General features: G+C 31.8%; 1 protein-coding gene and 6 non-coding genes across 7 annotated transcripts; 4 read left to right on the top strand and 3 right to left on the bottom strand.

Moving 5' to 3' along the window:
• Positions 1 to 15,055: 15,055 nt before the first annotated feature.
• On the bottom strand, positions 15,056 to 15,253 carry LOC119606712. Its single transcript, XR_005231682.1, has one exon. It is a non-coding gene; the product is annotated as a U2 spliceosomal RNA (small nuclear RNA).
• Positions 15,254 to 15,607: 354 nt separating this feature from the next.
• Positions 15,608 to 15,797, top strand: LOC119606711. The gene has a single exon (XR_005231681.1). It is a non-coding gene; the product is annotated as a U2 spliceosomal RNA (small nuclear RNA).
• Positions 15,798 to 17,403: 1,606 nt separating this feature from the next.
• On the top strand, positions 17,404 to 17,600 carry LOC119606714. The gene has a single exon (XR_005231684.1). It is a non-coding gene; the product is annotated as a U2 spliceosomal RNA (small nuclear RNA).
• A 2,129-nt stretch (positions 17,601 to 19,729) lies between these two features.
• On the bottom strand, positions 19,730 to 19,926 carry LOC119606713. The gene has a single exon (XR_005231683.1). It is a non-coding gene; the product is annotated as a U2 spliceosomal RNA (small nuclear RNA).
• A 1,599-nt stretch (positions 19,927 to 21,525) lies between these two features.
• Positions 21,526 to 21,715, bottom strand: LOC119606715. Its single transcript, XR_005231685.1, has one exon. It is a non-coding gene; the product is annotated as a U2 spliceosomal RNA (small nuclear RNA).
• A 353-nt stretch (positions 21,716 to 22,068) lies between these two features.
• LOC119606710 lies at positions 22,069 to 22,266 on the top strand. Its single transcript, XR_005231680.1, has one exon. It is a non-coding gene; the product is annotated as a U2 spliceosomal RNA (small nuclear RNA).
• Positions 22,267 to 23,412: 1,146 nt separating this feature from the next.
• Positions 23,413 to 41,111, top strand: LOC119606707 (glucose-6-phosphate 1-epimerase). The gene is made up of 6 exons (XM_037960275.1): positions 23,413 to 23,521; positions 38,205 to 38,263; positions 38,342 to 38,498; positions 38,566 to 38,746; positions 38,803 to 39,111; positions 40,926 to 41,111. The coding sequence occupies exons 1-6, from the start codon at positions 23,460 to 23,462 to the stop codon at positions 40,971 to 40,973; spliced, it is 816 nt and encodes a 271-aa protein (XP_037816203.1). The 5' UTR covers positions 23,413 to 23,459; the 3' UTR covers positions 40,974 to 41,111.
• The last annotated feature ends 20,276 nt before the right edge of the window (positions 41,112 to 61,387 follow it).

Raw genomic sequence — 61,387 nt, 5'->3', positions numbered from 1 at the left:
CCTTTGAGTTTCCTATGATATTGAAATAGAAACATGAAATTAATAATAAAGGGACTTTTCGCTACTTTTTCGTTCTACACAGGTACTTTTTTGAGTTTTCTTTAAATTAACCCTAGAAACTTAAATTAAGCATTAGAGCCCGGAGTAAATGAATCTATAAAGGGACTTTTCGCTACTTTTTCGTTCTCTTCGGGTACTTTTTGAGTTTTCTTAAAATTAACTAGAAACATGAAATTAATCATGTAGAGCCTGGAGTAAATTAGAATCTATAAAAGGGGACTTTTGTACTTTTCGTATTTGACTGGTACCTTTTTAGTTTTCTATTAAATTGAACCAGAAGTAAATGATAACTATAAAAGGGAACTTTTGGCACCTTTTCGTTCTTCAAAAGGTACTTTAATTTTCTATAATGTTGAACCTAGAAACATTAAATGAATGTAGAGCCCGGATTGAGAACCTATAAAAGGGACTTTTTGGTACTTTTTCGTTCTTCAAAAGGTACTTTTTGAATTTTCTATAATATTGAACCTAGAAACATGAACTTAAACATGTAGAGCCTGGAGTAAATGAGAATATAAAGGGGACTTTTTGGTACTTTTTCGTTCTTCAAAAGGTACTTTTTGAATTTTCTATAATATTGAACCTAGAAACATGAAAATAAGCATGTTGAAAATAAGCATGTTTTTGGTACTTTTTCGTTCTTCAAAAGGTACTTTTTGTGTTTTTTATAACATGAAATTAACCATGTGGAGCCCGGAGTTAATGAGAATCTATAAAAGGGGACCCTTTGATAATTTTTCGTTCTTCAATTGGTACTTTTTGAATTTTCTATAATATTGAACTTAGGAACATGAAATTAAATAAAAGAGGTCTTTTGGTACTTTTTCGTACTTCATTGGTACTTTTTGATTTTTCTAAAATATTGAATATATAAACATAAATTTAAAAAGGGGACTTTTTGATATTGCAGATATATACATTTACAATAATATTTATTTTATTCCATTACGATGAGGGTAGCGAAGCACAGTATAACAATCAATATTTGAAAAATCTTTCTATACTACTATTTTCATATTAGCTATAAATATAATTTCCTGACAAAATGTTATTTTCTATTCCATTCACAGTACCTAAGTATCTATGGCGTGTTCAAAGTAAAAGAACCATTTCAAATGAATATGTTTTGTTCAAAAAATTCTAGTAACAAACAAAAATCATAGCCACTTTAACAACAAAAACAACATATTTATTTTTATGGTTTAAAATCTCTAGTTAAAAAACAACTTAAGAATCTTGTATATATCTATATAAATATGATTCTTCAATAGGAATAACATAACAAACATTTAAACATTCACAAATCCAATGCATTCACACATAACGTGTTGTGAAAAACTATTCCAGACATTAAGAAATTTCGTATATTTTTTAACAAAAAAATTAAATACTCTCGTTTGAATGTAGTACGTACGTACAAGTAATATTAACTTCAAAAAAATTGTCTGGGTTTTTTGTCTTGATGCTCGTGTTTTTTTTTTTGTGTTCTTTTCTTTACGTAATTCGCTTTTGAAGTTTAAATGAAGTAAAACTTTTTATTTTCTTTCATCAAAATCATCATCATCTACTACAAAGAGACGACTAAACACATACGGAACACGTTGCAGGAATACACAGTCGAATGGAGGAGAGACCCTCAAAGAAAATGATCAGTTAAGGAAGTTGAATTGGAACTATGTATATGCAAGCGAATGATGGCTGAAGAACTGAATCTAGTAGTTAGTTAGTTTGAAAGAATGATATACATATGTAAAATCAGGGCCTGCTCTGAGTTCCTTTACCAGATTATCTGGTGGGAATCGAATCCATGACCTCCAGTCCAACAACAGACTAGACCCACTAATGTATCGTTGACACCCAAGAACTGAATCTAACTATAAAGTAGCAAGTATCCTTCGAATAAGTTCCTTCAACGAATTAGCAAGTATCAAAAGTTTGTAGTATTTCGAGAGAGTGAGGTTCAGGTACCGGAAATAATAATGAGACCCAAGTATAACCTGAATTTTAAAAGTGCGAAAACGGTGTCAAAAGTCTATTTTACTCTCAGTACATCAACGACTTATCAAGACCTTATATATTTTTAAAAATACCAGTTTATATTTTTTAAAAATATCTACCAGGGGTTTCCATAGTATTTTGCTTCAAGAATCCAGAAGATTTTATACAATATCATTGACCCCAAAACATTATCGGTTGGTGTCTATTCTGTTTTTAACACTGTAGAGCGTCAAGACAAGTATCACTGCCCTGTCATTCTATATAAATTTTCTGAAAGTTTTTCAAAGATCATAATTCAGTTAGATCCTTCTCTAATCTATAGTCTAGTCTATAGTCTAGTCTATAGTCTAGTCTATAGTCTAGTCTATAGTCTAGTCTATAGTCTAGTCTATAGTCTAGTCTATAGTCTAGTCTATAGTCTAGTCTATAGTCTAGTATATAGTCTAGTCTATAGTCTAGTCTATAGTCTAGTCTATAGTCTAGTCTATAGTCTAGTCTATAGTCTAGTCTATAGTCTAGTCTATAGTCTAGTCTATAGTCTAGTCTATAGTCTAGTCTATAGTCTAGTCTATAGTCTAGTCTATAGTCTAGTCTATATCTAGTCTATAGTCTAGTCTATAGTCTAGTCTATAGTCTAGTCTAGTCTATAGTCTAGTCTATAGTCTAGTCTAGTCTATAGTCTAGTCTATAGTCTAGTCTATAGTCTAGTCTATAGTCTAGTCTATAGTCTAGTCTATAGTCTAGTCTATAGTCTAGTCTATAGTCTAGTCTATAGTCTAGTCTATAGTCTAGTCTATAGTCTAGTCTATAGTCTAATCTATAGTCTAATCTATAGTCTAGTCTATAGTCTAGTCTATAGTCTAGTCTAGTCTACAGTCTAGTCTATAGTCTAGTCTATAGTCTAGTCTATAGTCTAGTCTATAGTCTAGTCTATAGTCTACTCTATAGTCTAGTCTACAGTCTAGTCTATAGTCTAGTCTATAGTCTAGTCTATAGTCTAGTCTATAGTCTAGTCTAGTCTATAGTCTAGTCTAGTCTATAGTCTAGTCTATAGTCTAGTCTATAGTCTAGTCTATAGTCTAGTCTATAGTCTAGTCTAGTCTATAGTCTAGTCTATAGTCTAGTCTAGTCTATAGTCTAGTCTATAGTCTAGTCTATAGTCTAGTCTATAGTCTAGTCTATAGTCTAGTCTATAGTCTAGTCTATAGTCTAGTCTTAGTCTAGTCTATAGTCTAGTCTATAGTCTAGTCTATAGTCTAGTCTATAGTCTAGTCTATAGTCTAGTCTATAGTCTAGTCTATAGTCTAGTCTATAGTCTAGTCTATAGTCTAGTCTATAGTCTAGTCTATAGTCTAGTCTATAGTCTAGTCTATAGTCTAGTCTATAGTCTAGTCTATAGTCTAGTCTATAGTCTAGTCTATAGTCTAGTATATAGTCTAGTCTATAGTCTAGTCTATAGTCTAGTCTATAGTCTAGTCTATAGTCTAGTCTATAGTCTAGTCTATAGTCTAGTCTATAGTCTAGTCTATAGTCTAGTCTATAGTCTAGTCTATAGTCTAGTCTAGTCTATAGTCTAGTCTATAGTCTAGTCTAGTCTATAGTCTAGTCTATAGTCTAGTCTATAGTCTAGTCTATAGTCTAGTCTAGTCTATAGTCTAGTCTATAGTCTAGTCTATAGTCTAGTCTATAGTCTAGTCTATAGTCTAGTCTATAGTCTAGTCTATAGTCTAGTCTATAGTCTAGTCTATAGTCTAGTCTATAGTCTAGTCTATAGTCTAGTCTATAGTCTAATCTATAGTCTAATCTATAGTCTAGTCTATAGTCTAGTCTATAGTCTAGTCTAGTCTACAGTCTAGTCTATAGTCTAGTCTATAGTCTAGTCTATAGTCTACTCTATAGTCTAGTCTACAGTCTAGTCTATAGTCTAGTCTATAGTCTAGTCTATAGTCTAGTCTATAGTCTAGTCTATAGTCTAGTCTAGTCTATAGTCTAGTCTATAGTCTAGTCTATAGTCTAGTCTATAGTCTAGTCTATAGTCTAGTCTATAGTCTAGTCTATAGTCTAGTCTAGTCTATAGTCTAGTCTATAGTCTAGTCTAGTCTATAGTCTAGTCTATAGTCTAGTCTATAGTCTAGTCTATAGTCTAGTCTATAGTCTAGTCTATAGTCTAGTCTATAGTCTAGTCTATAGTCTAGTCTATAGTCTAGTCTATAGTCTAGTCTATAGTCTAGTCTATAGTCTAGTCTATAGTCTAGTCTATAGTCTAGTCTATAGTCTAGTCTATAGTCTAGTCTATAGTCTAGTCTATAGTCTAGTCTATAGTCTAGTCTATAGTCTAGTCTATAGTCTAGTCTATAGTCTAGTCTATAGTCTAGTCTATAGTCTAGTCTATAGTCTAGTCTATAGTCTAGTCTATAGTCTAGTCTATACTCTAGTCTATAGTCTAGTCTATAGTCTAGTCTATAGTCTAGTCTATAGTCTAGTCTATAGTCTAGTCTATAGTCTAGTCTATAGTCTAGTCCATAGTCTAGTCTATAGTCTAGTCTATAGTCAAGTCTATAGTCTAGTCTAGTCTAGTCTATAGTCTAGTCTATAGTCTAGTCTATAGTCTAGTCTATAGTCTAGTCTATAGTCTAGTCTATAGTCTAGTCTATAGTCTAGTCTAGTCTAGTCTATAGTCTAGTCTATAGTCTAGTCTATAGTCTAGTCTATAGTCTAGTCTATAGTCTAGTCTAGTCTATAGTCTAGTCTATAGTCTAGTCTATAGTCTAGTCTATAGTCTAGTCTATAGTCTAGTCTATAGTCTAGTCTATAGTCTAGTCTATAGTCTAGTCTATAGTCTAGTCTATAGTCTAGTCTATAGTCTAGTCTATAGTCTAGTCTATAGTCTAGTCTATAGCCTAGTCTATAGTCTAGTCTATAGTCTAGTCTATAGTCTAGTCTATAGTCTAGTCTATAGTCTAGTCTATAGTCTAGTCTATAGTCTAGTCTATAGTCTAGTCTATAGTCTAGTCTATAGTCTAGTCTATAGTCTAGTCTATAGTCTAGTCTATAGTCTATAGTTTAGTCTATAGTCTAGTCTATAGTCTAGTCTATAGTTTAGTCTATAGTCTAGTCTATAGTCTAGTCTATAGTCTAGTCTATAGGCTAGTCTATAGTCTAGTCTAGTCTATAGTCTAGTCTATAGTCTAGTCTATAGTCTAGTTTAGTCTATAGTCTAGCCCATAGTCTGGTCTATAGTCTAGTCTATAGTCAGCCTTTCATTTTAAGTTGTCATAAGTGCAACTTATTTTTCTACTAACATTACATTTTCGAGTGTACAAATCATGCATAGATAGTATGTAGATGGATGGATGGTTGATTTTTGGGTCCGAAGTATGCATGTTTAGCAACATTGTTGTTGTTTGTTATTCTGCAACAACAAATACAACAAAACTAACGAAATCTCAAAGAATGAAGCACGACAAAAACAAGAACAATAACAACAAAAAATAATATAAAAAACGACGAAAACTGCGCCAATAATTGAAGGGAATTCATCCGCATATGTTGGAGATTCTCACAGAAATATGGAAGAGCAAAAAAAAAGCAACTGCAACAAGCTGAGAATTCCAAATGACAAATATGCGAAAAAGTATTTATTTTGAAAGAAAAATAAGTTTTTTTTTCTTTAATAAATGGTAAATGTGTCGTATGATCTTAAATAGTGGGATGTGATTGCTTGTTTTTGGAATATTTACTTAAAAAGCTGGTAGCAATATTGATTAGACGATGCACAAGTTGGCGGCGGTACAGTTAATGCAGGAAATTTTGCCAGATCAAAGGGAATATTTCGGCGAACAAAAATGAAAAATGAACAAATGATTTTACTCAAAAGTATTCAAATGAAATATGTAATGGCTTTAGAGCATAAAAACTCTTAACATTCGGATCAAAGGGATCAAAGAATATAACGTTAACCCGTGTATATTCAGCTCTAAAGTTTACATTAAATCTGAAGCCAACGGGTCGTTGTCACATCTTTTCATGCAAATCCTTATAGAGATCTATGAACGGAATTATCGTCTAATGTTCAGAAACTTCGTTTTCTGGACTTAATTCCTTAGACTTCTCTAAACAGTGCTCATGAGGGATGTAATTTGTGGAATAAAAAACCCAAAATATATTTGAATCAAATTTCGTCCGAATATCTGGTAATGATGAGAGAGTATTTCACTATCCGCTCCAAATGCTCTATACATTTGACTGAATCCAAAGGTCCAGTTTTGTATAGTTCTCATGACGTTTGGGAAACTCATGCAAACCTTTGTATAGAGACCTATGACGGAATTATCGTCTAATGTTCAGAAACTTCGTTTTCTGGACTTAATTCCTTAGCCTTCTGTAAACAGTGTTCCTGAGGGATGTAAAATCTGGAATAATAACCCAAAATATTTAAATCTAATTTCGTCGAATATCTGGTAATGATAAAGAAGTATTTCACTATACTCTACAAATACTTTACATACGACTAAACCAAAGGTCCAGTTTTGTATAGTTCTCAATCTCGTTTGGGAAACTCATAGGATGTTAAGTGATCCTAACTATCCAGTATTTTCAACTTTTTAAGGTAAACTTTCGCCGATATTATATATATAATTTAAAGTTCCATTTTAAAACTCTTCTTATTTAAAAATTCAAAGAAATTTCTTTATCTTTAAGGATATTTCTTTATCTTTAAGGATATTTTCTTTAACACAAGAATATCAAATGGAAAAACCATCTTCTCTTAACGAATGCAAAACTTACTTTTTCTAACCCTAATAACGTGGATGGATATATAAAAAAAGTTTTGAAATACATATCATTAAATCCAACAAAAACTGAATGATTATAAAAGAACAAACTAAGTACGAAGTCGTATTCATAACTCATACCTCGTATATACATATGTACATATATTTAAACAAAGTACGAACAAGTATACGTTTCTTTTTATCGGTATATGTAGAGAGTTTTTTACCCTAACTGTTTTTCATCTGATTCGGTTAAATATTAGTAGGAAGTGAAGGAATGAATTCGTAAATGATAATTCCAATAGATGTTGTCAGTCGATGGTAATAACGTTATTTTGTTATCATCAGTCACTGACGACGATAAAGGTACTATTCCACAGTCAACCTTTCATGAACGATAAGTGACCAAATTCACAATTGTTCGAGTAATATATCAGCCGAAACCCTCGCCAATAAGATGGAAGAGATCCCGCCACTTTTGTTCAGGTACTAGAGCTATCTAATCACTTACCACCGCAGTAGGGATGCTTAATGCCCGACAATCTTCAGACGTATGGGTCTGGTATTAACAGAATTAACCCTGAACATGCCCTGACAAAGAAGGGAATTTTATCGATAGCACATGAATAGGATAATTTACATTCGATACATTCGGCACACAACTTCGATAGTATGGCGGGTTTGCGGTTGGGTGATCTCAGGACTGGTATTCTTTTGATATCAACAAATTCTCTCCAACAGTCCACCTCACAGTATCCCGAAATATTACTTTCAGCAAATATCAATCTTTAAACTAATATTCTATTCCCGCGATGAATGTGGTTGAAGCCTAACCACAATCACCACGTTCCAGAAGGGACCTCTCCTATAAGCGGCACAAGACAACGTTCGAAACTATACTTGCGCACCAGCTGGTCGCAAGTCAAATAGCTTCACCCATCTATTGTACCATCAGACAAAAGTTACTGGTAGTCCCGAAATATTACTTTCAGCAAATATCAATCTTTAAAACCAATATTCTATTTCCGCGATTTAGGCTTCACCCACAATCACCACGTTGCAGAAGGGACCTCTCCTATAAGCGGCACAAGACGACGTTCGAAACTATACTTGCGCATCAGCTGGTCGCAAGTCAAATAACTTCACCCATTTATTGTAGCATCGGACAAAAGTTACTGGTAGCACCTTTATAGCACCGGAATACAATAACACCAAGGTGATGGCGGTACACCCCCGGTAGGAACACATACAGGACAGCACAACTCACCAAGTTAGACGACCGGAATGTGACTAATGCCGAGAGTGAAAAACAAGAACACATAATCTTCCAATGCAAGCCTTTAACTAGATCTAAATACTTTGGTGGCGATTTTATACCGGATATTCAATTCTGGAGGAACATTGATTAGAACATTTTAAAAAAATTGCTTCTAGGAGACTGAGTTTCAGGACATTGGATGAAAATTTCTTTTAACATTTTTCTATAAAAAGGAGCACACAATAGGATGGCTAATATCCAAGGTGTATTTTTTGTGGATCAGATGTAATATATCTCCTCCTTTAGATCTAAGCTAGTTGTACCATGATTACTCATGTTTTCCATGCTACATTAACAGTACCACACCTCCGATTTAACAGAATCATACCCATTGTATGATAGATCTTACTTTTAGCCATGAGATATCTCCGTAGGTCATTAAGTTTAGACCCACATAACTCACCAAGATTTCTATTGGCGTCTGTAGTAGGACATTCGCATGACATCGCGACCGTCTTCCAATATTTCCGCGGTTATTGAGGTCATACATAGTAAGTAAGAGGCTGTTGTTATTGCAACATCACAGTTCATTTCTAACTCTTGCATCGTTCACTTTTAGCAGGAATTCCGACTCGGAACATTCTATTAAAGTCCGTGTGTATGGTATAATATAGTCAAAAGGTTGATTCAAAGACTGAAAGTTCATTTTTAAAACTCTTGCATCGTTCCCTTTTGGAAGGAATTCCGACTCGGAACATTCAATTAAAGTCCGTGTGTATGGTATAATATAGTCAAAAGATTGATTCAAGACTGAGAGTCTTGATATACTGGAGCGGTAATCGACGGATCTTTTTAGCAATTCAATGATTAAAACCATTTAAAACTCTGCTCTAAAGAACACACAAACACAAAATAACAAGTAAAGTTTTTTGTTGTGATGACCAGTTTTTATGATCCTAGATTTGATAGTTCAAAAAAACAACAAACAGAATACACACAAATAAATATTTATACACACACACACGCATAATAAACAGAAAACAAGTAAAAACCATACATATTTACCTCAACATAAAAGGCGGGCAGACAATTGCCGTTAGTAACTAAAGGAAACTAAGCGAAAAAAAAACTCTGAAATGGCGAAAAAGTTATAAAAAAAAAAAACAGAAATTCGAAATGAAAATGCAACAGCTAAAAAAAGTTCTACCATGTGGAGCCATACCAACTGCCAACAACATAAAAGAGAAAGAAAGAAAACCAAAAAAAAAAGCGACAACCAACTAACTAAAGTTCAAAAAAAGCTTGCAAACGTGAAATACGAAAAGTTATGAGAAAAAAGCGCCAGAAAGGCAGCAGAAACACACCAATACAACAGGAACAATAATAACAGCAGCAGCAACAATCCACCACCGACTACAAAAAAACAAAACGGAATAAACAAAAAACAAAACGACAATAACAGCAACAAAGAAAAAAATCCCCCAAACGACCAACATCAGCAGCAACAGAACCCAACAACATTGCCGCATTCTACTCATCATCATCATCAGCAACTCAATTGTAATACAAACGAAAAAAAAAAATGGGACAAAAAAACAAATAACAAATAGAAGAAGAGAATAAAAACAGAGGATTGCACGAGTCCGTATATAGTAAATGTAGGGCCAACAACTAAAACGAAAGCTAACTAACCATACAACCAACCAACGAACCACCGAGCCAAATCGTCAGTCAGTTTGTCAGCCATACGAAAAAAAAAAAACTTACAACAACAACAATGCACAACACTCGTAGTATGGTCAACAACAAAAATTTATCGATTTATGTAGAAAAGCAATATAAATGCGCGCAAATCCATTCATAAAAACTACTGAACCACCGATTATAAAGTCTCATCAAATAGTCAACCGTATTCGGTTTACAATAATCTAAAATCGGTTTGATTTTGAACGATCCACCAAATATTCAGAATCCAACTGATCAACATTGTATGTTGCACAAATCGCTGTCTGTTTCTCAGGTATAATTCGAGGACTAAAGTCATTTTATCTTCAGCAAGCTCTTAGTTTGGGTCGAATTATAGGTCCCATTGTGATATCGTTTTGGGATCTCACCAATTATTTCTAATCCAAATGGTCAACGTTGCCTCGAAGACAATTCGTTGCCCTAATTAATGCGTGGATGTTGCTCAAAACGCTTTCTGGACATTGATCAATGATCGGTTATATAGAACCTTTTAATGGAACCTTTCCGCTACTATTGATTCCTCCTTGTAATGTTTACCCAATGTCATAGCGGGCTTCACTTATACACATTTAAATTCCCTCTTATACACATTTACATTCCCTCTTTCGTAGAAAAGCTCAATAGGGTTAAAACGGAAAGAACTAAGGGACTGAAAATGTCCATTGAGAACAATATCAATATATGCCCCGACAAGGAGGGGTACCTAATGCACCTGATACGCCACTATACCGTGTATAGCCATAACATCCGAGCCATATCAACAAGGTCAACGTTGACATGAGCGATACGTATCATCCGCATTCTTCAATGATCCACTCAAACACATTTCTAAACCTCAAGCCACACCCCCAAGTCTCTGATAATTCGGCAACAGCACCTAGAGACATATTTGACCAAAATACACCAACAATAATCAGGATACCTCTTTTTGCCAAAGTGGTGTGGATGTGGATCCAACTGAGCTCCAAAATTTCGCCAACAGGGGGAGCTGAGACGTATAATATATTAGCTATATGATTTCTGTTGAGATGGTAACATCACCGAGAAGAAGGGCCTACTAAATCAATACTAATCTCCTGAGGAGCAAGAGATTTCTATTCTCTATATAAAGATCAATCGAGTGAATCTGTTGAACCGGTAACAGCAACAAGAGACATTCAAATATACTATATCAGTTCTTTAATTCTCGTGATTTTGGGTTCAAACCACTGATACTATAAGTACCCCAAGTCGAAGTCGACTATTTTGTTCCAAAAAAGTCGATAACTCGACTATCGTCTATGAAAAAAGTCGAAAAGTCGACTTTGTAAATAAAAGTCGAAAAGTCAAAAAATCGGAAAGTCGAAAAAAGTCGAAAAGTCGAAAAAAAGTTGAAAAGTCGAAAAAAGTCGGATAAGTCGAAAAAAGTCGAAGAAAGTCGAAAAAAGTCAAAAAGTCGGAAAAAGTCGAAAATCGAAAAAAGTCGAAAAGAGTCGAAATTTTAAAAAAGTGGAAAAGAGGTCAAAAACTCTAAAATAGTCGGAAAAAAAACTCGAAAAAAGTAAAAAAATTGTCGAAAATAGTCGAAAAAAAAGTCGAAATAAATCGAAAATAGTCAAAAAAGTCGTAAAAAAATCAAAAAGTCGAAAAGTCGGGAAAAAGTCGATAAAGTCGGAAAAAGTCGAAAAGTCGACCATTTATAAAATACTAAAAATCGAAAAGTCTAAAAGTCGACTTTTAAATAAATGAAAAAGGTCGAAAAGTCGAAAAATCTACTTTTCATAAAATGGAAAAAGTCGAAAGGTCGAAAAGTCGACTTTTAACTAAATGCAAAAAGTCGAAAAGTCGACTTTTAACTAAATGCAAAAAGTCGAAAAGTCGACTTTTCGTTTCAACTATAGAACCCTAGTTGCAGCCCGTTTTGAAAAGCTTTTTGTGGCGAGTAACTTCAGGGTTGCCAGATTAGGCTGGTGGTGGTACAATCCCATTACAGTAGACATATGGGAACCTGTAGTAAGAGACGAGTTATCCGAAATGAAAATTGCAAAAAATATACATATTTAATGCTACTGAATTTATTGCATAAAACCAGACTGCGTGGACCAAACTGACTTCCACCTACATTGGGTTGCTTACAAACTATACAGATCTGGTGCTGGCTAAATTGAGTTGCCATAGAATTCGACTTATCAACGCTTTGTACGAGAAAAATACTTCCTTTCTGTTCCAATTTGTATTCAGTAGGACATCATTAATATCCCAAGTAATGCAGGGATCGGAAACGAGTTATTATTGTAAAAAGCTTATCTGTGAATCGCATCAATATTTTGAAGATACTTCCATATATATTTACATTAAAAATCATCGGTTAAGTTAATTTCCAAAAAAAAACTTAATTCGGTTGGACTCTTATACAAACGAATAGTACCATCGTGTTTTGATGTTGGCGACAATGAGGATGAAATTGAGCAAAAACTAAAGAATAACACCAACAACATTGCTAAACATAAAAACTATATTACATATACACAAAAACCATATATTTATTGTACTACATCAGGGATGGAAATTCGTCATTTTGAAAAGATATATTGTTTATAGTTCCAACTTGGCTCAGTTCATTAATGGCTTTTTGGGAATAAGAAGTACTCAGTTGTAGCGGTTATTGTTGAAACCGAAAGTCAGTTTATTGCTATTAATAGAAAGTTGACTTTTAGCAAGTTATGAAAAGTCGATTATTCGACTTTTTAGGAATTTTTAAATTGTCATCTTTTTCAAACTTTTTTTAATATCGGCTATATTAGACTTTATTTCTTGTTGATTTTAAGTTAAAAATAAATAGAAATAACTTAACTAGGAAATATCGTTACTACAACATTTTCCATCCTGCATATACATATAAATGCAATTCTCACATGACACGCTGAGTAAAAGTAGGAATCGGGAGAAAACATTCAACCAATATATATATTTTTTTTATTTATTTATATTTTGTTGATTCACCACAGGACAACCAATGTTGTTGTTTTTTGTTGTTGCTGCATTGACTTCTACTAAAGAAAATGTAATGCTACTGATTTGTGTGCATTTAACCAGGTTTAAAGATAAATGTCATCATCATCATCGTCGTCATTCCTACTGTAACACACATTGGGTACATTGAGGTACTCGTAAAGTTGTAACGATTTAACCGCTTGTTGGTTGTTTCTTGGTTTGTCCATTTTATGGATAGTTTTTAATTTTATTTGAATTTTGGCCAATTGTTTGAGTTTTTAACCTTTATTAAAAGGTTCTAATTTTATCCAAATAACAAATTTAACAAGAAGTGTTCAAAGGACATTCCAAACTAAAAAAACTCATGTAAGAAAAAAAATTCGGACATTTCTTTCTTTCAATATTTTGTATTGACTTATAAAACCCACCTCGCATATGTTTAATACATACATACATATGTATATGTATAAATGTTTATACTGCAGCTTCATTAGTTTTCTGCTTGGACTTGAGGAATCCCGTATATAATTTAAATCGAATGCGGTACCTAAGCTAACGTAGACTGTGTTGATATACTAGTTGGAGTTTTAGTTGATTTTTTTTGAAATTTTACTAAAACTAAAACTTTTTCAAATCACTTTTTAGGTTGCTAGCATACATACTACTGCTACTCTGCTGGCTCTATTTCTCGCTGATTAAAGTTACTCCATGAACTTTGAACTATCCGTTAAACAGTTTGCATTGTTTTTGTTGTTAATAGCAAAGTTTCAGTTAAAGGTCGTAAGCAAATGAATAGTTTGCTTTAAAATTTAATGATTTGAATTTCTAAAAGCAGTATAAACAATTGCGAAAATATTTGTAACATTAAATTGGAATAAACAATTCTAAATTGATAAAGAGAAATATCATTCGAGATCAGAAAATTTTTCTACTTTTAATTTTAAAAAATCTCTTATAATATTAACCACAATTCCCAACCGATTTATATTTGACTTACCTGACAAATAACTGCTCTTGATTGTTGACCCGCCAAGATACTACAGTTGCACCTAAAATCATAAAATTTTTTTACATTAATTTTACAGTGAATAAAATTAATTAAAAACTTTAAGTTTTATTGAGATCATAACATAACTATTCTATAGTCCAGTTTACAGACATTACTATAGTCCAGACTATAGACTTTAATATAGTCCAGACTATAGACTTTACTAAAGTCCAGACTACAGACTTTTCAGTAGTCCGGACTAAAGACCATTCTATAGTCCAGACTAAAGACTTTTCTATAGTCCAGACTAGAGACTATTCTATAGTCCAGACTATTCTATAGTCCAGACTAAAGACTATTCTATAGTCCAGACTATAGACTATTCTATAGTCCAGACTATAGACTATTCTATAGCCCAGACTATAGACTATTCTATAGCCCAGACTATAGACTATTCTATAGCCCAGACTATAGACTATTCTATAGTCCAGACTATAACTATTCTATAGTCCAGACTATTCTATAATCCAGACTATAGATTATTCTATAATCCAGACTATAGATTATTCTATAGTCCAGACTATAGATTATTCTATAGTCCAGACTATAGATTATTCTATAGTCCAGACAATAGACTATTCTATAGTCCAGACTATAGACTATTCTATAGTCCATGCTATAGACTATTTTATAGTCCAGACTATAGACTATTCTATAGTCCAGACTATAGACTATTCTATAGTCCAGACTATAGACTATTCTATAGTCCAGACTATAGACTATTCTATTATCCAGACTATAGACTACTCTATAGTAGAGACTATAAACTAACCTATAGTCCAGACTATTCTATAATCCAGACTATAACTATTCTATAGTCCAGACTGTAGACTATTCTATAGCCCAGACTATAGACTATTCTATAGTCCAGACTATTGACTATTCTATAGTCCAGACTGTAGACTATTCTATAGCCCAGACTATAGACTATTCTATAGTCCAGACTATTGACTATTCTATAGTTCAGACTTTAGACTATTCTATAGTCCAGACTGTCGACTATACTATAGTCCAGACTATAGGCTATTCTATAGTCCAGACTATTCTAGAATCCGGATTATTCAGTAATCCAAATCAAACAAAGACTAATTTTGCTAGTCCCAGTGCAAAAACAAATCATATTCTTCGACTAGTTTCTTTTTTAGTACAATTTCTCCTGGCTTTGAGTATAATTTGAATATATGTGAAATCGATTTTAAAATTTGGGCCTAAATCCCGGCAGTACTGCAATACCAGGCCAACCCGTGACAGAAGTGGAGCAAGCTCCTAAAACATTCCGTCTAATTACAAAAATCAGTTTAACATTTGTTGTCCTCCGATGGAGGATCTATCAGATGTTAAGCTGATAAGAACAGATACTACACTTTGATCTTAGCCATAAGGCCGAGAAGCGATAACTAAAGATATAAAAAACAAACTAGTTATTTGAAATATTTATGAACTAAATTTCTGTGGAAGACACTAAACTTTTAGGGGTAGTTTTGAAATGTTCTTGCTACCTGAAAGAATGCGAAAAATATTTACGTTTATGAAAAGATATTTTGACTTTTAGCAGACCTTTCTAATGATAATAATAATATGGGATCTACCTGTGTACTCTTAAATATAAGTAACAAGAACCCTAAATTACTAAATTACCCTTAAAGTATCAATAACTTTGTCTAAATAATGTATGCTTTTTTGATTAATAATTCCCATTCAGTTTATATATTTTACAACAGAAGTTATGAGTTTTTTATATGACCAGTTATCGCTTCTCGGCCTTATGGCTAAGATCAAAGTGTAGTATCTGTTCTTATCAGCTTAACATCTGATAGATCCTCCATCGGAGGACAACAAATGTTAAACTGATTTTTGTAACTGGACGGAATGTTTTAGGAGCTTGCTCCACTTCTGTCACGGGTTGGCCTGGTATTGCCGGGATTTAGGCCCAAATTTTAAAATCGATTTCACGTATAATTCAAATTATATCCAAACCCAGGAGAAATCGTACTAAAAAAGAAACTAGTCGAAGAAATATGATTTCTTTTTGCACTGGGACTAGCAAAAATTTGTCTTTGTTTGCTTGCTTCACTTCTGTCAAGGATTAGCCCGGTATTGCAGTATCGCTGGGATTTAGGCCCATTTAGAAAATACATTTCAAAAGTACATAGTTTTAGGAAATAATGAGGGCAAAATTATATGTTCTTATATCGTCCTAATAACTGATTTTTGTGATCGGACGGAATTTTTTAAGGAGCCACTTCTGTTAAGAGGTATTACAGTATCTCTGGATTTCGGGAATAAATTTATATATCTGCTCTTAACAGTCCTACTTCTGATAAACCCTCAATCGATGGACAACAAATGTTAAACAGATTTCCATAATCAAACGAAATGATTTAAATTTCTGTTAAGGTTTGTACCAGTACTGGAGTATCGCTGGGATTTGGTTCCATATTAAGAATAAATTTCAAATGGTGTGAAAGGGAAAGGAAGGGTGCTATGATGTTTAAAGTAAAATATCAGAATCCCAAAAAAATATTTCAATATTAAACTGATTTTAAATGTTCCACAATCCGACATTATTAAACCGTTTACTGATCAATAATTACAAATTTTCAAACGAAAATGATCTCACACTTAAAATCAGGCTGCAAATAACGTGGATGCTAGTTACAAGCCATGATAAGCATCGACACTATTAAAAATCAAACAAAAATTAGTTCATTGATTCCAAATCTTTAACAAATGACAAGAAACACACATGAATTGAAGTGAATGAATGCGCGTTTAAAATGTTGAATTGAATGAATAATAAAAAAACCTATTCACTCACTCTTCCAACAAAAATACTGAAGGGTTTGACACAACTATTCAGCACAGATCTAGTGTGTGAGTGTACTGATCTATGTACCGGTAGATAGATAGACATACACTGTACTTACTTTTTTATTTTTTTTTAAACAATTACGCTCTAAGATACCGACCCACGTAAATAAAAAAATACACAACAAAACAAGTACAAGTAATTCGTACACATGTATTGAACAAAATATAAATTTTTAAGTAATAAAAAAACCAAAAAAAAAACAAACTTTAACTACTACAACGGCGGACAAGTTTTTTTTTCTTTAAAATTATTTCTAAAGTCGTTTCTAACAATATACAAAATAGTAAAAGCTGAAAAAGATAAAATAATGACACACAACTTCGAAAAAAAGAACATTTTTTATGTACGAAATTTAAAAATATCAACAAAAAAAGTTTTCAAAATTTACGCATACACAAACAATGTGGAGCAAAAGTTGACAGAAGTGATCAGTAAAAACCTAACAATTCCACCTTTACATCTACATATGATGAAAGATTAAAGACCAGTCTTAACTAGCCAAATTAATTATCTTACTTACGCCTGCAATTTCTCTGACAAATAACTAAACAACCCCTAAACTATAAACAACATCTTTAAGTGGCATTCTAAATATTCGTATACGTTTCCTTATAATTCCCATTTAGTTTATAAAATTTTTGCCATAACTAGTTTGTTTTTTTATGTGTTAGTTATCGCTTCTCGGCCTTATGGCTAAGATCAAAGTGTAGTATCTGTTCTTATCAGCTTAACATCTGATAGATCCTCCATCGGAGGACAACAAATGTTAAACTGATTTTGTAATTAGACGGAATGCTTTAGGAGCTTGCTTCACTTCTGTCACGGGTTGGCCTGGTATTGCAGTATCGCCGGGATTAAGGCCCAAATTTTAAAATCAATTTCACACAATTAAAATTATACTCTTATCCAGAAAACATTGAATAGTCTGTAGTATGGATTATATAATAGTGTATAGTTTGGACAACAGAATAGTCTATAGTATAGGCTAGAGTCAGTCTATAGTCTGGACTATAGAATAGTCTACAGTCTGGATTAGAGAACAGTCTATAGTCAATAATATAAAACAATCTATAGTAAGAATATAAACTGTCTATAGTCTGGACTATAGAAAGTCTGTAGTCTGGACTACAGAACAATCTATAGTCTGGACTGTAGAACAGTCTATAGTCTTTACTATAGAACAGTCTATAGTCTACTATAGAACAGTCTATAGTCTACTATAGAACAGTCTATAGTCTGGACTGCAGAACAGTCTATAGTCTGGACTATAGAACAGTCTATAGTCTGGACTATAGAACAGTCTATAGTCTGGACTATAGAACAGTCTATAGTCTGGACTATAGAACAGTCTATAGTCTGGACTATAGAACAGTCTATAGTCTGGACTATAGAACAGTCTATAGTCTGGACTATAGAACAGTCTATAGTCTGGACTATAGAACAGTCTATAGTCTGGACTATAGAACAGTCTATAGTCTGGACTATAGAACAGTCTATAGTCTGGACTATGAACAGTCTATAGTCGGGATAGAACAGTCTATAGTCGGACTAGAACAGTCTATAGTCTGGACTATAGAACAGTCTATAGTCTGGACTATAGAACAGTCTATAGTCTGGACTATAGAACAGTCTATAGTCTGGACTATAGAACAGTCTATAGTCTGACTATAGAACAGTCTATAGTCTGGACTATAGAACAGTCTATAGTCTGGACTATAGAACAGTCTATAGTCTGGACTATAGAACAGTCTATAGTCGACTATAGAACAGTCTATAGTCTGGACTATAGAACAGTCTATAGTCTGGACTATAGAACAGTCTATAGTCTGGACTATAGAACAGTCTATAGTCTGACTATAGAACAGTCTATAGTCTGGACTATAGAACAGTCTATAGTCTGGACTATAAACAGTCTATAGTCTGGACTATAGAACAGTCTATAGTCTGGACTATAGAACAGTCTATAGTCTGGACTATAGAACAGTCTATAGTCTGGACTATAGAACAGTCTATAGTCTGGACTATAGAACAGTCTATAGTCTGGACTATAGAGTCTATAGTCAGACTATAGACAGTCTATAGTCTGGACTATAGAACGTCTATAGTCAGACTATAGAACAGTCTATAGTCAGACTATAGAACAGTCTATAGTCTGGACTATAGAACAGTCTATAGTCTGGACTATAGAACAGTCTATAGTCAGACTATAGAACAGTCTATAGTGCGACTATAGACAGTCTATAGTCAGACTATAGACGTCTATAGTCAGACTATAGAACAGTCTATAGTCAGACTATAGACAGTCTATAGTCTGGACTATAGAACAGTCTATAGTCGACTATAGACGTTCTACAGTCGACTATAGACTATTCAATAGTCAGACTATAGTGTCTATAGTCAGACTATAGACAGTCTATAGTCTGGACTATAGACAGTCTATAGTCGGACTATAGACTGTCTATAGTCCAGACTATAGACGTCTATAGTCTGGACTATAGAACAGTCTATAGTCCAGACTATAGAGTTCTATAGTCAGACTATAGACTGTTCTATAGTCCAGACTATAGACTGTCTATAGTCAGACTATAGACTGTTCTATAGTCAGACTATAGACTGTTCTGCAGTCCAGACTATAGACTGTTCTATAGAAAGACTATAGACTGTTCTATAGTAAAGACTATAGACTGTCTATAGTAAAGACTATAGACTGTTCTACAGTCCAGGCTATAGATTGTTCTGTAGTCCAGACTACAGACTTTCTATAGTCCAGACTATAGACAGTTTTATATTCTTTACTATAGATTGTTTTATATTATTGACTATAGACTGTTCTCTAATCCAGACTGTAGACTATTCTATAGTCCAGACTATAGACTGACTCTAGCCTATACTATAGACTATTCTGTTGTCAAACTATACACTATTATATAATCCATACTACAGACTATTCAATGTTTTCTGGATAAGAGTATAATTTAATTGTGTGTGAAATTGATTTTAAAATTTGGGCCTTAATCCCGGCGATACTGCAATACCAGGCCAACCCGTGACAGAAGTGAAGCAAGCTCCTAAAGCATTCCGTCTAATACAAAAATCAGTTTAACATTTGTTGTCCTCCGATGGAGGATCTATCAGATGTTAAGCTGATAAGAACAGATACTACACTTTGATCTTAGCCATAAGGCCGAGAAGCGATAACTAAACACATAAAAAAACAAACTAGTTATGGCAAAAATTTTATAAACTAAATGGGAATTATAAAGGAAAACGTATACGAATATTTAGAATGCCACTTAAAGATGTTGTTTATAGTTTAGGGGTTGTTTAGTTATTTGTCAGAGAAATTGCAGGCGTAAGTAAGATAATTAATTTGGCTAGTTAAGACTGGTCTTTAATCTTTCATCATATGTAGATGTAAAGGTGGAATTGTTAGGTTTTTACTGATCACTTCTGTCAACTTTTGCTCCACTTGTTTGTGTATGCGTAAATTTTGAAAACTTTTTTGTTGATATTTTTAAATTTCGTACATAAAATATGTTCTTTTTTTCGAAGTGTGTGTCATTATTTTATCTTTTCAGCTTTTACTATTTTGTATATTGTTAGAAACGACTTTAGAAATATTTAAAGAAAAAAAAAACTTGTCCGCCGTTGTAGTAGTTAAAGTTTGTTTTTTTTTTGGTTTTTTTATTACTTAAAAATTTATATTTTGTTCAATACATGTGTACGAATTACTTGTACTTGTTTTGTTGTGTATTTTTTTATTTACGTGGGTCGGTATCTTAGAGCGTAATTGTTTAAAAAAAAAGTAAAAAAGTAAGTACAGTGTATGTCTATCTATCTACCGGTACATAGATCAGTACACTCACACACTAGATCTGTGCTGAATAGTTGTGTCAAACCCTTCAGTATTTTGTTGGAAGAGTGAGTGAATAGGTTTTTTTATTATTCATTCAATTCACTTTTAAACGCGCATTCATTCACTTCAATTCATGTGTGTTTCTTGTCATTTGTTAAAGATTTGGAATCAATGAACTAATTTTTGTTTGATTTTTAATAGTGTCGATGCTTATCATGGCTTGTAACTAGCATCCACGTTATTTGCAGCCTGATTTTAAGTGTGAGATCATTTTCGTTTGAAAATTTGTAATTATTGATCAGTAAACGGTTTAATAATGTCGGATGTGGAACATTTAAAATCAGTTTAATATTGAAATATTTTTTTGGGATTCTGATATGTTTACTTTAAACATCATAGCACCCTTCCTTTCCCTTTCACACCATTTGAAATTTATTCTTAAATATGGAACCAAATCCCAGCGATACTCCAGTACTGGTACAAACCTTAACAGAAATTTAAATCATTTCGTTTGATTATGGAAATCTGTTTAACATTGTTGTCCATCGATTGAGGGTTTATCAGAAGTAGGACTGTTAAGAGCAGATATATAAATTTATTCCCGAAATCCAGAGATACTGTAATACCTCTTAACAGAAGTGGCTCCTTAAAAATTCCGTCCGATCACAAAAATCAGTTATTAGGACGATATAAGAACATATAATTTTGCCCTCATTATTTCCTAAAACTATGTACTTTTGAAATGTATTTTCTAAATGGGCCTAAATCCCAGCGATACTGCAATACCGGGCTAATCCTTGACAGAAGTGAAGCAAGCAAACAAAGACAAATTTTTGCTAGTCCCAGTGCAAAAAGAAATCATATTTCTTCGACGTTTCTTTTTTAGTACGATTTCTCCTGGGTTTGGATATAATTTGAATTATACGTGAAATCGATTTTAAAATTTGGGCCTAAATCCCGGCAATACCAGGCCAACCCGTGACAGAAGTGGAGCAAGCTCCTAAAACATTCCGTCCAGTTACAAAAATCAGTTTAACATTTGTTGTCCTCCGATGGAGGATCTATCAGATGTTAAGCTGATAAGAACAGATACTACACTTTGATCTTAGCCATAAGGCCGAGAAGCGATAACTGGTCATATAAAAAACTCATAACTTCTGTTGTAAAATATAAACTGAATGGGAATTATTAATCAAAAAAGCATACATTATTTAGACAAAGTTATTGATACTTTAAGGGTAATTTAGTAATTTAGGGTTCTTGTTACTTATATTTAAGAGTACACAGGTAGATCCCATATTATATTATACATTAGAAAGGTCTGCTAAAAGTCAAAATATCTTTTCATAAACGTAAATATTTTTCGCATTCTTTCAGGTAGCAAGAACATTTCAAAACTACCCCTAAAAGTTTAGTGTCTTCCACAGAAATTTAGTTCATAAAATATTTCAAATAACTAGTTTGTTTTTTATATCTTTAGTTATCGCTTCTCGGCCTTATGGCTAAGATCAAAGTGTAGTATCTGTTCTTATCAGCTTAACATCTGATAGATCCTCCATCGGAGGACAACAAATGTTAAACTGATTTTTGTAATTAGACGGAATGTTTTAGGAGCTTGCTCCACTTCTGTCACGGGTTGGCCTGGTATTGCAGTACTGCCGGGATTTAGGCCCAAATTTTAAAATCGATTTCACATATAATTCAAATTATACTCAAAGCCAGGAGAAATTGTACTAAAAAAGAAACTAGTCGAAGAAATATGATTTGTTTTTGCACTGGGACTAGCAAAAATTAGTCTTTGTTTGATTTGGATTACTGAATAATCCGGATTCTAGAATAGTCTGGACTATAGAATAGCCTATAGTCTGGACTATAGTATAGTCGACAGTCTGGACTATAGAATAGTCTAAAGTCTGAACTATAGAATAGTCAATAGTCTGGACTATAGAATAGTCTATAGTCTGGGCTATAGAATAGTCTACAGTCTGGACTATAGAATAGTCAATAGTCTGGACTATAGAATAGTCTATAGTCTGGGCTATAGAATAGTCTACAGTCTGGACTATAGAATAGTTATAGTCTGGATTATAGAATAGTCTGGACTATAGGTTAGTTTATAGTCTCTACTATAGAGTAGTCTATAGTCTGGATAATAGAATAGTCTATAGTCTGGACTATAGAATAGTCTATAGTCTGGACTATAGAATAGTCTATAGTCTGGACTATAGAATAGTCTATAGTCTGGACTATAAAATAGTCTATAGCATGGACTATAGAATAGTCTATAGTCTGGACTATAGAATAGTCTATTGTCTGGACTATAGAATAATCTATAGTCTGGACTATAGAATAATCTATAGTCTGGACTATAGAATAATCTATAGTCTGGATTATAGAATAATCTATAGTCTGGATTATAGAATAGTCTGGACTATAGAATAGTTATAGTCTGGACTATAGAATAGTCTATAGTCTGGGCTATAGAATAGTCTATAGTCTGGGCTATAGAATAGTCTATAGTCTGGGCTATAGAATAGTCTATAGTCTGGACTATAGAATAGTCTATAGTCTGGACTATAGAATAGTCTTTAGTCTGGACTATAGAATAGTCTGGACTATAGAATAGTCTCTAGTCTGGACTATAGAAAAGTCTTTAGTCTGGACTATAGAATGGTCTTTAGTCCGGACTACTGAAAAGTCTGTAGTCTGGACTTTAGTAAAGTCTATAGTCTGGACTATATTAAAGTCTATAGTCTGGACTATAGTAATGTCTGTAAACTGGACTATAGAATAGTTATGTTATGATCTCATATAAAAACTTAAAGTTTTTAATTAATTTTATTTCACTGTAAAATTAATGTAAAAAAAATTTTATGATTTTAGGTGCAACTGTAGTATCTTGGCGGGTCAACAATCAAGAGCAGTTATTTGTCAGGTAAGTCAAATATAAATCGGTTGGGAATTGTGGTTAATATTATAAGAGATTTTTTAAAATTAAAAGTAGAAAAAATTTTCTGATCTCGAATGATATTTCTCTTTATCAATTTAGAATTGTTTATTCCAATTAATGTTACAAATATTTTCGCAATTGTTATACTTTTAGAAATTCAAATCATTAAATTATTTTAAAGCAAACATTCATTTGCTTACGACCTTTAACTGAAACTTTGCTATTAACAACAAAAACAATGCAAACTGTTTAACGGATAGTTCAAAGTTCATGGAGTAACTTTAATCAGCGAGAAATAGAGCCAGCAGAGTAGCAGTAGTATGTATGCTAACCTAAAAAGTGATTTGAAAAAGTTTTAGTTTTAGTAAAATTTCAAAAAAATCAACTAAAACTCCAACTAGTATATCAAACAACAGTCTACGTTAGCTTAGGTACCGCATTCGATTTAAATTATATACGGGATTCCTCAAGTCCAAGCAGAAAACTAATGAAGCTGCAGTAAAACATTTATACATATACATATGTATGTATGTATTAAACATATGCGAGGGGGTTTTATAAGTCAATACAAAAATATTGAAAGAAAGAAATGTCCGAATTTTTTCTTACATGAGTTTATTTTAGTTTGGAATGTCCTTTGAACACTTCTTGTTAAATTTGTTATTTGGATAAAAATTAGAACCTTTTAATAAAGGTTAAAAACTCAAACAATTGGCCAAAATTCAAATAAAATTAAAAACTATCCATAAAATGGACAAACCAAGAAACAACCAACAAGCGGTTAAATCGTTACAACTTTACGAGTACCTCAATGTACCCAATGTGTGTTACAGTAGGAATGACGACGATGATGATGATGACATTTATCTTAAACCTGGTTAAATGCACACAAATCAGTAGCATTACATTTTCTTTAGTAGAGAGTCAATGCAGCAACAACAAAAAACAACAACAACATTGGTTGTCCTGTGGTGAATCAACAAAAATAATAAATAAAAAAAAAAAATATATATATTGGTTGAATGTTTTCTCCCGATTCCTACTTTTACTCAGCGTGTCATGTGAGAATTGCATTTATATGTATATGCAGGGATGGAAAATGTTGTAGTAACGATATTTCCTAGTTAAGTTATTCTATTTATTTTTAACTTAAAATCAACAAGAAAATAAAGTCTAATATAGCCGATATTAAAAAAGTTTGAAAAGATGACAATTTAAAAATTCTAAAAAGTCGAATAATCGACTTTTCATAACTTGCTAAAAGTCAACTTTCTATTAATAGCAATAAACTGACTTTCGGTTTCAACAATAACCGCTACAACTGAGTACTTCTTATTCCAAAAAAGCCATTGAACTGAGCCAAGTTGAACTATAAACAATATATCTTTTCAAAATGACGAATTTCCATCCCTGATGTAGTACATAAAATATATGTTTGTGTATATGTAATATATGTTTTTATGTTTAGCAATGTGTTGGTGTTATTCTTTAGTTTTTGCTCAATTTCATCCTCATTGTCGCCAACATCAAAACACGATGGTACTATTCGTTTGTATAAGAGTCCAACCGAATTAAGTTTTTTTTGGAAAATTAACTTAACCGATGATTTTAATGTAAATATATATGGAAGTATCTTCAAAATATTGATGCGATTCACAGATAAGCTTTTTACAATAATAACTCGTTTCCGATCCCTGCATTACTTGGGATATTAATGATGTCCTACTGAATACAAATTGGAACAGAAAGGAAGTATTTTTCTCGTACAAAGCGTTGATAAGTCGAATTCTATGGCAACTCAATTTAGCCAGCACCAGATCTGTATAGTTTGTAAGCAACCCAATGTAGGTGGAAGTCAGTTTGGTCCACGCAGTCTGGTTTTATGCAATAAATTCAGTAGCATTAAATATGTATATTTTTTGCAATTTTCATTTCGGATAACTCGTCTCTTACTACAGGTTCCCATATGTCTACTGTAATGGGATTGTACCACCACCAGCCTAATCTGGCAACCCTGAAGTTACTCGCCACAAAAAGCTTTCAAAACGGGCTGCAACTAGGGTTCTATAGTTGAAACGAAAAGTCGACTTTTCGACTTTTTGCATTTAGTTAAAAGTCGACTTTTCGACTTTTTGCATTTAGTTAAAAGTCGACTTTTCGACCTTTCGACTTTTTCCATTTTATGAAAAGTAGATTTTTCGACTTTTCGACCTTTTTCATTTATTTAAAAGTCGACTTTTAGACTTTTCGATTTTTAGTATTTTATAAATGGTCGACTTTTCGACTTTTTCCGACTTTTCGACTTTTTCCGACTTTTCGACTTTTTGATTTTTTACGACTTTTTGACTATTTTCGATTTATTTCGACTTTTTTTCGACTATTTTCGACAATTTTTTTACTTTTTTCGAGTTTTTCCGACTATTTTAGAGTTTTGACCTCTTTTCCACTTTTTTAAAATTTCGACTCTTTTCGACTTTTTTCGACTTTTCGACTTTTTCCGACTTTTTGATTTTTTCGACTTTCTTCGACTTTTTTCGACTTATCCGACTTTTTTCGACTTTCAACTTTTTTCGACTTTTCGACTTTTTTCGACTTTCCGATTTTTTGACTTTTCGACTTTTATTTACAAAGTCGACTTTTCGACTTTTTTCATAGACGATAGTCGAGTTATCGACTTTTTTTGGAACAAAATAGTCGACTTCGACTTGGGGTACTTATAGTATCAGTGGTTTGAACCCAAAATCACGAGAATTAGAGAACTGATATAGTATATTTGAATGTCTCTTGTTGCTGACCGGTTCAACAGATTCACTCGATTGATCTTATATAGAGAATAGAAATCTCTTGCTCCTCAGGAGATTAGTATTGATTTAGTAGGCCCTTCTTCTCGGTGATGTTACCATCTCAACAGAAATCATATAGCTAATATATTATACGTCTCAGCTCCCCCTGTTGGCGAAATTTTGGAGCTCAGTTGGATCCACATCCACACCACTTTGGCAAAAAGAGGTATCCTGATTTATTGTTGGTGTATTTTGGTCAAATATGTTCTAGGTGCTGTTGCCGAATTATCAGAGACTTGGGGGTGTGGCTTGAGGTTTAGAAATGTGTTTGAGTGGATCATTGAAGAATGCGGATGATACGTATCGCTCATGTCAACGTTGACCTTGTTGATATGGCTCGGATGTTATGGCTATACACGGTATAGTGGCGTATCAGGTGCATTAGGTACCCCTCCTTGTCGGGGCATATATTGATTGTTCTCATGGAATTTTCAGTCCCTTAGTTCTTTCCGTTTTAACCCTATTGAGCTTTTCTACGAAAGAGGGAATGTAATGTGTATAAGAGGGAATTTAAATGTGTATAAGTGAAGCCCGCTATGACATTGGGTAAACATTACAAGGAGGAATCAATAGTAGCGGAAAGGTTCCATTAAAAGGTTCTATATAACCGATCATTGATCAATGTCCAGAAAGCGTTTTGAGCAACATCCACGCATTAATTAGGGCAACGAATTGTCTTCGAGGCAACGTTGACCATTTGGATTAGAACATAATTGGTGAGATCCCAAAACGATATCACAATGGGACCTATAATTCGACCCAAACTAAGAGCTTGCTGAAGATAAAATGACTTTAGTCCTCGAATTATACCTGAGAAACAGACAGCGATTTGTGCAACATACAATGTTGATCAGTTGGATTCTGAATATTTGGTGGATCGTTCAAAATCAAACCGATTTTAGATTATTGTAAACCGAATACGGTTGACTATTTGAGTGAGACTTTATAATCGGTGGTTCAGTAGTTTTTTATGAATGGATTTGCGCGCATTTATATTGCTTTCTACATAAATCGATAATTTTTTGTTGTTGACCATACTACGAGTGTTGTGCATTGTTGTTGTTGTAAGTTTTTTTTTTTCGTATGGCTGACAAACTGACTGACGATTTGGCTCGGTGGTTCGTTGGTTGGTTGTATGGTTAGTTAGCTTTCGTTTTTAGTTGTTGGCCCTACATTTACTATATACGGACTCGTGCAATCCTCTGTTTTTTATTCTCTTCTTCTATTTGTTATTTGTTTTTTTTGTCCATTTTTTTTTTTCGTTTGTATTACAATTGAGTTGCTGATGATGATGATGAGTAGAATGCGGCAATGTTGTTGGGTTCTGTGCTTGCTGATGTTGGTCGTTTGGGGGATTTTTTTTCTTTTTGCTGTTATTGTCGTTTTGTTTTTTGTTTAATATCCGTTTTGTTTTTTTGTAGTCGGTGTGGATTGTTGCTTGCTGCTGTTATTATTGTTCCTGTTGTATTGGTGTGTTCTGCTGCCTTTCTGGCGCTTTTTTCTCATAAACTTTTCGTATTTCACGTTTGCAAGCTTTTTTTTGAACTTTAGTTAGTTGGTTGTCGCTTTTTTTTTTTTGTTTTCTTTCTTTCTCTTTTTATGTTGTTGGCAGTTGGTATGGCTCCACATGGTAGAACTTTTTTTAGCTGTTGCATTTTCATTTCGAATTTGCTGTTTTTTTTTTTTTATAACTTTTTCGGCCATTTCAGAGTTTTTTTTTCGCTTAGTTTCCTTTAGTTACTAACGGCAATTTCTGCCCGCCTTTTATGTTGAGGTAAATATGTATGGTTTTTACTGTTTTCTGTTTTATTATGCGTGTGTGTGGTGTATAAATATTTATTTGTGTGTATTCTGTTTGTTGTTTTTTTTGAACTATCAAATCTAGGATCATAAAAACTGGTCATCAAACAAAAAACTTTTACTTGTTTATTTTGTGTTTGTGTGTTCTTTAGAGCAGAGTTTTAAATGGTTTTAATCATTGAATTGCTAAAAAGATCCGTCGATTACCGCTCCAGTATATCAAGACTCTCAGTCTTGAATCAATCTTTTGACTATATTATACCATACACACGGACTTTAATTGAATGTTCCGAGTCGGAATTCCTTCCAAAAGGGAACGATGCAAGAGTTTAAAAATGAACTTTCAGTCTTGAATCAACCTTTTGACTATATTATACCATACACACGGACTTTAATAGAATGTTCCGAGTCGGAATTCCTGCTAAAAGTGAACGATGCAAGAGTTTAGAAATGAACTGTGATGTTGCAATAACAACAGCCTCTTACTTACTATGTATGACCTCAATAACCGCGGAAATATTGGAAGACGGTCGCGATGTCATGCGAATGTCCCTACTACAGACGCCAATAGAAATCTTGGTGAGTTATGTGGGTCTAAACTTAATGACCTACGGAGATATCTCATGGCTAAAAGTAAGATCTATCATACAATGGGTATGATTCTGTTAAATCGGAGGTGTGGTACTGTTAATGTAGCATGGAAAACATGAGTAATCATGGTACAACTAGCTTAGATCTAAAGGAGGAGATATATTACATCTGATCCACAAAAAATACACCTTGGATATTAGCCATCCTATTGTGTGCTCCTTTTTATAGAAAATGTTTAAAAGAAATTTTCATCCAATGTCCTGAAACTCAGTCTCCTAGAAGCAATTTTTTAAAATGTTCTAATCAATGTTCCTCCAGAATTGAATATCCGGTATAAAATCGCCACCAAAGTATTTAGATCTAGTTAAAGGCTTGCCATTGGAAGATTATGTGTTCTTGTTTTTCACTCTCGGCATTAGTCACATTCCGGTCGTCTAACTTGGTGAGTTGTGCTGTCCTGTATGTGTTCCTACCGGGGGTGTACCGCCATCACCTTGGTGTTATTGTATTCCGGTTGCTATAAAGGTGCTACCAGTAACTTTTGTCCGATGCTACAATAAATGGGTGAAGTTATTTGACTTGCGACCAGCTGATGCGCAAGTATAGTTTCGAACGTCGTCTTGTGCCGCTTATAGGAGAGGTCCCTTCTGCAACGTGGTGATTGTGGGTGAAGCCTAAATCGCGGAAATAGAATATTGGTTTAAAGATTGATATTTGCTGAAAGTAATATTTCGGGACTACCAGTAACTTTTGTCTGATGGTACAATAGATGGGTGAAGCTATTTGACTTGCGACCAGCTGGTGCGCAAGTATAGTTTCGAACGTTGTCTTGTGCCGCTTATAGGAGAGGTCCCTTCTGGAACGTGGTGATTGTGGTTAGGCTTCAACCACATTCATCGCGGGAATAGAATATTAGTTTAAAGATTGATATTTGCTGAAAGTAATATTTCGGGATACTGTGAGGTGACTGTTGGAGAGAATTTGTTGATATCAAAAGAATACCAGTCCTGAGATCACCCAACCGCAAACCCGCCATACTATCGAAGTTGTGTGCCGAATGTATCGAATGTAAAGTATCCTATTCATGTGCTATCGATAAAATTCCCTTCTTTGTCAGGGCATGTTCAGGGTTAATTCTGTTAATACCAGACCCATACGTCTGAAGATTGTCGGGCATTAAGCATCCCTACTGCGGTGGTAAGTGATTAGATAGCTCTAGTACCTGAACAAAAGTGGCGGATCTCTTCCATCTTATTGGCGAGGGTTTCGGCTGATATATTACTCGAACAATTGTGAATTTGGTCACTTATCGTTCATGAAAGGTTGACTGTGGAATAGTACCTTTATCGTCGTCAGTGACTGATGATAACAAAATAACGTTATTACCATCGACTGACAACATCTATTGGAATTATCATTTACGAATTCATTCCTTCACTTCCTACTAATATTAACCGAATCAGATGAAAAACAGTTTAGGGTAAAAAACTCTCTACATATACCGATAAAAAGAAACGTATACTTGTTCGTACTTTGTTTAAATATATGTACATATGTATATACGAGGTATGAGTATGAATACGACTTCGTACTTAGTTTGTTCTTTTATAATCATTCAGTTTTTGTTGGATTTAATGATATGTATTTCAAAACTTTTTTTATATATCCATCCACGTTATTAGGGTAGAAAAGTAAGTTTTGCATTCGTTAAGAGAAGATGGTTTTTCCATTTGATATTCTTGTGTTAAAGAAATATCCTTAAAGATAAAGAAATATCCTTAAAGATAAAGAAATTTCTTTGAATTTTTAAATAAGAAGAGTTTTTAAAATGGAACTTTAAATTATATATATAATATCGGCGAAAGTTTACCTTAAAAAGTTGAAAATACTGGATAGTTAGGATCACTTAAATCCTATGAGTTTCCCAAACGAGATGAGAACTATACAAAACTGGACCTTTGGTTTTAGTCGTATGTAAAGTATTTGTAGAGTATAGTGAAATACTTTCTTTATCATTACCAGATATTCGACGAAATTAGATTTAAATATTTTGGGTTATTATTCCAGATTTTACATCCCTCAGGAACACTGTTTACAGAAGGCTAAGGAATTAAGTCCAGAAAACGAAGTTTCTGAACATTAGACGATAATTCCGTTCATAGGTCTCTATACAAAGGTTTGCATGAGTTTCCCAAACGTCATGAGAACTATACAAAACTGGACCTTTGGATTCAGTCAAATGTAGAGCATTTGGAGCGGATAGTGAAATACTCTCTTCATCATTACCAGATATTCGACGAAATTTGATTCAAATATATTTTGGGTTTTTATTCCACAAATTACATCCCTCATGAGCACTGTTTAGAGAAGTCTAAGGAATTAAGTCCAGAAAACGAAGTTTCTGAACATTAGACGATAATTCCGTTCATAGATCTCTATAAGGATTTGCATGAAAAGATGTGACAACGGACCCGTTGGCTTCAGATTTAATGTAAACTTTAGAGCTGAATATACACGGGTTAACGTTATATTCTTTGATCCCTTTGATCCGAATGTTAAGAGTTTTTATGCTCTAAAGCCATTACATATTTCATTTGAATACTTTTGAGTAAAATCATTTGTTCATTTTTCATTTTTGTTCGCCGAAATATTCCCTTTGATCTGGCAAAATTTCCTGCATTAACTGTACCGCCGCCAACTTGTGCATCGTCTAATCAATATTGCTACCAGCTTTTTAAGTAAATATTCCAAAAACAAGCAATCACATCCCACTATTTAAGATCATACGACACATTTACCATTTATTAAAGAAAAAAAAACTTATTTTTCTTTCAAAATAAATACTTTTTCGCATATTTGTCATTTGGAATTCTCAGCTTGTTGCAGTTGCTTTTTTTTTGCTCTTCCATATTTCTGTGAGAATCTCCAACATATGCGGATGAATTCCCTTCAATTATTGGCGCAGTTTTCGTCGTTTTTTTATATTATTTTTTGTTGTTATTGTTCTTGTTTTTGTCGTGCTTCATTCTTTGAGATTTCGTTAGTTTTTGTGTATTTGTTGTTGCAGAATAACAAACAACAACAATGTTGCTAAACATGCATACTTCGGACCCAAAAATCAACCATCCATCCATCTACATACTATCTATGCATGATTTGGACACTCGAAAATGTAATGTTGTAGAAAAATAAGTTGCACTTATGACACTTAAAATGAAAGGCTGACTATAGACTAGACTATAGACCAGACTATGGGCTAGACTATAGACTAAACTAGACTATAGACTAGACTATAGACTAGACTTAGCTAGACTAGACTATAGACTAGCCTATAGACTAGAACTATAGACTAGACTATAGACTAGACTAGACTAAACTATAGACTAGACTATAGACTAGACATAGACTAAACTATAAGACTAGAGACTATAGACTATAAGACTAGACTAGACTAGACTATAGACTAACGATAGACTAGACTATAGACTAGACTATAGACTAGACTATAGACTAGACTATAGACTAGACTATAGACTAGGCTATAGACTAGACTATAGACTAGACTATAGACTAGACTATAGACTAGACTATAGACTAGACTATAGACTAGACTATAGACTAGACTATAGACTAGACTATAGACTAGACTATAGACTAGACTATAGACTAGACTATAGACTAGACTATAGACTAGACTATAGACTAGACTAGACTATAGACTAGACTATAGACTAGACTATAGACTAGACTATAGACTAGACTATAGACTAGACTAGACTAGACTATAGACTAGACTATAGACTAGACTATAGACTAGACTATAGACTAGACTATAGACTAGACTATAGACTAGACTATAGACTAGACTAGACTAGACTATAGACTTGACTATAGACTAGACTATAGACTAGACTATGGACTAGACTATAGACTAGACTATAGACTAGACTATAGACTAGACTATAGACTAGACTATAGACTAGACTATAGACTAGACTATAGACTAGAGTATAGACTAGACTATAGACTAGACTATAGACTAGACTATAGACTAGACTATAGACTAGACTATAGACTAGACTATAGACTAGACTATAGACTAGACTATAGACTAGACTATAGACTAGACTATAGACTAGACTATAGACTAGACTATAGACTAGACTATAGACTAGACTATAGACTAGACTATAGACTAGACTATAGACTAGACTATAGACTAGACTATAGACTAGACTATAGACTAGACTATAGACTAGACTATAGACTAGACTATAGACTAGACTATAGACTAGACTATAGACTAGACTATAGACTAGACTATAGACTAGACTATAGACTAGACTAGACTATAGACTAGACTATAGACTAGACTAGACTATAGACTAGACTATAGACTAGACTATAGACTAGACTATAGACTAGACTATAGACTAGACTATAGACTAGACTATAGACTAGACTAGACTATAGACTAGACTATAGACTAGACTATAGACTAGACTATAGACTAGACTATAGACTAGACTATAGACTAGACTATAGACTAGACTATAGACTAGACTATAGACTAGACTATAGACTAGACTATAGACTAGACTATAGACTAGACTATAGATTAGACTATAGACTAGACTATAGACTAGACTATAGACTAGACTATAGACTAGACTATAGACTAGACTATAGACTAGACTATAGACTAGACTATAGACTAGACTATAGACTAGACTATAGACTAGACTATAGACTAGACTATAGACTAGACTATAGACTAGACTATAGACTAGACTATAGACTAGACTATAGACTAGACTATAGACTAGACTAGACTATAGACTAGACTATAGACTAGACTAGACTAGACTATAGACTAGACTATAGACTAGACTAGACTAGACTATAGACTAGACTATAGACTAGACTATAGACTAGACTATAGACTAGACTATAGACTAGACTATAGACTAGACTATAGACTATAGACTAGACTATAGACTAGACTATAGACTAGACTATAGACTAGACTATAGACTAGACTATAGACTAGACTATAGACTAGACTATAGACTAGACTATATACTAGACTATAGACTAGACTATAGACTAGACTATAGACTAGACTATAGACTAGACTATAGACTAGACTATAGACTAGACTATAGACTAGACTATAGACTAGACTATAGACTAGACTATAGACTAGACTATAGACTAGACTATAGACTAGACTATAGACTAGACTATAGACTAGACTATACACTATAGACTAGACTATAGACTAGACTATAGACTAGACTATAGACTAGACTATAGACTAGACTATAGACTAGACTATAGACTAGACTATAGACTAGACTATAGACTAGACTATAGACTAGACTAGACTATAGACTAGACTATAGACTAGACTAGACTATAGACTAGACTATAGACTAGACTATAGACTAGACTATAGACTAGACTATAGACTAGACTAGACTATAGACTAGACTAGACTATAGACTAGACTATAGACTAGACTATAGACTAGACTATAGACTAGACTGTAGACTAGACTATAGAGTAGACTATAGACTAGACTATAGACTAGACTATAGACTAGACTATAGACTAGACTATAGACTAGACTGTAGACTAGACTAGACTATAGACTAGACTATAGACTAGACTATAGATTAGACTATAGATTAGACTATAGACTAGACTATAGACTAGACTATAGACTAGACTATAGACTAGACTATAGACTAGACTATAGACTAGACTATAGACTAGACTATAGACTAGACTATAGACTAGACTATAGACTAGACTATAGACTAGACTATAGACTAGACTAGACTATAGACTAGACTATAGACTAGACTAGACTATAGACTAGACTATAGACTAGACTATAGACTAGACTATAGACTAGACTATAGACTAGACTATAGACTAGACTATAGACTAGACTATAGACTAGACTATAGACTAGACTATAGACTAGACTATAGACTAGACTATAGACTAGACTATAGACTAGACTATAGACTAGACTATAGACTAGACTATAGACTAGACTATAGACTAGACTATAGACTAGACTATGACTAGACTATAGACTAGACTATAAGACTAGACTATAGATTAGAGAAGGATCTAAACTGAATTATGATCTTTGAAAAACTTTCAGAAAATTTATATAGAATGACAGGGCAGTGATACTTGTCTTGACGCTCTACAGTGTTAAAAAACAGAATAGACACCAACCGATAATGTTTTGGGGTCAATGATATTGTATAAAATCTTCTGGATTCTTGAAGCAAAATACTATGGAAACCCCTGGTAGATATTTTTAAAAAATATAAACTGGTATTTTTAAAAAATATATAAGGTCTTGATAAGTCGTTGATGTACTGAGAGTAAAATAGACTTTTGACACCGTTTTCGCACTTTTAAAATTCAGGTTATACTTGGGTCTCATTATTATTTCCGGTACCTGAACCTCACTCTCTCGAAATACTACAAACTTTTGATACTTGCTAATTCGTTGAAGGAACTTATTCGAAGGATACTTGCTACTTTATAGTTAGATTCAGTTCTTGGGTGTCAACGATACATTAGTGGGTCTAGTCTGTTGTTGGACTGGAGGTCATGGATTCGATTCCCACCAGATAATCTGGTAAAGGAACTCAGAGCAGGCCCTGATTTTACATATGTATATCATTCTTTCAAACTAACTAACTACTAGATTCAGTTCTTCAGCCATCATTCGCTTGCATATACATAGTTCCAATTCAACTTCCTTAACTGATCATTTTCTTTGAGGGTCTCTCCTCCATTCGACTGTGTATTCCTGCAACGTGTTCCGTATGTGTTTAGTCGTCTCTTTGTAGTAGATGATGATGATTTTGATGAAAGAAAATAAAAAGTTTTACTTCATTTAAACTTCAAAAGCGAATTACGTAAAGAAAAGAACACAAAAAAAAAAACACGAGCATCAAGACAAAAAACCCAGACAATTTTTTTGAAGTTAATATTACTTGTACGTACGTACTACATTCAAACGAGAGTATTTAATATTTTTTTGTTAAAAAATATACGAAATTTCTTAATGTCTGGAATAGTTTTTCACAACACGTTATGTGTGAATGCATTGGATTTGTGAATGTTTAAATGTTTGTTATGTTATTCCTATTGAAGAATCATATTTATATAGATATATACAAGATTCTTAAGTTGTTTTTTAACTAGAGATTTTAAACCATAAAAATAAATATTTGTTGTTTTTGTTGTTAAAGTGGCTATGATTTTTGTTTGTTACTAGAATTTTTTGAACAAAACATATTCATTTGAAATGGTTCTTTTACTTTGAACACGCCATAGATACTTAGGTACTGTGAATGGAATAGAAAATAACATTTTGTCAGGAAATTATATTTATAGCTAATATGAAAATAGTAGTATAGAAAGATTTTTCAAATATTGATTGTTATACTGTGCTTCGCTACCCTCATCGTAATGGAATAAAATAAATATTATTGTAAATGTATATATATCTGCAATATCAAAAAGTCCCCTTTTTAAATTTATGTTTATATATTCAATATTTTAGAAAAATCAAAAAGTACCAATGAAGTACGAAAAAGTACCAAAAGACCTCTTTTATTTAATTTCATGTTCCTAAGTTCAATATTATAGAAAATTCAAAAAGTACCAATTGAAGAACGAAAAATTATCAAAGGGTCCCCTTTTATAGATTCTCATTAACTCCGGGCTCCACATGGTTAATTTCATGTTATAAAAAACACAAAAAGTACCTTTTGAAGAACGAAAAAGTACCAAAAACATGCTTATTTTCAACATGCTTATTTTCATGTTTCTAGGTTCAATATTATAGAAAATTCAAAAAGTACCTTTTGAAGAACGAAAAAGTACCAAAAAGTCCCCTCTTATATATTCTCATTTACTCCAGGCTCTACATGTTTAAGTTCATGTTTCTAGGTTCAATATTATAGAAAATTCAAAAAGTACCTTTTGAAGAACGAAAAAGTACCAAAAAGTCCCCTTTTATAGGTTCTCAATCCGGGCTCTACATTCATAATTTAATGTTTCTAGGTTCAACATTATAGAAAATTTATAAAGTACCTTTTGAAGAACGAAAAGGTGCCAAAAAGTTCCCTTTTATAGATTATCATTTACTTCTAGGTTCAATTTAATAGAAAACCTAAAAAGGTACCAGTCAAATTACGATAAAGTACCAATAAGTCCCCTTTTATAGATTCTAATTTACTCCAGGCTCTACATGATTAATTTCATGTTTCTAAGTTAAATTTTATAGAAAACTCAAAAAGTACCAGTCGAAGGACGAAAAAGTACGAAAAAGTCCCCTTTTATAGATTCTCATTTACTCCGGGCTCTACATGCTTAATTTAATGTTTCTAGGGTTAATTTTAAAGAAAACTCAAAAAAGTACCTGTGTAGAACGAAAAAGTAGCGAAAAGTCCCTTTATTATTAATTTCATGTTTCTATTTCAATATCATAGAAAACTCAAAAGGTACCAGTTGGAGAATGAAAAAGTACCAAAAAAATATCCCATTAGGTATTTAGTGTTTATAAGTTTAAAAATTTTATCTAAATTGGATCATTGTGTTTGAATAAAATCAAATTTCCCGTTTTTACCCCTTTTGGTACTTTTTTTCTCCCCATTAGCGAAATAAAAATTCTATTCCAAAAAGTTGCAACATCGTAGTGGGAGCCCGTTATTATGTATTCATATGTATAAGTTAATAAACCAAAAACAATGTTTTATGAAAAAAGTACCAAAAATAGGTTCAATTTTAACCCCTTAAACGAACGAATATCCAAAAAGTACTAAATTTATATTTTTTCGTTAAGTTATTTTTTGAACGTTCACTGGTTTAAAAGATACATGGGGTGCGAAGAAAGTACCAAAATACAGTTTTTACCCGTTTATTCCCTAAAGGGGCCGAATTTGAAAAAAGTACCAGACACCTGTCCAATAATTTTTTAAATGAACGACGATATGCTTTAAACTGTTTTTGTATCTTGTCTAGTTTAGGAGATATGAGGTTACCGAATTTACCCGTTTTTACCCTTTTTTACCCCCTAAACATTCGAATTTCCAAAAATCCCGTCTTAGTGGATCTGTTTGGTGGAAGACCAACCTCCTGTCCAAATTTCAGCTCTTTAGCTTTAACCGTTTAGGCGTGCGATGATGAATCAGTCAGTGAATCAGTCAGTCAGTCAGTAACGTTAGAATTTTATATATATAGAAGATAGATAGATGTCATTAGAATTGACTAGATAGACCACAGGCTAGACAATAGCCTATAGACTAGACTATAAATAGTCTAAACCAAAGACAAGCATATAGACTATTATATTATAATAGTAAACTTAATAAATTTTTTCCATTTACTTACAGCAAATTGGCCTCTTTTGATGGGAAAAAGGCAATACGTGGCGGCATACCATTCGTCTTCCGTAAGTCTCAAATTAAGCAATTTTCTGTTGAGTTCATTTTCATTATAACTATTCGTCTTTTTAAACTCCTCCCAATAGCTCAATTCGGTCCATGGTCATTTGGTGCTCAACATGGTTTTGCACGCATAACGCGATGGAACTTAGAGAGACCACCGGAACGGCTGCATAATGGTGATGTAGAGGCTATATTTTCTTTAATGGACAATGAATTCACTAGATCTATGTGGAATTATCAGTAAGAAGTTTAACAATTTAGAAAACAAAATTTTAATATTAGTTCTAAAATTATAATTTATTTATAGATTTCGCATCACATATCGTTTGATATTGCGTGAAAAGGAATTACATTTTCATATAGGTGTCTATAATCCTAGTAAAGACTTAGCGCTTACATTTAATCTATTATTGCATACGTATTTAAAAGTTCCTGATGTTAGACGTTGTCAAATAACTGGACTGCATGGTTGTACCTTTATGGATAAGGTTTGTGGTCCTAAAAATCAAATGTTTTTCTTCAATTCTAATAAAGTTGTTCTTAGACTCGCGATGGTGCTTTGTATCAAGAGGGCCGTGAAGTTGTGACGGTAAATGAGTGGACCGATCGCATTTACCAGCATACGCCTCAAGAACACATTATAACGAATGTTGTGTCGGGCCGCAAAATGCGTATACACAAGTATAATTTCCCCGATACCGTTATTTGGAATCCTTGGATTGATAAGGCCCGTGAAATAGGGGATTTCGGTGATGATGAATTTCCGAATATGTTGTGTGTGGAGGCGGGACATGTCTCATCGCCGGTTATATTACTGCCCGGAACTGCTTTTGAAGCCAGTCAAATATTGCAGGTAAGATAGATATCGATAGATAGAGATAGATAGATAGATAGATAGATAGATAGATAGATAGATAGATGATAGATAGATAGATAGATAGATAGATAGATAGATAGATAGATAGATAGATAGATAGATAGATAGAGATAGATAGATAGATAGATAGATAGATAGATAGATAGAGATAGATAGATAGATAGATAGATAGATAGATAGATAGATAGATAGATAGATAGATAGATAGATAGATAGATAGATAGAGATAGATAGATAGATAGATAGAGATAGATAGATAGATAGATAGATAGATAGATAGATAGATAGATAGATAGATAGATAGATAGATAGATAGATAGATAGATAGATAGATAGATAGATAGATATAGATAGATAGATAGATAGATAGATAGATAGATAGATAGATAGATAGATAGATAGATAGATAGATAGATAGATAGATAGGATAGATAGATAGATAGATAGATAGATAGATAGATAGATAGATAGATAGATAGATAGATAGATAGATAGATAGATAGATAGATAGATAGATAGATAGATAGATAGATAGATAGATAGATAGATAGATAGATAGATAGATAGATAGATAGATAGATAGATAGATAGATAGATAGATAGATAGATAGATAGATAGATAGATAGATAGATAGATAGATAGATAGATAGATAGATGATAGATAGATAGATAGATAGATAGATAGATAGATAGATAGATAGATAGATAGATAGATAGATAGATAGATAGATAGATAGATAGATAGATAGATAGATAGAGTAGATAGATAGATAGATAGATAGATAGATAGATAGATAGATAGATAGATAGATAGATAGATAGATAGATAGATAGATAGATAGATAGATAGATAGATAGATAGATAGATAGATAGATAGATAGATAGATAGATAGATAGATAGATAGATAGATAGATAGATAGATAGATAGATAGATAGATAGATAGATAGATAGATAGATAGATAGATAGATAGATAGATAGATAGATAGATAGATAGATAGATAGTAGATAGAATAGATAGATAGCATAGATAGATAGATAGATAGATAGATAGATTAGATAGATTAGATAGATAGATAGATAGATAGATAGATAGATAGATAGAGATTAGATTGACTATAGATAGATAAGATAGATAGATAAGATAGATTAATAGATAGAAGATAGATAGATAGATAGATAGATAGATTGTAGATAGATAGATAGATAGATAGATAGATAGATTAGATAGATAGATAGAATAGATAATAGATAGATAGATAGATAGATAGATAGAATAGATAGATCGATAGATAGTAGATAGAAGATAGATAGATAAGAGATAGATGGTAGATAGATTAGATAGATAAGATAGATAGATTAGATAGATAGATAGATAGATAGATAGATAGATAGATAGATAGGTAGGTTAGATAGATAGATGATAGATAGATAGATAGATAGATAGATGAGATAGATAGATAGATAGATAGATAGATAGATAGATAGATAGATAGATAGATAGGTAGATAGATAGATAATAGATAGATAGATAGATAGATAGATAGATAGATAGATAGATAGATAGATAGATAGGTAGATAGATAGATAGATAGATAGATAGATAGATAGATAGATAGATAGATAGATAGATAGATAGATAGATAGATAGATAGATAGATAGATAGATAGATAGACTGTTTCAAAATGTCTCCTTTAATTATTTTCTCCGATTCACGTTTCTTTCAACATTTCAACTTTAATTATAAATATGTACATTAATTTTGATTCCTTTTAACTTTTTTATAGATCATCATTGAGGGTAACGTCAGCCGAAAGACTAAACGGAATCGCTAGCGTTTAAAGAATCGGAACCCAATGAGGTAAACCGATTCTTAAAACAAATAAAGCGAACTATTACAAAACAATAATAAAACTCAAATCTACAATAAAACAAATAAAGAAAACTCAAATGTGACGACACAAAATACTATATAAACAAACAAAAATATACACATGTATACGAATTTTTCTCTTAAGTAACAGGCGCACATCAATACCCATCAATAAACCATAAGAAAAATTAACATTAATTTAAAAAAGAAAAATAACATTAAAAAAAACGTTATGATTTTGGTGTAAAAGGGCAAAGATTTACTAGAACAGACCCTAATTAATGCTTAAAAACGAACAAATAATTATAAATTTACACTGATTAGCAGACGTTTTAACAATTCCATTAAACTATTAATTCAATTTTACACACATTGCCATTTTATTTTATATAAATTAATTCAAATACAATATTTAAAATAGAATTTGTCTTAAACTCAACAAAAACAATAAACAACGATAGAGATCTATACAATAGTTTTTTTTTTATTTTATATTTTATTTTTTTTTTTATAAAACTGATATGAATTATTAATTATTGTATGTATTTTATATTAATAAATATTAAATAATAAAAACAATATCCAAGATATTGAAAATTTATTATTTAAATTAAAGAAAAAACTAAAGCATTTCTTTAAAAATCTTGACAATGTTTAATAGAATATAAAAAAATCTTAGTTCTGTTATAAGTAGTTACTTTTATAGAAATGATTTCAGAGCAGAGTTGTTTAAGAAAAGATATTACTGATAAAAGGGGGTGCAGAAGCCACTTTTCGCATTTCCAATTTAAAGTTAAAACTTAGAGAGAGATGGTGTGCTAATGATAAATTAAATAAACTGGATTATTTGGCTTTCTAGTTAGTCTCTATTGATAAATGAACCCCAGTGGCTAATGGTCCCCCTTTGTTTAATGATCGTTTCAAAGGACAATACTTGGTTTTTTTAAATGCTAATATTTTTCTATTGCTTTACATTAATGTTTATTGAAAATAATGCTTTTTTTATAATAAAATAATTATAAATAAATTTTTCTTTAAATTCTATTTTACAAAATTTGTCTTCATTTCTCTCTCTCTCTCAAAAAAAAAGGAAAAGGTTGTGGTTTTCTACAAACAAAAAACTTTGTATTTTTTTAATTTTCTTAAAAAAAGAAACAATTATTATATTTACATAATTTTAAGTGAGAATTTATAATCAAATCCTTGGTGCAGTTTTAAAGCAAAATATATATATATTAAAAAATAACTTTAAATTTATAATTAATACAAATTTAAACTCAAACTATAATAATAACTTTTTTTTAAGATATTCACAAATTTGTTTTTTTATTAGTTTATAACATAAAATTATATGTTTAATAAATAAAGTAATAATAATAATTATTATTAAGCTTAAATAATTTAAATATTTAAAAGTAACTATATACAACAAAAATTTATTATAATTATTTAAAAACTAAAACAAACATGTAATTTTATGATTTTTTTTAAATATATAAATAAAATTGTGAATATTTTTTAAATAAAATTTCTTCCAATTTTCTATAAATTATTAAAAAACAAAAACTATAAATATGTATTTAAATGCAATTGTTAGAAATTTACAATATTTTGTGATAGTTTTTTTTATAAAATTTAAAAAATATGTTATTTCTTAAAATTAAATTTGAAATTCATTAAGCTAAAGGAAATTTTTTAAAATAATAGCTTTTTCCCAATTTAAACAAATTAGCAATTTACTAGTGTCCTTTATTGCATTGAAATCCAGTTAACATTTTAGTTTTAACAGTAATGTCATGTAAAATGAATCATTCACAATAAACTGATGACATGACATTAGGTTTCATTAAGATTAGGCAGCATAATTTGCAACTCCAATCGCAGACTGCTGTTTACTTTCATCAAGATTAAATAGAACGACATAACTAAGAGACAGAGTGATAGGGAATAAGTCTAAGGTCTTACCGACTCGACCTATTGGTATTTGTTAGCTTTGAGTATACTTTTCTAAAGGATTAAGCTGCGTTTAAGTTCAGAATTTGAATAAATGAATCTATGCTCTAGTTTGGAGTTGAAAACGATAATTTGTTTTAAAATGAAACCTTCTTAACGTGTTCTTAGAAAGCGTTATAGACTCGATACTTGTTTGGTGGTACGGTTCTAAAGTCAATCTTTTAATCAATGGTTTTTGTTAGAATTTATAATCCTTGTAGCTGGTTCTTGATATTTACCATTGTTTTCTGTTAGAACCGGCTATAGAACTAAAATTCTAGGTAGATTTTAAATGGAAATTCCGATTACATTCGAATACCAGAGTTGGAGTGCTTTTCCTATATTTAAGATCATTACACATAAAAGTATGCTGAATCAGAACCTAAACCACCTGATTTAGTAACTCGAAAGCGCACTTGTATTCTAAAATTAGGGATATAGACACCATTCACCACCCTCCATAGACTTGAATCCATCTGTATGGATGATGAGCGTATTATTTTCTATACAGTATATTTTTTGTCAGGGAGAAGAGTAGAAGAGTCACAATTGAGAAGTATATAATTGTTGTTTTCTAAATCGTGTCATCAATACGGTGTTTTATGTGAATAGTAACAATATTTTGTCACAACTAATGAATCCCAAGTTTATTGAACCCATAATATTTTGACCTAGTCTATTTACTATTCAATGATCCAAACTATTGACTAGTCCATTGTTAGTTCTATTGTGTAGTGTATTGATTAATCTATGGACTATTCTCTTAACTAGTCTATAGTTTATGGATATAAACGTTGGACTAGTCTATCCACTAGTTAATAGACTTTTGACTAGTATATGAACTACCCTATTAGACTAGGCTATGTATATATAGTCTACTAACTAGTCTTTGGACTCATCCATAGATTTGTTTGTGGTGTAGTACAGGGTTTAATCCCTAATGATTTGTCTATCAGCTATTCTGTTAACTTCTCTATGGACTAGTCTATTAACTAGATTATGGACTAGTCTAAGGACTAGATTATGGACTAGTATAAGGACTAGACTATATACTAGTATATGGGTAAATCTATGAACTGTTCTATGGAGTAGTTCAGGGACTAGTCTATTGACTGGTATATCAACTAATCTATTAATTTGTCTATGGACTAGTCTATTGACAATACTATGAACTACATTATAGACTTGTCTATGGACCAGTATTTGAACTATACCATGGACTAGATTGTTGACTCTTCTATGTACTAAACTATTTTAGGTTTAGTCTATGTAGTAGCTCAGGGACTAGTGTATTGACTTATCTATGGACTGACTAATCTGTTAACTTGCCTGTGGACCGGTCTACGGACTATTCTATGAACTAGTTTATTGGCTAGTCTACAGACTAGAGTTTGGACTAGTCTATTGAACAGTCTATGGACTAATCTATGGATTTGTCTGTGGATTAGTCTATTAACACATCTTAATAGATAAAGAATGCGTTAATTCGGCCCTTGGATTTTAAAATCCTTGGAAGTTATCTATGGACTAATCTGTTAACTTGCCTATGGACCGGTCTATGGACTATTCAATGAACTAGTTTATTGGCGAGTCTACAGACTAGAGTTTGAACTAGTCTATTGAACAGTCTATGGACTAGTCTATTGATACATCTCTTTGGATTAAGAATGCGTTAATATGGCCCCTGATTTTAAAATCGTTTAGCACAATAGTATTTTGCAAATCTGTAAAAAAAAAATCCTTTAGTATTAATGTTTACTTTTCTGAAATTATTTTTTTAAATATATTTCTTAAATATCACAAATTATTTTCTTAAATACTATTAATAATATAGTTTTTAATTAAGTTTTTAACTTCCAAAAAGCTTAAAATAAAAATCAAGTATACGATTTATATATAAAATAATCAAATTTGTACGTAAAACTAAAATAAACAATTCAAATAAATTATGTAATTTTAATTAATAACAAATTGAAAATAATTAGTTTTTGAAGCAAATTAAAAAGCAGATAAATAATTAATATTAATAATTTAATTAAAATATAATGACATAAACAAACATACAAAAATGTTTTGAAAATATAAAAAAAAAAAAAAATAATAAATTATATACAATAAACTACAAACAATTTATGCAAAAAAAAAAAGTATATAATAAAAGAAATAACAAATTATTATAAATATTTAGGCTTTTCACAGTTTATATGTAAGAAGTTGTAAAACAAATTATATTTTGTTAGATTGAAAGTGTTTTAAGCAGAAATCTCTTTCGAAATTTAATTCTTTATAGATTTCTTTTGGTTGGGACCCTCAATTATTTGACAACTTTGACAAATGCTTTTGATATACATACAACTTTTTTTTTGTTGTTTAAAGCTTAAACTGTGAAAACCGAAAATTGTTAATACATAATTAAATCAATTGAATGTTAATTAATTTTGTTTAAATCTGATCATAATAATTGAAATATAAATACAATAGTAATAAATATAACAATATATTAATGACATTGTCGTATATATATAAAAATCAAATTATATTATTTTAATAACTATTGTAAATTGTCTACTTGTATAACAATAATAAAAATAATAATAACAATAAATAATTTCAATAAAAATTTATAATATAAACATTTAAATATAAGATTTAAAATAAACGCTATAATTTTATTTAATAAATGATACATACATACCTATATATGTAGGTCTATAATGAATCGAAAAGCTATATACTTATAATTAACTTTTTAATAAGATTCGAAAATAGATTTTTCGATAGACTAGTCAATATACTAGACTAGCAAAATATATTAGATCACAGACTACACAATAGACTAGTTCACAGACTTGTCAATATACTAATCAATAGACTAGTCCTTAGACGAGTCAATAGATTAGTCAATACACGACTCAATAAGCCATTCAGTAGACTAGTCAATCGTCTAGCCAACAGACTAAGTCACAGACTAGTCAATAGACTAGTTAATAGACAGGTCAATAGACTTGTTAATAGATACACGACTCAATAAGCCATTCAGTAGACTAGTCAATCGTCTAGCCAACAGACTAAGTCACAGACTAGTCAATAGACTAGTTAATAAACAGGTCAATAGACTAGTTAATAGACTAGTCAAGTGATTACTCAATATACTACTGAATAGACTAGACAATAATCCAGTCAATAGACTACTCAATCAACTAGACAATAATCTAGTCAACAGATTACTCAAAAGACTAGTAGATAACCTATTCAATTGACAAGTCAATTCACTAGTTAATAAACTAGTCAATAGATAATTCAATAGATTAGTCAATCGACTAGGTCATAGACTTCTCAGTTGACTAGTCAATAGACTAGACAAAATACTAGTAAATATACTAATCAATAGACTAGTCCCTAGACGAGTCAATAGATTAATCAATACACGACTCAATAAGCCATTCAGTAGACTAGTCAATCATCTAGCCAATAGACTAAGTCACAGACTAGTCAATAGACTAGTTAATAGACAGGGCAATAGACTAGTTAATAGACTAGTCAAGTGATTACTCAATATACTACTGAATAGACTAGACAATAGATTAGTCAATAGACTACTCAATCAACTAGACAATAATCTAGTCAATAGATTACTTAAAAGACTAGTATATAATCTAATAAATTGACAAGTCAATTCACTAGTTAATAAACTAGTCAATAGACTCGTCAATAGATTAGTCAATCGACTAGGTCATAGACTTCTCAGTAGACTAGTCAATAGACTAGACAAAATAATAGTCAATAGACTAGTTAAAAGACCAGTCATTAGACTCGTCAAAAGTTTGGTTCATAGAGTAGTTAATAGACTAGTCAATCGTTTAGTCTATTAATAGACTACATCATAGACTGGGTCACAGACTAGTCAATGGATTAGTCAAACTACAAATCAATATAATAATCTATAGACCCATCAATAGACTTTTCAAAAAATTGGTATGACTGTTCAATAGACTAGGTCACAGACTAGTCAATAGACCGGTCAATAGACTCGTCAATAGACTAGTCAATATACTACTCAGTAGAACAGTTAATGAACTAGTCAATGGCTTTGCCAATTAATAGTCTATAGACCAGTCACTAGACTCGTCAAAAGACTGGTATGACTGTTCAATAGCCTAGGTCACAGAATAGTCAATGGGGAAGACAATCGAATAGTGAATAGACTAGTCAAAAAACTAGTGAAAAGACTACTCAATAGACTAAACAATAGACCAGTCAATGTATTAGTCAGTACATGAGCCAATAGACTACTCAATAGACCACTCAGTACACTAGTCAATAGACCAGTGAATCGACTAGGTCACAGACTTCTCAGTAGACTGGTCAATAGACAAGACAAACTACTAGTCAATAGACTAGTTAAAAGATCAGTCATTAGACTCGTCAGAAGATTTGTCCATAGAGTAGTTTAGTTTTGTCTATTTATAGACTATATCACAAACTAGTCAGTAGACTGGGTCACAGACTAGTCAATAGATTAGTCAAACTACAAGTCAATTTAATAGTCTATAGGCCAGCCAATAGACTCTTCAAAAGATTGGTATCACTGTTCAATAGACTAGGTCACAGACTAGACAATGGATTAGACAATTTAATAGTGAATAAACTAGTCAATAGACTAGTGAATAGACTAGTCAATAGACCCGTCAATAGACTAGTCAATAAACTCGTCAGTAGACTCGCCAATAGACTAGTAGAATAGTCAATAAACTAGACAATAGACTATTCAATGGCTTAGCCAAATATAATAGTCTATAGACCAGTCAATAGACTGGTATGACTGTTCAATAGACTAGGTCACAGAATAGTCAATAGTGAATAGACTAGTCAGTAGACTCGCCAATAGACTAGTCAAAAGACTAGTGAATATACTACGCAATAGACTACACAATAGACCAGTCAATGTATTAGTCAGTAGACGAGTCAAAAGACTAAACAATAGACCAGTCAGTATACTAGTAAATGGACTAGACAAAAGAATAGTCTATAGTCTAGTCAAACGACTAGTCAATAATCTAGTCAAAAGACTAGTCTATAGTCTAGTCAAAATACTAGTCAATAGTCCATATATAACGTTTACAATACGATTCCGGTTACATTGACGTTTGTGATGCGTCATCTGTTGTTGCGTAGCAAAATGACTTCTTGGATATATAAACAACTAATAATAACGGTGACATCTGTCGGTGTATAGCCTAACCAACTTCTGGTTTTAGTCTTCGCTATTTGTTGTTGTTGAAAACAGTTTATGGGATTTTTTCAATTACATAGAGTGTTGCCAGTGTTTTAATGAAGAAACATTTTTTTAGGGAATTTGTGGCAAAATTAATATTTTATTAATTAGAGGCAGGCTTATATGGGCGGGTATGGTAAGTTTCCGACACTTTCCGCATGAAATTCGGTCGGAAGATTAAAGTTTCTATAAACGTTTTTTATATCAAATTTCATAAATGTACACGTATTTTTAAGCCAGAAATGATCGTTAAAATAATTTTCTGAAGGGGACCTTATATGGGGGTAGGGTCAATTGTGGACCGATCCGCACCAAATTTGGTAGATCTTAACTCGTATAAAACTTATGTGTATCGAATTTCATCGCTTTACTCGTATTTTTAAGCCAATAATGAACTTTAATGTCATTTTCTGAGGGGGAGCTTATATTATATTATATTATATTCGGTGGAGCGATTTTGGTTCATAAGAGATTTGCTGATGTCAAATTTAGCTCCTTAAATACTTATGTCAAATTTCATCGCAATAGTCGTATTTTTAAGCGAGTAATGAGCGTTAAAGTAATTTTCTGAAGGGGACCTTATATGGGGGGTTGGGTCAATTATGGACCGATCTTTATAAAATTTGGCAGAAAGTTTTTGGCTCATATAAAACATATTTATGTTGAATTTCATTGCTATAGTTACACTTTTAAAGCATATGTGCCCGTTAAGGTTGTTTTTCGGGGGTCCACTTGTATGGGGGCTATCCGAAAACGTGGACCAATATTGGCCATTTTCAATACCAAACAAACCTTACCTATAGAGAATATTTCTTGAAAATTTCAGTCCTCTAGCTCATTCCGTTCTCTATCGTGTTTTCAACAGACAGATGGACGGACATGGCTAGGTCGTCTTAAAATTTAATAAGGATCCAGAATATATATACATTTGTGGGTCTATGACGAATATTTCGATGTGTTACAAACGGAATGACAAAATCAATATAATGTAGTCTATTAATAAAAAAATATATAACTAATACAATTATTATGTACTAGATTTAGTAAGAAAATTCGATCAATAGTTATTACAGTTTAGCTGTATCTGCGATTTGAATTCGGCGGATTTTGGGAAATCAAATTTTCTCTGTAATAATTTAGAGAATTTATCTTAATTCTTTACTGTTATTATATTCCAGATAATATACGTTTTTAAATTAGGCATTCTAAGTCATAAACTGTAAAGGTGAAAGTGAGAATTCTCTGTGTACCGTATCGAAATAGTATTTATTTGTAAGGTATTCTATAGCCTATAACGATCGGGCTATGTTTATCCATAGGATGTAAGTAGGAACTGGCTGATAAAGTAAAATTATTAAGGGAATAACTTAGAACCTTCAGATCAGAATTCAATAAGAGTAATAGGGAACTCAGATCACCATCTTGAAATGAGTGAAATGAGGACGGCTGCAACTTTTGATCCGGTGTTACTAATGAAGTAAATGTTACTAATGTTTGGAAACTATCGCACATTTAAGTCCAACCTTGAAGACTATTTAAAGTTGTGATTCAGTTTTTTTTTTGCCAAACATATATATATGTATGTAGTCCGCCAGACGGATATGTCTTAATCGGCTCAGAAAGTGATTCCAATAAATCATTATGGTGATTCGGCAATAGTATTGTCTTATCCCCAAACTTCTAGAATTTTTAAAATAATTTCTTTTCATGAGTATTTTAAATTTATGTAAAATGATTTGAATTTTTAAAATTTTTCACAACTAGTCGAGAACTTTTAAGACCCATCTTTTTAATTAGAGGCACAGCCATAAAGTGTATTTCAATTAAAAGTATTACATGTCTATATTGTTCTATTTAGAACGCAACTCCCAGTGGTTGTGTTCGATCTATCTTTAAAACTTACATTCCAATCAAACCAGCAATCTGTAAGTTTTGATTAGTAATAAGTGCCTAATTATTAAAATATGAAATTAGTATAAAAATCTCAATCTATTTTAAATATTGCACAGTTTTCTTCAAGATTTCGCATGAAATAGACGTTGTCTGGTAAAAAAAACAATTTAAGGCAGAAGTTAAAACTAATTTATATTAGCTGCAGATCATGAATCTGAGCATTTATGTCTAACCTTGAGGACTATTAAAGTTTTTTTACTTCTCACGAGTATAAATAATTAATTTTCATGAAGAATAGTTAAGGAATATAACAGTAATATATTTCCTGCTAAACTCTGATATTGATACATCTGACAACTTTTTAATGAACTTGAGTCCAGAGCCTAAACGAAATGAAATCAATTACAGCTGCTCGAAGCTGATATTGCTCCAATGAAATTAAATATTTTTAATCTTGTGTTCAAAAATGATAGCACCAGTTTTATCGTGGGACGCTATGTTGAAATTAACAAAAATACTTATTGAATTGATAACAGATGTTGATATTTACAATATGATAAAAATGGGGATTCGAAGAGGACTTGGTCATTGTATGAGCGATTGCAATGTAAGAAAGATTATGCACATACACATGCACATTAAAAAGTGACGATTTGTTATTACCAGATGTTATTGAAAACTTTAGGACCATCTATAAAAGCATTTACAATTTAGTCCTATAACACTAGTATATCTTGGGATGCAATGTTGAAAATAACAAATATAAACCTGATTGGCTAACAGATCTAGAAATGATATAATTTCAAAATAAGGGAATTAGACGAGAAATTGTTCAATGTTCTGAAAGACATTCTGTAGCAAACAATAAATATCTCTCAGATAATGAATTTTTCATCATCTCTTCTACTAAATATTTAACATATTTGTATGCCAACAACTTATATGGTTGGGCAATATCTGAATCTTTACCCTAGGATATTTATCTGGGATTTTTGATTCTAGAACTATCCACATGGAACACTTAAATACAATTTAAGAACACAACACCGATTCATTCGTTTTTTCAATAGAAACTGATGATTTTTATATAGAAATTTAAATTAATGATATCGATTTAAGATTTGACACTTCCGAATATGATTAAGAAAGAAAGATTAAGAAAGTTTTAGGTATAATAAAAGATGAAAATAATGGTATAGTTATAAAGGTATTTGTAGGTCTTAGAGCAAAAATGTACTCCTTTAAGACAGATGATCTAAAAGAAACCGAAAAGGTTAAGGATATTAAAAATAATGTGGTAAGAAATTTAAGACTATAAATATTTCAAGTCCAAATTACATGTATTGTATACTGCACATATAAATAAAATTAGTTTTAGTTATTTAGCTAATAAAAGATTTATATGTAGTTATAATACAAATACCCTGGTTTGGGGTCACATTACAAGTAAGAATTTTTTAAGAAATAAAGATTATAATCATCTTATGCAAGATATAGACAAAGAAATATTTATTAATAATACAAATTATATAACTAGATTAATATATATAAGAAGAAATTATAACTAAAAACGGACGAACATATGTTTTCTAAGGGAAATATTCTATAAATTTATTGGACGATTTACAGACATCCATGTTATACAAATATTAACAGATTATTGATTTTTTCCTCCATGTTCGACGAGAATGAGAAATTTTGAAGAATTAGAGGGAGAGGACGAAAATTATGGAAGTCATTTTCAAAGTTGCACCTGGTACTGCGTGATGAGGGACCAGATACATGCAGATGCTCTTAAAAGTAGATTTCTTCTATTTTTTAAGAAATGTTAATAAAAAAATTTTAAATATTAACTACAATTGATGAACAAAATTGATATCACCAGTTTTATCGTGGGATGCTATGTTAAAATCAACAAAAATACGACTTGAATTGATAACCGATGTTGATATGTACAATATGATAAAAATTGGGATTCAAGAGGACTTGGTCATTGGCCAATAAAACATTTTGTAGACAATAAGAGGTATATGAGCGATTGCAATGTAAAGAAGATTATGCACATACACAAGAATTTTGGAGTAAACTTAAAAAGTGACGATTTGTTATTAGCAGATGTTATTGAAAACTTTAGGAGCATCTATAAAAGCATTTACAATTTAGTCCTATAACACTAGTATATCTTGGGATGCAATGTTGAAAATAACAACTATAAACTTGATTGGCTAACAGATCTAGAAATGATATAATTTAAAAATAAGGGAATTAGACAAGGAATTGTTCAATGTTCTGAAAGACATTCTGTAGCAAACAACAAATATCTCTCAGATAATGAATTTTTCAGTATCTCTTTTACTAAATATTTAACACATTTGTATGCCAACAACTTATATGGTTGGGCAATATCTGAATCTTTATACTAGGACATTTATCTAGGATTTTTTATTCTAGAACTATCCAAATGGAACATATACGATTTCCATTATGATTATATTGTACTTAAATACAATTTAAGAGCACAACACCGATTCATTCGTTTATACAATAGAAACATATGATTTCTATATAGAAATTGAAATTAATGATATCGATTTAAGATTTGACACTTACGAATATGATTAAGAAAGTTTTAGGTATAATAAAAGATGAAAATATTGGTATAGTTATAAAGGTATTTGTAGGTCTTAGAGCAAAAATGTACTCCTTTAAAACAGACTATCTAAAAGAAACCGAAAAGGTTAAGGATATTAAAAATAATGTGGTAAGAAATTTAAGTCTATCAGACTTTAAAAATTTTAAGTCCAAACTACATGTATTGTATACTGCACATATAAATAAAATTAGTTTAAGTTATTTAGCTAATAAAAGATTTATATGTAGTTATAATATAAATACCCTGGTTTGGGGTCACATTACAAGTAAGAATTTTTTAAGAAATAAAAATTATAATCATCTTATGCAAGATATAGACAAAGAAATATTTATTAATAATACAAATGATATAACTAGACTAATATAGATAAAAAGAAATTATAACTAAAAACGTTCGAACATATGCATTCTAAGGGAAATATTCTATAAATTTATTGGACGATTTACAGACATCCATGTTATACAAATATTAACAGATTATTGATTTTTTCCTCCATGTTCGATGAGAATGAGAAATTTTGAAGAATTAGAGGGAGAGGACGAAAATTATGGAAGTCATTTTCAAAGTTGCACCTGGTACTGCGTGATGAGGGACCAGATACATGCAGATGCTCTTAAAAGTAGATTTCTTCTATTTTTTAAGAAATGTTAATAAAAAAATTTTAAATATTAACTACAATTGATGAACAAAATTGATATCACCAGTTTTATCGTGGGATGCTATGTTAAAATCAACAAAAATACGACTTGAATTGATAACCGATGTTGATATGTACAATATGATAAAAATGGTGATTCAAGAGGACTTGGTTATTGTCCAAAAAAACATTTTGTAGACATTAAGAGGTATATAAGCGATTGCAATGTAAAGAAGATTATGCACATACACAAGAATTTTGGAGTAAACTTAAAAAGTGACGATTTGTTATTAGCAGATGTTATTGAATGAAAACTTTAGGATCATCTGTAAATCATTTACAATTTAGTCCTATAACACTATTATACAGCACCTGGTCTATCTTGGAATGCAATGTTGAAAATAACAACTATAAACTTGATTGTCTAACAGATCTAGAAATGATACAATTTCTAAATAAGGCAATTAGACGAGGAATTGTTCAATGTTCTGAAAGACATTCTGTAGCAAACAACAAATATCTCTCAGATATCACTCTTCTTCTAAATATTTAACATATTTGTATGCCAACAACTTATATGGTTGGGCAATATCTGAATCTTTATACTAGGACATTTATCTAGGATTTTTGATTTTTGAAATATCCTAATATTATCCTTTATTTGATTTTATATGGCTAAATAGTGAGAATATTGATAGCATCGATATTCTTACAATAGAAAATGAAGCTAATGAAGAATACATTAAGTAGACTTAGGATATCCAGAAGTATTATAATGCTTTGCCTTTTTTGTCAGGAGAATAAAATGATTGCTTCAATGATTAATGAAAAGTTGATTTCCGACTTAACAGATAGAGGAAAATATAGTATACATTATAGAGTATTAAAACAGTGTAAAGAAAATGGTTTGATTTTGAAAAAAAAAAATCCATAGAATCATAAAATTTAAACAGGCACCATGGCTAAAGTCTTACCTCGACTTTAATACATATCAAACGAGTAGAACATGTAATCCGTTCGAAAAAGATTTTTTTTAAATTACTAAATAATGCAGTCCATGGAAAGACCATGAAAAAACAGTGGGAATCGAGGTACCACAAGCTCATATTGTTTAACTGAATTTTCACAGTATGTCTAGGTTTGGAGATGATATATTTGTCCATGGAAAGATCATGAACAGTGGGAATCAATGCACTACAAGCTCATATTGTTCAACTGAATTTTTACAGTATGTCTAAGTTTGGAGATGATATATTTGCCATACAGTATTGCTTAGGATTTAGTGTCCATGGAAAGACCATGAAAAAACAGTGGGAATCAAGGCACCACAAGCTCATATTGTTCAACTGAATTTCCACAGTATGTCTAGGTTTGGAGATGATATATTTGTCCATGGAAAGATCATGAACAGTGGGAATCAAGGCACCACAAGCTCATATTGTTCAACTGAATTTTCACAGTATGTCTAGGTTTGGAGATGATATATTTGCCATACAGTATTGCTTAGGATTTAGTGTCCATGGAAAGATCATGAAAAAAACAGTGGGAATCAAGGCACCACAAGCTCATATTGTTTAACTGAATTTTCACAGTATGTCTAGGTTTGAAGATGATATATTTGCCATACAGTATTGCTTAGGACTTAGTGTCCATGGAAAGATCATGAAAAAAACAGTGGGAATCAAGGCACTACAAGCTCATATTATTCAACTGAATTTTTACAGTATGTCTAGGTTTGGAGATGATATATTTGCTGTACAGTATTGCTTAGGATTTAGTGTTTTAGAAGTTTCTAAGTGGAAAATATATGACTTTCATTATAATTATATGGAACCTAAATATAATAGTATTATACATTTAAATTATATGCATACAGCATCATTAGTACCGAAGATTTTTATAAAGATATCTGCAATGTACACCTTATATCAAAATATAAAGTCGATATTAATTCAAATCAAATCTGCCTGAAAGGATACAATTTACATATAAATGGGATTTGTTTCCCACTTAAAATCAAAGATGTAAAAATATTTGAAAAAAAAAACTATAAGCATAAATGTTTTTCGATATGAATCCAAAACCGATGGACGACATTACAAAATGATAAAGAAAAAGTCCAGGCAACAGTTCTAATGGGAACAAAATTTGAAGAAAGTCTGGTGATGTGTAACGATTTTTTACAACATTTTCACGAAAAGCAGAAGTTGGAGGTGTATAAAAAGAATTGTGGAAAAAATTATCTCTATTTCCATAATCTTCATAGAACAAATGCTAAAGCTGCGTTAAAAAAAAACTTTTTCAAATTACTCAATAATACGGTATATGGTAAGATAAAGGAGAACGTTGATAAACCTAAAAAATGTAAAACTTTTAAGTAAATGGTAAAATGTTGCTAAAAGACTAGGAGCTTATGCTTTAAGAGCAAAGCCAAAATTTAATTAGATTAAGCTGCACCAGGTTTATCGTGGGACGCTATGTTGAATTGATAAAAAAAATGGGGACTAGAGGAGCACTTGTTGAACGTTCAATAAAACATACCCTATCCAATAAAAAGTATGTATTTTGATGCCAATAACCTTTACGATTGGGCAATATCCCAATATTTACCCTTCTCTGAGTTCATATGGTTAAATAGGGAGAAAATTGATAGTTTTAGTCATAATGAAAGATGAAAATAATGGTAGGTCTTAGAGCAAAAATGTACTCCTTTAAAACAGATGATCTAAAAGAAACCGAAAAGGTTAAGGGTATTAAAAATAATGTGGTAAGAAATTTAAGACTATAAATATTTTAAGTCCAAATTACATGTATTGTATACTGCACATATAAATAAAATTAGTTTTAGTTATTTAGCTAATAAAAGATTTATATGTAGTTATAATACAAATACCCTGGTTTTACAGGCCTCGGAAGATGATCGACATTTTTCTTCATATGCTCGATGAGAATGAGGAATTTGGAATAGTAGAGGGAGAGGATGATAATTATGAAAGACATTTTCAATGTTACAGCATTAGCTGTGCGGATGCATTATTTTCATTTTAGAAAATTTACAATTCTTAAAACTATACATAGATTCCCACAAATTTGAAGAAATTAAATTTTAAATTAAATTAAATTAAAAATTAAAAAATGCTCGATGAGAATGTGGAGTTTAAAGTAGTAAAGGGAGAGGACGATAATTTTTGGAAGCGATTTTCAATATGCGCAAAGGGGCAACAACATACGTCTGTTTCATATGAAATCTTGAAGAAAACTGAACAAAGTTTCATAGAGATTGAAGTTCTTATATAAATTTCTTATTACAAATACTTATGGACAATTTAAAGGTTAGACACTTATTACTAATCAAAAGTTATCAACCGAGATCAGCAGGTCTTATTGGAATGTAAGTTTTTATATGTAATACTTTTAATTGAAAACCACTTTATAGCTGTGCCTCCGATTTAAAAGATGGACTCTAAAAGTGTTTGGCTAGTTTTGAAACCTAGGAAAACAAATCTTTCACATTTTATAAATTCAAATAAATTTAAAAATGTCTTTAAAATGATTTTATTAAAGTATTATCGTCTGAAATTACATTTCCTGGACGTAATTCTTAAGAATTTTCCAATCGGTGTTCGTTATATCCGGAACATTATCTTTTTCAAGGTATTTGAATAAAATTTTTACCAATTTCGAAGTTCGACAATGACAAAAAAGTGCTTCAAAGTTTCACTGTCCTCTCTACATGCTTAACATTCTAAACCTATAGTTGTGCCCCTAATACTGTGAAGACGTATCATCATACTAGTCTCAGAATTACACATTTCGAGGGGACTTAGTCACTTCATACGAATTTTGTGGTTTTACCAACCGTTTCATTATTCCCATAGGCCTTATGGAATTCACTCGCCCATACTTATAATTCAGCCTTCGTTGAGTCGAATGGTTTTACATTCTTCAGGTTAATTATCTCGAGCTCCCCTCCCTTTGGAGCAAGTAAATTAGCCCTTTCGTTGTCAACTACTGCCGAATACCATGGTATATAGTATATATGATGTAAAGCTAACCTCTGGGAGAGTATTCCACTTTCTTTATGTGGTTACGTTAAGAATATTTTTTTACCGGTTGTAAAAATTTCAAATCGGAGGCAAAACATAAAGTGGATTTCAAGTAAAAGTATTTTATGTCTGATTAGCCCTATTTAACCCTAAAGAACGCAATTCCCAGGGGTTGTATATGGTCCTTCTTAAAAACTTACATTCCCATTAGATCAGCAATCGCTAAGTTTAGATTAGTAATAAGTGTCTAAACTTTAAAGTAAGAAATTTATATAAAAACCTCAATCTCTATTAAACTTTGCGCAATTTCCTTCTAGATTTCGTATGAAACAGACGTTCTATGTTAAAAAATAAATATTTCAAAAATTCTGGAAGTATGACTTAACATTTCATAATTTTTAATATTAATGAAATTTTGCAGAAATGTAAAATAAGATACAAATATCTTGTTGGTATCAATGTTATTCCAGATATTACGTCCTTCAGTAACACTGATTTGAAAATTCTAGGGAACTACGTGTAGAAAACGTAGATTCTAGACATTGAACAATAATTCCTTTACAGAGCGGCCTGTCGGATCTTATATAATATACATCCGATATTTACTGGCAAAAAACTCATAAATCAGCATTTAGTATATAGTTTATCATAATTTTTTTCGCGTTCATCTATTAACTTTAAAAAGTTTTAGATTAATTATAAATTCTCTAGAAAATTAAAGCCATCAAAATCATTAAAAAAATTATGTGACAGCTATCCGAGACATCATTTCAAAACAACTTATAAGAAGAGAACATATTAAAATTATTCTTGTCTTTTATAGAGACATTTAATACATCATGTGTTTCGCCATCTCTCTTTTTTTAATTCGTCGAAATTTCTCAACATTTGTTGGACTAATCGCTTCATACATGAGAATGATGTATCTCGTAGGTAGGTTTAATAAACAGTACGGTCAATTTTGATATTTTCATTCCGGATTGGAGAGATCGTACTATTATTTTTATAGGTGTCCACAGAGCTTCATTTGGAAGTTGACTTTGCGTTCGAGCTAAAACACCAATATAGGTATCAGGAAATTTAATCCACAATCTATATGTATAACTTGTTAAATAACTCCATTGACTAAGCAATCGCTATCGATTTTACTTGATCCTTGGCATATGATACTATCTCTTCTGTAGCCATTTCATTAAGTTTATTCGTATTCGAGTTATCAACTTCAATATTTGTACATAGTAAATGAATTGCTTCATCTAGAACTCTCCGTGATTTCATTAAACATCAAACATTTTCTTTTTGGAAATTCTTGTCTTCTCTCTGGCGCATTATTTCGATAAATTCGAAATATTTTAACATGTCCCATAGTGAAGAGCCATATATAACACTATATGGATCATTACATAGAATATACAACTATCACCTACTGGTGAAAGCTGTTTTAAATCTCCAAATACTACACCAGAAATTCCTCCAAACGGTGAAGTCAATTTAAATACTTGATTTAGCCTTGCGTCGAAATATCTAAACATTTTCGACCCTACCATCGACAGTGCATCTATGATTAGAAGTTTTAAGTCTAAAATTTTGGAGTACTAAACATAGTCTGTATCATTTTTTAATGATCTAAGTTCTGCCGAAGGCTGATTTGTGGGCAGTGAAAGCCCTCAAAGGATTCTAGATCCACCAATACCTAATGCTGCTTTCCTGTAAGAGCTTAAAGGAAAACTTGTATAACGTTGTATACTTAGATGTCTGTAATGTCTGAAGGCAAATTTTGAAGCTGATCATGAGATATTAGGATCAACACACTTTCTTCAGGTGTATCTGTATTAATATAGGTCTATCTGTATTAATATATACGTCATCATACTGGCCTCCAATACCGTTATACCATATAGAGTTCATGATTATGCTTTTGATAATCTATATATGGGGTAAAATATGGATCACTACCAATTTGTGCTTATATATTTATCAATGAAATGAATAACGGCCGTGAAAGTAGAGTGATCGTTAAGATTAATTTTGGGAGCATATTTAAACTAGTACATACCATGAATATGAGGAGAGCTTCTATCAAATACCTTTAAAAGTTCGATATCCATCTTTGTGTTGTACGAGGTTGTCCATAAAGGCTTTATTAAGGGCATTGACGTAGCACTCCTTATTTACACTTATCAATTCTGCAATCAAGTCTGTCATACCCTGCGCAATTCTAAACGAACTATTTTGCTAAAAGTTTCTGGCCATGTCACTATTTTCCCTCCATATATAGTAACGAATACGAGTTCATCCGAATCTTCATACATTACTATATCAAGAGGACGCTGACCTTCACCAGGAGCCATTATTAATATTTGTAATGTCTCCTGTTTCCACCGACACATCATTAAGTAATGTTTCCTGATCACCCGGATTAAGATTTTCTACATCAAACTCGTTAATATTGTTCTCAATGTTAGAAATATAATCATTTTGATTATGGACAATGTCATTCAGTGAAGCAAAACTATCGAACCAATTGCTATCGATATGTAGGCTATGTTTAATGTATAAATCGGATGTAACTAAATATCAGACATATAGTCATGCTGGCATTTCTAAACGGCTGATCCGATCGGTATAAAATTTGGCATGAGCGTAGCCAAGGAGTACCATTTTTTTGAAAATAATCTGTCATATCGGTATACATATCCAGAAGGTAATATAAGTCCTTTAAATCTTCCTTGTTTTGAGATGATATAGTTTCATAACAAATCCATCTTTTTCGCATAGTTGAAAGAACAGGATCAAAAGATAGAAGTAAACTATTAAAAATATCTTCATTCTGTGATTGCCTGGAGCATTTTCTTGAGCTGAATAGTTGAACATTCTTAAAATCTCGATTCCTCGCTTCCTGGGCTTCTTCTGTTAACTCTCCAAGTGGAAGAATATTCGATTCAATTATTATTTGACCATGACACAATACTTTGTGTACTGTTGGTGTTAGTTCCCTCCATGGATACAGATATACAAGTAATTTGGAAATTTCAGAAGTATATTCCCCAAATCGATTTCCATTAATTTTATGTTTACTATTCAGTGCCATTAAAATAGTGTTAACTCTTCGAAGCAACTCCTTGTCGATTCCAGTTATTTTTGAAGTAATTTCAAAATCACGAAAAAACCTTCTTGCCGTATTACCGTCATTTGTACTACCGCAACTTGGAAGTGGTTTGTCGATGTTTAATCCCATCTGAACTTTAAATTCTTCTTGGATTCTGCTTTTTTCCGCAGCTCTCAGTTCTTTCAATTCTTCATTATTTTTTGTTGATTTAGTAAGATTCTCTGGCACACTTCTATATTTGAGGTCGTATGCTATGTGTAAAAAGTAATCCAAAAATCGTATTCTGGCATGAAGTGGTGAAATTCCGAAAGACAGGACTTCTTCATTAAAACTTCTGCTTTTGTTTATATTTGAGAATTGCGACTTTTTCTCATTACATATTGAGCATCTCCAGAAGGAAGAAGTTTCTGTTATGGCATTGCTGACCTTTCCATCAATCATTGTTAAGCTTAGCTGATATGATACGTTAATAGAGAATTCCTTTATTTTTATGCAAATGGGCTCCAGTGCATTTATTTCATCTTTTAAATATTCCACTAAATCTTTTGTTGTTTTCTTTGACTCCTTTAAATATTCAAATCCAATGGGTCTACAAAAATTTTTTGAACCCGGAGTTGTATTGATCCATATATCTTCAAATGAATTTCCGATGCTTGACGATGATGGATTAAGGGAATATGAACGAATTCGTAATGGCACTAATGATGACATAAATACACTTTTGTAGTCTGCTAATGTCCGACTTCCACAAGCTTGTTTGTATTCTGGAAG

Source organism: Lucilia sericata, unplaced genomic scaffold (assembly GCF_015586225.1).
Source record: "Lucilia sericata isolate MDLA Ls3-8-SP2 unplaced genomic scaffold, ASM1558622v1 Contig000615F_arrow, whole genome shotgun sequence".
Lineage (NCBI taxonomy): Eukaryota > Metazoa > Arthropoda > Insecta > Diptera > Calliphoridae > Lucilia > Lucilia sericata.
This window is presented reverse-complemented; position numbering and strand designations above follow the sequence as displayed.

Bases quoted from the DNA above. Each gene is read 5' to 3' on its own strand.
- LOC119606707 (XM_037960275.1), top strand. From the start codon at position 23,460: ATGATTTTAGGTGCAACTGTAGTATCTTGGCGGGTCAACAATCAAGAG. The intron at 38,747-38,802 runs GTTTGTGGTCCT...AGTTGTTCTTAG, and splicing joins GTTGTACCTTTATGGATAAG to ACTCGCGATGGTGCTTTGTA. The intron at 39,112-40,925 runs GTAAGATAGATA...ACTTTTTTATAG, and splicing joins AAGCCAGTCAAATATTGCAG to ATCATCATTGAGGGTAACGT.